Here is a 62,847-nt window from a genome sequence, read left to right as displayed (position 1 = left end):
GCTGCATTTGTTTGCTTCGGCAGTCACTCTATCAGGTGCCTACAGTTACATATCCATACAGCTCTATTCATGTGTGGTTAGCCTTTTTGCCATCACGTTCATTGATTATGTTCCTATTTAGAGAAATGCAAACGTCCAATGATTATCTAGCTACATATATTATAGGCTCAAAGCAAATACTATTCGTGTACAATTTTTCCAGAATTCATCCATTATTTTCCCTTCCAAGCTAATTTTTGCTTAACAATTGTGGGAATTAATGGCAAGATAGCAATTTATTACTACGATGAACAAGATATAGTTTGACTGTTTATTTGCTTTTATGCTTGTTCAGTCAGGTGGCTCAAGCATTGAGAAAACAATTCATAAACCAGTGCGAAATATGCGACAATTATCGTATATGCATATTATGCTTAGAAACAGAATTCATGAAATTCAATGTGGTGGCTTTCTGATATGCTGACATAAAAGACTATTATAATATACAAGAGACGATGCCTAAATATTTTCAAAACTGAATAGCTTTTGCTGAATGCTGACACAAATGACATTATAATTTTAGCAAGAGCGAATTATAGATAACATCCATAGCATGTACTGGCAGGTTATTGAGAATGGCCTATTCATGACAGCAAATGAATTAGCATTGCAGAGTTGTCAATCCGCTTGTTGCTTGGGGGAGTGCAAATACTCGGGAGTAGAGGCCATGACGTGCTTCATATGTTAGAGAAACGGGATATAACTATATATGACCTTTAGCACTTTCATGCACTATAATGTCTATATATACGTCAAATTATTGTTTATAATTTATTCTATTTGAGACGCATATCCAAGCAGCACCTGAAGCACTTATATATCGGAGGAACTATACTATATTACTGCAAAAATTTGGTTACATGTGCATTTTGTGTGTGTCAAATACTCGTGATATAAAGATCTCATGATTTAATTAACGGAGGTGTTATAATAAGCAAGCTCATGACACATCAAGGGCGATAAGAGTTTATCAACAGTTGAATCATACCGTGCAAAACTTATGCAAATCATATCCACTATCCACAGCAGCCAATCTTTCATTTAAGCATGTATGTTGCTTGAAGTGCTCACTCCTCGCCTCGCTCACTGCACATTGGAGAAAAGTTGATCTTAAAATGCCCTGACATTATCCTATAAATTTAAGTGAACATCCATAGATAATTAGCAAAATCCATGCAACTATGAATTTAATTTTAATTGATGGCTATTTAATTTAAACTTTTTGTTTTTGCCAATGGCATCATATAGGAAAAAAAAAGTACATCCAGCCTTGTAGAAGTCAATACGGCGGCACAAAAAATCCAAATCCAAACCCCTTCGCTTGGCAGCCACTCAAAACATATGTATGAAGCATGTTTTATGGCTCTAGGACTTGGAGTTAATGCTTGCATGTCATGGGCTTTTATGGCAGCTGAATTGAAATAGTTCACTCAAAATTTTTAGCCGAATGCTTAGTAAAAAGATAAATGTAGTAATTTTTTTTTTAATTTACACTATGCTCCTAAGGGGAACTTAAAGCTTTGCTTGAAGACTGATGGAGAGAAAACATTGGGTGTATATGTACTTTGATTAGCTTAAAGATTTTCTGAAAAAACAAACTTATAGGCCAAACACCTTGAGGACATTTCTTTGCCTAAATTAGTTAACTAAATATAATCAGTCTGTGTTCTTCTAATAATCCTGCATGTGCTCTGAGCATCTATACGGTTGTACTTCTTGCTTGAGTTAAAAAATCTATCATAATCAATTGGATTCTATACGGTTCGTGCCTTTTCAAACTATTTTAACATGCCTGCTAATTGAATACTTAGAGAAGCTATAAAACCTCCGAAATTGTTATGTGTTAAATAAAGGATCAAATTTTATTAACCTCACGCTTCATTGGCTGCAGATAATTCCTTCTTTTGATTTCCTAGCTTGAAGGCGTAGTGCAGGTGAGAAATTGAATTGTAAAGCTCATAACATTTCTTTGAAGTATTCAACCACTAGATTTCATGTGTTGTTTTATTGTTCTGTCAACTGGGAAACTGTCGCAGCATTAAAATTTAAGAACCATTAAGCCGCAATCCAGGACATATCCTATATGTTTGAATTATATCAATTAACAAAATCAACGCGATTTAAGTTATCTTAACTTATCAGCTCTCTTTTGTAGGAAGAGATGTCTGTCCTGAAAACATCGATGTATTTCCTTCGTACGCTTCCTCTAATGTGAGTGCACTTCAACTTTTACGCCTGCAAGAGCGCTTCTTGATTCTGGCTCACAGCTAATAGTCCACTCAGTTAGGTTACTAGGCCTAGCATGTTATGCGCTAAGCAAATTAGCTTCAAACAACATATGTTGAGGTCATGCGGCCGTCATGCTTACCCGTCAGAAAGTTCATGTAAAATATGCCATATTCTTTGTCATTGAATGCAACTTGTTCACAGGAGTTAGACAGAGTCGCAAAAACTCTACCAGAGAATATACCTTCATTTGTGAAGAGGTTCACTGATCATGCCGTTCTTTCACTTCAAGTTTTTTTTTTTCAACTTAGTTTAGTTTCCTGTAAATCTTATAATGTGTCATTCTCTGAAATGGAAAACACTGAATATGGCAAACTGGAATATTTAAACGGCCTTTGAGTGTTGACTTGGAAATGGAAATGAATGTAATTATTTTGTAATGGGAGCAAATTCTTTGTTTATCATAATATGCAACTTGTTTGGAGTATAATTTGATGTTTGGTTTCTTTGTTGATGTGAATGGGAGTAAATTTTTTGTGGATGTTCACGTTCAGTGTAGGCTTGTAGTTGATAGAAAATATATTACTTTTGTTGATGCAAATTAGTGTCGACAAAATTATACTTTTTACCGATGCATAATTATGTGTTGTCAAAAATTATACTTTTGCCGACGTTATCTTGCGTCGGCAAAAGTATAGCTTTTAGCGACGCTATCTTGCGTCGCCAAAAGTATAACTTTTAGCGACGCTTCACTCTGCGTCGCTAAAAGCTGCACTTTTGCCGACGCTAACTTGCGTCGCCAAAAGTATAGTTTTTAGCGACGAACAATTTTGCGTCGCTAAAAGCTATACTTTTGCCGACGCATAGCTTTTGCCGACGCTGCATGCGTCGCCAAAAGTACACTTTTACCGACGCAAAATATTATGCGTCGCTAAAAGATATACTTTTCCTGACGCATGACGCGTCGCCAAAAGTGTACTTTTGGCGACACAGTGTATTTGCGTCGCCAAATACTGATTCCATTTTTGACGGCACTTTTGGCGAGCGCGTTAGGGCGACGCTGCATTTTGCGTCAGGAAAAGATTTTATCACGCAGGACGTTTTTTAAACTATTTTCCCGACGTTTTTGTTTCGTCGGCAATGTGTAATTTTGTTTGTAGTGGGTATTGGATTTCATGTTTCTATGAATATGAAATCACATAATTTCATATTTTACATATTGTGTTTTAGTATAGTATTGCATAGAATATAACAATTTTGGCGAAAATATGTTTTCTTAGGTTTTTTAGACATTAACATATATTTATAAGTACTACAAAAATTAATATGTGGCAAAGTTTCAAACATGGTTTTAGCCTAAATGTCAAAATTCACTATGTTTACATTTTATCGTGTTTTGGACTATTTTACAAAATGGATGAATATTTTTATATTGGGAAGTCATTTTTGGAAACACAGTCATTTGTAGCACTGTATTTATATATCATGTCTACTAATCATTGCCCTGCCCAAAAAGTTTTATATTTTTTTGAAATTTTAATTTGATATTTTTAAATAGTGTTTTAAAATCAGAAAAAAACTGTTTTCAGAGACTTCAATTTTCATAGTATCTGTCGCTCAGGGTCAGAACGCACCGGTCGACCGCACCTGTTTTCTTTACGTCAGTGGGATAAGCAGAGAGTTTTGGTCGTCGACCCCGCCGCGGTCGTACCGAAGCTCGAGACTTCCAGACACGGTCGACCGCATCGGGTCGACCGAAAGAAGTCGATCTGCTCGTTTTCTCATTTTGGGATCTGGAATCGGCAGGTGACGACCTGCGAATATTTTTCGATCGCATCGCCGCTCTGTCAGTTCTGTTCACAACGGCTATTTCATTTATACTTGTTGGCTGGGGTTTTTTTGTATCTGTTTAGGGTTTTTGCTGTTGTTTGCCTTTTGCGACTAATATAAGCCATAAACGCCAAACCCCCTTACTATCTCAGTAGGAAAAAGAATGTTTTAAAAGCACAGTTTTTAAATAAGTTTGTTTAAGTTTGTTTTTTAGTGTTTGTTTGGTTTGAAGATTGTTTTTAGCAAGTGAGGAAGAATACAATCATTCTTGTTTGGGCTCACAATCTGCACATCTCTCCATCTTGTCATCCTATTGAGAAAGTGTTCTAAACTGTCTACCATGCTTTTAATTATAATTATGTTAATTATCATTTCTATTAAAAGCTAGTTTATATTGATATTAGATTTGACTTTAATCTCAATTGTAGCACACACCCCACTGAGCTAATATTGTATTTGCATCACATAGTTATATGTAGGGATTAGTGAGAGATTGTAAAAATTGAGTTGTGCTTAATTGAAGTTCTCATCTATTGTAGAGAACAAATTTATATTTGTTTACATAGTGTGTTGTTGTGAAGTATTATTTGGTGAAACTAGAGAAACGAAGTGTGAGGAGTGAACGTTGAATCGGTGAACGTTGAAAACTGAGCAATTGTGAGTGATTGTAATACAGTTGATCGTGAGCGTTGAAAACGCGACACTGTGAAGTGTAAACGTTATTCGGGTGAATGTACGAAAACGCGGTTGTATAGTAGGATTTCTCACACCGGAGTGGGGAGCGGAGACCGTAGGACGGAAGGTCCGAACTCCGTGATCATATGCTTGTTTTGAGTTTGGCTTACACATGTATATTTGTTCATGCTTTAAGGGCACTTTCTCTCATTGTTTATTTCCATCACTATTCATTTGTTTATGTTACCTTGTGTTTGCAATCCTATACATATATCAATTGTATATCTTTTTTGGTAGGATATATCACATTGTGTTAGTTTTTATATCCTTGCACATACATTGCTATATCTTGATTTATTAGGATATATGCTTATTGTTTTCATATTGCCTACCTAGCTCATATAACTTGTTATATTTCATACTTACTAGGATAAGCTCATTTAATTAATTTTTTATTAAAGCAATAAATCAGATTAGATTAGGCATAAGACACACTAATCACACCCACCCCCCTCTAGGGTCTAACAGTTCCTTCATGTCCTTACTCATTAACCACAATCATAATGTTCTAGGAAATGAAAGCTCTGTGAGTAACTTTATTAAACAAGTGGTGAGCAATCATTGCGGTCCATGAATATGTTGTCATTGGAGTAAGTCTCAGCCATAATGTAGGAGAGTTTAGAGATGGAGAGGGGGTGGTCGAGAGAGGAAAAAATGGCAACGAGGTCGGAGGAGGAAATCTTGTCATCATCATTAGAGTCGAACTTGTTGAGGACGTGCTGAGGATAGTGGTGGTGGATGGGGAGGAGTGAATCGACAGAAGAGGCGCTGGCAGAGCTGGAGGCGGATCAAGTTAAGATCCAAGTGAGAATTTGGAGCGGGTGCAATGGTGACAGGGGAAAGATGAGATCTTACCCATTGGAGGAGGGAGTTAGGGCAGGAGGCTATATTAGGAGGAAGATTAGGGTTAGAGTTAGAGTTAGGAGAGAGGAGGAGAGGAGGGTGGAGCAACCATGAAGGTTAAGGTTAAGGTTAGAAGAGATGAGATAGAGGAAGGAGAGGAGGGAGGAGCAACAAAATTAGTAACGAAACCAGCGGCGGAGGTGGGGGAGGAGGATTTAAGGAGAGGATTGAGTTAGAAGGAGGAAGAGAGAGAAGAAATCTCACAATGGTTGTGATCCCCATGAAGGGAAGGGGGGTATTTTTGAGTTTTATGATTTATTTTCATCTCTCTGTACTTAGTTGGCAAAGGAATAAGGGTTAAAACACAATATTGTCTTGTATTTTGGGTTTATACACAAAAATAAAACTATTAGGGGCTTGGGCACATCATCTTCTCTCATTTGAGGTCTTGACACTATTTTCCCTTAAATCTAAAATGGATTGAAATATCTAACTAAACAAGAAAATTTGACCAGCGCGTACCGTGGGCCGTAATTTATGTATGAAATCGAAAAATAATGGTTAACGTAATTGCTTAGAAATTCTTTCTTAATTTTCATAAAAATATTTAGGATTTGTAATATATGTAAATTAAGTGTGAATTGACAAAAAATTGATTAAGCGTTGGTAAAAAAATTATCGTGTCAAAAAAAAGAATTTTTTGGATTTTGTATGCATAGATATATTAATGTGCAATTTTTTTTAGAAAAATAATGATTCAAGTAATAGGAATAATTTCTAATGCCTTTTTGGTAGGTGCATTGGTAGATTAAGCCAAAAATAGAATATTTTAGCATTAGTAATGGAGAAAAGAAAAATAGAAAAAGCTCATTTTATTTAGAAAAAATATTAGCTAAAAGGTATCGGTACGATACTAATACTTGGAGTCATTACGTACACTAATTAGTATGAGAAAAAAATAAAAGATAAAATAAAGGCTCATTTGACTTTTATATGAAATGTTTTCCAACAATTAGTTCCTTCACGACTTCAATAATTCCATATATCCCTCAAATCTCAATAATTGCTTATTCTCTTTCAAATCTAAAGTTACAATTTGTCCCTTATGATGAAAAATACCTCTATTATGATTTCTCTCTGGTAGTTTCTAAATAATCTGAGATATGATCCCATCAAACCGATGATGGGAAGTTAGCAATCTGATGACTTTAGAATGCTATAGAAATTTGAACCTTCACTGTAGAATGATGAAGATGTTATACATCTGACGACCTTCACAACAACTGATGAAAGCTCTAATCAACAGCATTCACAATCACCATCGGCGAGTTTACAATTGACGACTCTCAATATTTTTTTAAGGACCAAGATGAAATTTACAATATGACGGTCTTTGGCAAACGCCTCCAGCAAAAGAGACCAACAAAATGATGGTCTCTTCACCTCAAAACGCAGAGGTCATCCGCCGTGTTACAACCGTCAAAATGCAGAGGTCATTCCTGTGTTTACAACCATCAAAACGCAGAGGTCATGCCCACGTTTCAGAGTCAAAAAGACAGGGTAATCCCTGTGTGTATACCTCAAAACACAGCAGGTCATCCATGTGTACAACCTCAAGGCAGAGGTCAATGCCCACGTTTCAGAGTCAAAATGCAGATGTCAATCCCCCAGCGCTCTAGTTAAAAACGGCACGAGTTGTGGACTCAAAAACTGTAGAGTTCATCTCTGTGTCCTAACTCTGCATTCAGATTTATAATACAGTGCAAAACTATGCGTTCAGACCGCAAAAATAGGTCTACTTTGGCATTCAGCCAACGTGGAGTTCGGCCCTGAAGCGCTATTTGTCAGCGTTGAACTCGTTCAAGCAAAGCACGACCGTGAACGGTTTCAAAACCCTTTTTCCCACGATATTGCGGGAGCTGTTTAAGGGGCGGGTTACACCACATCAGCCCCACTTAGGAGCGAATTAAGGGGGCGGTTATACCCCTTAATCCCCTATAAATAGAGGGGAAACCTCAATTGAGTTCGGGCTCTCAGATGTCATCTTCTTTTTGGAGCCTTGGACTTGGTCAGCGAGCGGGAGGTTTCGTTGGCTTTTTTGTGGGGAATTGTTAGGCTTTGAGATCGGAAAGTATAACTTTCTTTCATATTGTCTTACAAACTAATTTCGTTTTAAATCAACTCTTTCATAGAGTTTCAAACTCGTCCAGAGTTCTAACACTTGCTTTGCAAGTTCTCTATAGCGTCAAATCGTGAGGAGAAGACCACGTTCCAGTAAAACAAGACGTTCGGATCATCAACGGAGAGCAAACTCGACGCGAGCATTCGAGGGAGATACTCCATCGCCACCGTGAAGAACCCAGACTTAAACAAAGGGGAGGATTTAGATCAATTCTCCTCTCTTTTGTAATCGGGAAATTCAAATTGTAATCGAGATTGAGAGAGTTGTAAATATTCTTTTTCTGAGTCTGTCAGAGAGAATAAATCAAACACAGTTCTTTTATTTTCATTTATCAAATTTTCCACTAAACACTCTCTTAAAATTCACCATGCAAAAAAAGATTATTTACACTTTGGTAACCGAAAGTTTACACCTTTTAACTTTAATACCAAAGGTTTTTGGCAATTAGATACCCTAAAGTTCACACCTTTTTAATTTTGATACCTCAAAGTTTTTTTGACACTTCTGTTAAAACAAAGTTTATATCTTGTTAACTTTGATACCAAAAGTCTTTTTTTGATACTTGATGCAATAAACTTTTTCTAAAAACTTTACGATATTAGAGTTAAAAAAATTAAAACATTGGCTACCAAAGTAAAAAAAGAGGAATTTTTAAGGTATGAAAGTTAAAAAATGTATAAACGTTAGGGTAGCAAAGTGTCAAAAAAGGTTCGGGGTATCAAAGGCAAAATTTTTGGGTATCATAGTGTCAAATAAATTTGTGGATATCAAAATTTTAAAATAATGTAAACATTAGAGTGCCTAATTGCAAACGACTCTTTGAAAACATTAGATGATGATATTTTGGATATCGAGGGTAAAATTATAATAAGACCAGGAATTTGGTGGAGTAATGAGCAATTATTTAGATTGAGATACTAATATAAACTATTGAAGGTTTAAGGGACCAATATCTAAACAACGTGTAAAAATATCCTCTAAAATTGCAAAATTGTAATAACCTTTTAAAAAAATATTAGATGATGGTATTTTCATCAATGAAGTACCAAATTAAAATGACCTTAGAATTGAGGGACTAATGAGCAATTGTTGAGATTTGATGGGCTAATATGCAATTATTGAGATTTAAAGGTCTAATTAGAAATTTACTGAGATTTGAGGGGCTAAATATCACTTATTGGAGTTTGAAGGACGAAGCTAAAAATAATAACCTTGATTTGAAAAAAACCGGAGGAGGATTGGGGGTAGAGATTGGGACCTACAGTCCTTGTGTTGTTTCTATGAGCTTTAACCAACTAAGACATGCTTCAATTAAAAAAAATCACAAAAAGATAATTAATAAACAAATTACCATTCATTTTCACAGTAACTACGATACTAACTCTAATAACTTTAGTATTATGCGAGTAAAATTGACCCGTGCGTTATCATGACATTTGCTGTGAAAAAAAATCAAAAATACAGTTTTAAGTATTTGGCTTAAAAATACATTATACACTTAATACTTTGAATAAGATGACAAGTTAAAGCAAAATATATCATCTTAAAATAATACAAAACTAAATATACAATAGTTTAAAATTAATTCTTTCAAGTATGTTAAATCCAAGGTGATCTAGAAAGTGTGTGGGTGTAAAAGTAAATGAAAGTAAACTTTTGGTATAAAAATTCTTTAAAAAGTGAGTGAGTTTAAAATAAATGAGACAAAAAACGCATCTCACAGTTCACTTTGGAAAAGCTAAAATATAATGGTTAAAACATCTGGCGTTTAAAAATAAATGAGGCAAAAACGCATCTACAGTTCACTTTGGGAAAAGCTAAAAAATAATGGTTAAAACATCTGATTACATAGGTTACATAACCATTTAGGAAAAATAACTACAAATATGAGTAAGCTCAAAAATGGAGGGGAACTTTGGGCTTAGAGGCCAAAAAAATATGGATTAAATATTTTAGTTAAAACTATACACCATAGTTGACCACTTAAAACAAAAATAAACACTCATAATGTATACCAAACCGTTGAAATACAACATAGATTTAAATAATGTTGAGTATTTTGTGTTTAAGAATAGGTTTGGGATTGAATGAGTTGAAAATAAATAATATACTTTGGATAGAACGAAAATATACAAAGTTTTAACAAAATATAGAAAATCATATATGATGTGTTAGTATGTAAAGTGAGTTTAAGTTGTTTGAATAATTATTTTGAATCTCAAGAGTGAGCTCAGAGGTGAATCTCACTCGGAGGTGAATGACTTTAATAATAAATGAAGGCAAGATTTTGGGTGTATGCACAATAACTCCTTTAAGGAAGATAGCAACTTTAAACCAATGGGCTAAAATTTTGAGTTTATACACAGAAAACATTTTTGATGCCGCCTCATTAGCATGGAAAAAATAAAATAAAAATGCAACATTGTTAAGTATTTGATTTATATAATATATTGGTACCAAAACAATATGATTTCTATGAAAACCACTCATATAAAGTGGTGTGGTTTACACCATTAATAGAATAATCATATTCACAACAACTAACCATTTAAACCACCCATGAGTGACATAGTTTCCCCTATTAAATAGGGTATTCTGATAGAATTCATACTCCACCTAACCATTTAGAACAAATTTTTACATGTTAAATGAAAATATAATAACTTACATGTATAGAAAACCGAAAGAATACTTTTGATTTAGGAAAAAATCTTTGCAAAGTGGTGAATTTAAAATAAATGAGCATAAAACCTTGAACTTATAGGAAAAACTCTACCATTTGTGAGCTTGCAACAATGTGAACAAAACTAAAATAATGCTTAAGCATTTCGTCTGAAACCTTGTACACCTTGATTATTAAAAAGCAATAATAAGTCATAGTGGAATATAAAAACTTAACCATATGTACAAATCATTACAAATAGTTTTAAAAGAGGTTGGTGATCTATTCTATATTAGAGTAATATCTTTTGTGTTAGTTTAAAAATAATATATCTATACTTGATTTATGAATAAAATATCTGTAATTGTATATGGAAAATAAATATATAAACTAATACCAATCAATCTGACTTATGATATAAAAAATTTATGAATATAATTTAAAAGTAATTCATATTTAGAAGATTAGAAGACTGATTGGGAGAAGTAGAATTTAAAAATATATAAGGTATTTGGGTTTATAGAAAAAAAAATATTTATACGGTTCTTTATAATATTATTATATTATATATATTAGAGTTATAGGGTATTTTAGTTGATGATTAATTTTTCAAGTGATTGAGCTTAAAAGTAAATTGTGTTAGCTTATTGGCTTTATAGATAAATAATTTACTTATTTATTATTACTTTTACCTACATTAAACTGATATTGTTGGAGCTGAGAAATTTCAAACCACGGAACACTATGTAATGTTAAAATGAAAATATAATAACTTACATGTATAGAAAACCGAAAGAATACTTTTGATTTAGGAAAAAAATCTTTGCAAAGTGGGTGAATTTAAAAATAAATGAGCATAAAACCTTGAACTTATAGGAAAAACTCTACCATTTGTGAGCTTGCAACAATGTGAACAAAACCTAAAATAATGCTTAAGCATTTCGTCTGAAACCTTGTACACCTTGATTATTAAAAAGCAATATAATAAGTCATAGTGGAATATAAACAACTTAAACCATATGTACAAATCATTACAAATTAAGTTTTAAAAGAGGTTGGTGTCTATTCTAAGAGTGATTTTCTTGGTGTGTAGTTTAAAAATAAATGATCTAATACTTTAGATTTATAATAAAAAAAATCCTTGTAATTGGTAGGTTTGAAAATAAATAAGGATAAGATTTATAGCTAAATAACCAATCTACAATTGCAACTTATGATATAAAAAATTTATGAAATATAAATTTAAAAGTAATTCAATGGAGAAGTTTAGGTCAAAGACTGATTGTGAAGTGAGTGAATTTAAAAATAAGTATAGGTATTTTGGGTTTATAGAAAAAAAAACTATTTATACGGTTCTTTATTATATTATTATATTATATTATTAGAGTTGATAGGGTATTTTAGGTTGATGATTAATTTTTCAAGTGATTGAGCTTAAAAGTAAATTGTGTTAGCTTATTGGCTTTATAGATAAAAATATTACTTATTTATTATTACTTTTACCTACACTAAACTGATATTGTGGAGCTGAGAAAATTTTCAAACCCACGGAACACTATGTGCTTGAGATGGATTTTTAAAATGCTGGACTTATAGGCAAATTACGTTGAACGTTGGGTTTGTAAACGGAAATTAGTTATTGTCTCCTTCAACAATAAGCCACCGGGGTGTACAGTAGACTAAATAGCTCTAAGTTACAATACTAACCCCGATAGCTTTAGTATATATATAATAAATCTTAAAAATGCTTTTCTTTGATTCCTATTTTGAAAATACCAAACCAGAAAAAAGGGGAAAAAGAAAAGAAAAGAAAAGTAAAAAGGTATAGAAATGAAACCCGCACAATCTTCTGAATCAAAAAGCTCACCAGTGAGGTCCGGCCCATGTTTAAATTACTGGAGAGAGAACTTACGTACATCTTTCACAGTCGCACTAACCTCCCGTCTGGTCTTAATTCTTTAGCCGCCTGATCCCTTTTAACCATTTTAATCCGACTCCCAAATAATAATATTCGCCTCGTGTCAAGAACAGGAAGAAAAAAGAAAGAAAAAAAAGAAGGGGAAAAAAAAACAGCTGCCCTCAGATCTGCTTCGGTGAGGTTCCTCAGATCCGATCTCCTTTCATCATCTAAATCCGATTCCCATTCTTTTCCAATTTCGTTGGCGTTCTGATCTCTGGATCTTGAAGAAGCTTGTGATTCTATTTTTGGTTCAGATCTCGAGGAGGAGGAGGAGGAGGAGGAGGAGGTCTCAACAATGGCGGGCGCCGCCGGCGGTTTCGTGACCCGCTCTTTCGAGGCGATGCTCAAAGAGTGCGCCACCGCGAAGAAGTATTCGGCTCTTCAGCAATCAATTCAAAGTTGTTTAGGTCGGTATCATACATCTTAAACCTTATTTAACTTTAATTTGGGGAATTTATGGAAAATTTCTAGATTTATGAGGTTACATTTAGAAATTAGGGTTTATTTCAGTACCATCAGTTGAACATGCATCCCAAGGATTCTTTAATAGCTCAGCTAATGTGAGATCGCTTCGTGTCTGTGCCCATAATTCAGTGAATAATTGTCTCTTATCGTCTCCATCGCCATTAATAAGTGCCTAGTGTAGAACCTAGGATCGTTGTGCATTGCGGGACTGAGATTGTACACCCTCAAACAGACTTCCAGAGCGATACAAAACACATGATACCATTTGTATGTAATGAAATCTACTAAATAGTGGAACAAAATTGTCGAATGGGTTTTTACGTTGTATGATCAACTGGGGTGAGCAATTTGTGACCTGGCCTGTTAAACCTACTTAATAAAATTCATTTTGAATTGAGTATCATTAATGTCACTAAAAGAAAAATCTCAACTAACTAGGTCATCAAGTCAAAAAGCTGAAATGCCAACCTTACCATATGCTATGATATTCCTTCATCTTTCAATTGTCACATGGTAACCCCATGCCATCCCAAAAATCTCAATTCTCAAGATCAAATCTTGGATCTTATATTCTTTCAAATTTTAAAGGACAAGGTTACCCTCACATACCTATAATTCTCAATATATCCATGCAATATATACTTCCTGATATGAAGTCAAATCGAATTTAAATCTTGTATGACAAATGTATGCCCTTTAATCCCTATTCAGGGTATGTTGAACTTCAGTTAGCCAATGTAAACACCCTATATGGGTAATCAAAACCCTTTAGGAAATCAAGTTGAATCATAGTTGCGTAATTCTTTGGACCCCCTCGAACTGTCGTACAATACCTACGAACCGGTCCCGGTACATTTGCGAACCAATTCCCTCTGATACGTGAATCGATTCCTCAGAATTGGCGCACTGGTTACATCTATGTGGGGCGCAAAGTCCCTTTCTGTGCACATGAGCAAGACACAATGCGACGTGCGCAATCTAGTGAAGGGAGACAGAAAAGAGTATACGTATCGATGACTTTATTGCAACTGAATATCTATGCTAATAAAACACGAACTGAAACCACCTTCCCAAAACGAATGAAACCACCATCCCAACACGAAGTATGTAAAAAAGACAAATAGAACAAAATAAAAAACAGAAAAGAAAAAGACAAAAGAAGCTCCCTGGTAATGCAGAGGAAAGTCTCAAAAAAAGAGAATCAACTCCATAAAAATGAAGCATTCAATTATTTTGTTTGAAAGAATATTGAAATGCATAATTAGCTTAGTTCTAGCTTTCTACTATATACTTCAAAAAATTAAATTCGCACTCAACAAATATTTATAACATACCACATACCAAACTTGTGTAATGTGTACCAAAGCAAGCTACCCCCTTCAAATCCAAATTTTCTAAATGGCAAATTGCGTACCTGAATTCGTACCCTGTCCTGCTATATACCGCTTATTGCGTAACAATGAGTTAAACTGTTTGAATTCCAAGCTTATGTACCTCTGTTACTTTGTTCATTTATTGGGTTTTTTTTTGTAACTGAGATTAAATAATCAGACCAGAGGTTAAATCATAGAGCTCATGATTGTCCTTGACGTGTAATGCATATACAAACTTAACTAAGCTGATTCAAGCCTGAGCAGATTCTGCTTAGTATAAGCAACCTTTCTTGCTATTTGATTAGTTAAGAAAACAAGCTACCATGCATTATCAAACTCAATTCATGCTGAAGCTGAAACAGCCCAAAAGAATAATTGAACCAAGTTTAAATGAGTGTGCCTAATTTTGTTTATAACACTCTGCTGATGATCTGTTCTCAGCTTGTTCCCGAAAGAATGTATTATGTCTTCCTGAATATTTTTACTCTTCTCAAAGTTTTCACACAGTAGAAAGCATTTTATATGAGAGTGTAAGTTTATCCCTTAGGGTTCTTAGTGGACATTAATTGTCTAAACTTTTGAGTAGCCTATGGTTCTTTATTTGTTAAAAATGATTCCAAGTAGTAACCAACTCTGTTTTTCTTTGTTATGTTTTTAAAGATTGCTTTTCTACTTCTATTTTGCAGACAACATGAAGAACCAAAAGCCCACTTCTGGTGAAAAGAATCATGTGGTATCATCATCAGCAAATGAGAGGTTGTTTCAAAATTTCTACTACAAAGGCATAAGGCAAATATGGTTTTAGTTTCAGTATCTTGTTATAAGTTGGCCTTATATCCATATGGATTCATATAAGTTCTAAATCACGGTCTAATCTAAATGCTAAATCATGGTCAAACAAGTTCCCATTCTTAGCGGTATTGTCAGATGTGATACTCATAATGTTCGTGAGAAATATTTTTCTTACACTGTCTCGTGTGTTGGCTTGCATGTGCACTCTTTTAGTCTTTTACATATATCTTTGGCACTTAGTTTAATGGGAAAACTAGATAAAGTTGAATAGTCTCTTTTACTTCCATAAACCAGCAGAGCTGATGGGGAAGAACCAGCAAGAGAAGGAACTGGCCCAAGTGACGCACAGGCCATTTCAACTGATGCAGAGGATGCCACTACCACAAACAATCAGATGGAGAGTAGCAGACCTATTACAGTTGTTTTAGCATCAGCTGGACAAGCTCTAGAAGGCGACCAAGCTGAAGTGGTGCTACAGCCAATCAGACTCGCATTTGAAACAAAGAACATAAAACTTGTAGAGCCCGCATTGGATTGTCTTCATGTATGGTGATTTTCTTTATCTGAGTTGATCAACATTATGTTATTGACTATTTTATTTTCAGGACTTATATTTCTGGTAATTGTAGAGATAATGATTTTCTTGGTAGTTGGTATTACTACATTGGTTGGTATATGTAAATACATGTATTGCTATGGTTATTCTGAACCTAATTCTCTATGTTTGACAATTAATAGGAATCAGCTCTAAAGGGAAAATAGCTGCAAATGTATTAAATAATGTTTATTTGGTACAGCTTAGTTAAAATTATTAGATATTGTAAATTATGCACTATGCAGAACAGACTATTCCAAAATAGAAGGTTTTAATTGGAAAAGTAACTTTTCATTGACGAACAATTGTTTTTATACTCTTGGTTTCCATATGTAACCTTGATTTAGCCTATTGTACTCCTATTTTTGGTGTAAGAGCATGCTTTAGCTTCAAGGTACAGCTAATACTATTTGATATTACTAACTTATCGATCTTCTTATAAAGTTGTAATATGTAGAACATGTGTTCATTACGTGTTCATCAGTAAGCGTAACACATCACATGCGGCATAAACACATTACACGATTTACTTAGAAATGATTTTTTTTTGTTTCAATCTTAATGTGTTCTGATTTATCATAAAGCGATGTTGCAAACTTTTCCTAAACTTTTAAAGGAAATATTGATCAAAGTAACAGCACTTGACTTTAAAGGAAGCATGCAATATACACAATAAGTGAGCAAATGATTATATGATAGCAAAATTAAATATTTTATGCTGCTAGTATTTGTAGCTGAAGCAGCAAAAGAGGGGCTTAAAAAAAACTACAATTAAGAAACCGAAAACATATAATAGTTTTTGTAATCAAGTGCCGACACATGGCTTGTCCAAATAATTGTAGTGTAAACTGTTATTCGACGCTTCGTTCACCCTCACAATGTCATATGGCGGCATAAACTTTGTTCATATTCAAATAGTTGTTGCAATAAATTTTATGGAACAGGTTATTCCTTATATGCCGGCGATTAGTGATTAAATCTTGATGATTACTAAATCATAAAATTTATACAATGGGCTCTGTATACACACCTTGATTTATCATATATTCTGCTTTTATCATAAGAATATTGATATCTCCGACATATAGCTATGGAGGAGGGTAAGATAAAGGACTTAAAAAGTGGTTCAATGAGACGGCTAGTTTTGTCAAGAAATGTTGTGTACCAATATTTGATGTGCAATTATCTTTTCAGGTGTGATATAAAATAATACTAAAAATGTGCTGGGTCTTTCACTTTTATAAATTCGTTTAGTCACTGTAATACATTTTTCAAATGTTTACTTTTCTTGAATAATGAGGGTGGTGATAATTTCTTCTCTTGCTTTCTCTTTCANTGCTCTGTAGTTTACTATGACAACTTCAAAATATTTGCAAACATATAATTTCTATGTTGTAATTCACTCTACAGTTGTTTTTCTAGAAGAAAACAAGTTAATAGAGATTGCCTATGGGAGATGTAGCTCAGTAAGATGAGTAGTACAAGTTGTAGTGGAACATACACTTAAAGAAGAAAGTATAGATGAATAGGGAATGTGCCTTTAATTGAAGTGAAGAAATCAATAAGAAGTCATATACTCATAGCTTTAAATAAACTTCAGAATAGACTCAATTGTTCTATAACTTAATAAGAGAAGAATAAAGTGATGCTACAACAGCTATAACATTAAAGGACATATATCCAACATTGTTGGATCTTGTATATCGAAGAAACTTTTGTAATAACTATTTCCAGTTGGATTGCAAATGAACTTGAACCTTACTCTGTGTATGTTATCTCCCTTCCAAATCCATTTTCATGAATCAATCAGTACAGTCCATAGTTTGCCATCCCCTCCCTCTGTTAACAAAGGAAAAAATTACTATAATTCCTATATTTTCACAAATAACTCATTGTAACTATTGCACATAATCACCGATGATGACATTCTGATTCATATGCATTGATATCAGAAACTCATTGCTTACGACCATTTAGAAGGTGATCCTGGTCTGGAAGGGGGCAAAAGTGATCCATTGTTCACGGATATTCTCAACATGATTTGTGGTTGTGTTGATAATTCTTCATCCGACAGGTCTGTCTTCATTTTATTAGTTGCTATTTGGCGATTGTTCTTTGAGTCTGACAAATTACTGTCAACATTTTGGATCGCAGTACTATTCTACAGGTATTGAAAGTGCTGCTTACCGCTGTGTCATCTACAAGGTTTAGAGGTATGTTGTCGAAGATTTTTTTTTTCCTGTTCAAGATGAATGACTAATTTTATGGATACCTATTAATATAGAACTCATTAGTTTAGATTGAAATCCTATATTTAGATTTTCTTCTTAGCCTTTTCAACAATTTGTAATATACTCATACTATTGGTAACCTCCTTTTATCTGTTGTTGCTGAAGATGAGAGAGACAAGATTGTTTAACTTGTATATTCTCCAGCTATCTAGTTGCTTTCTAGATGTACAACTACGGGCTGCATTGAACTTATTTGAACTAGTTGAGCAATAATAGCTGTACTTGAATTTAAGATTATTTAATTTGGTTCTTAGTATCATATGGTGGATTTCTGATACTTCAGAAATGCATGCACTTATCTCGAGAAGTGGGATGTACAAAGCTCTCAACCATAGCTTTTGCTGCCATGTGAAACCATATTTTGCTAAGATTGTGAGACTACCACGACTGACTTGTGCATAACTTCTTCAAAGTTTAAAAGTTTGATCCTATACACTTTATATAAGAATTCTTTAAGAGTTGTATAAGAAAAAAAAAAATCTTTGTCGCTTGATGTGGTACTGGCTACATTAGCACACATCTACACTTACGTTTACATTTGGTACAGTGGTACTTAAGGGATTTATTTTTAAAAACATGCTTGAATAATGTTTTTGAACTTATATAACTTATAAACATTTTGGAACGGAGACCGCAGCTTGGGCTTGATATTGGACCTCTCTTAACGCTACCCTGATTTACAGTTTATTCAAGCCTCAGTGGCTGATCTAATAATTATTTGAGCATGGTATACAGTAATTTTTCAAAAAACTTATGTTTTAGTGGGCTCAGTATTACTTTTATTTGTTAGTCAGTGATTAATTACAAATTCATTAACGTTAAATCTGTTTTGCATCAAAGCATTTTAAGTCTGAGTCTTTGGTCAGCTTTTGGTACCTAGTTGTATCTCACAAAAATACTTATTTAATATTTAAAAAAATCTCTATCAATATATCGGATGTGGATCAATTTAAAGCATGTTTGGCAAATGGTAAAAGTAGATTATAATCCACTTTTTTGGTGTTTAGCAAGTGGATTACCTTGGATTATTATCAAGCAAAAATAGGCAGGGGGTACCTGGCTTATTTTTTGGTGGATTATAATCCATGAAGTTTGACCGATTAAAACACAATTTTACCTGTCATGATTACACAAATTCCCAATCCCATTTCTTAAAAACTCCATTAGGCTACAACCATCAATTTTTTTTTGTCGTTGTGACAAAAATGATGTATTATATAATCCACCCATTTCCCAAACATGTAAAGCTTGAAAATGGATTATAATCGACTAACTTTACCCAACACTTGAATTTCAATCCACTTGAATATAACCCAAGTGGATTATAATCCATATTTCCCAAACATGCTTTTAGAAGAATCCACTGTCGAGTTGATATAATAAAATGAGATGTTATTTTACACCTTTGGAAGTGAAATCATTGTAATTGCATTTCCATCTTATACTTAAAAATACTACTTGTTTTAAATACAGTGCATGGAGAGCCATTGTTGGGGGTCATAAGGGTTTGCTACAACATCGCTCTTAACAGGTACATGTCACTTTATTTTCTTATAAATCTTTGAGAAAGGACTCGTAAGTTGTTACTAACATTATGTTGTATAATCTGAATGGATAGCAAGAGTCCTATAAACCAGGCAACCTCTAAGGCTATGCTGACCCAAATGATCAGCATGGTGTTCAGGCGCATGGAATCTGATCAGGTGAGCTTATCTTATTATTTCTACTTGAAAGTATTGCAATAATAGTAGTGTAAATCTTTTATGAGTCTCATTTTTGAGAAATTTAGAAATCTCTTTCTGCAAATTCAGGTCCCTGTTATATCTTCTAGTGGTCATGTCGACACAGAGGTCACTTCGGCTAGCTCCATGAATTCCGATGATGGAGAAATAACAATGGCTGATCAAGATGATAAAGGAACCACTCTGGGAGATGCTCTGTCCATGACCCGAGGGAAGGACGCTTCTCCAGCTTCTGTGGAGGAACTCCAAAATTTGGCTGGTGGCGCTGATATCAAGGTGATTCTCTCATCATCATCATCATCATCGTTATTAGAGGATCATGGGTCACTTGCAGTAATTTAGTTTTCCTTATATGCTATGTGTAATATTTTGACATTTATTTCAGGGACTGGAGGCTGTTCTAGACAAGGCTGTACATCTCGAAGATGGAAATAAAATATCACGGTATGGGAAGTTGCTCAAGCTCATTATATCTGATCAGACCATATACTGATTGAGTACCAGCAGATTTAAGTGTCTTCCTTTTTTCTTCTTCTGTCAGGGGGCTTGACCTCGAGAGCATGAGTGTTGCACAGCGTGATGCTTTGTTACTGTTTCGCACACTTTGCAAGGTTCAAGTCAAACTGTACTGATTTGTTTCATAGCCTATGCTATGCTTATTTTCTACCTTCAAACTTGGTCAATGTGACTACAGATGGGTATGAAGGAAGAGAATGATGAGGTTACCACAAAGACAAGGCTTTTGTCTCTGGAGCTCCTCCTGGTTCGTTCTACATCTTTCCCGAATATGTTTGTTTCTTTTGTATGCAAATGCAAACCGCCTTATACCAAAAAATCCACTTTTCTAAACTTCCCATTTATGTTTGAAGATATTCTGAACCTTTTATCAATATTTTAGGGTAGATAGGTAACTCCTAGCCTCTTCCAGTTATGTGGAAAGATTCCTTAAACTATAGGTTTTGCCACAAAACTTGTGACTTTCCCCATCACAAGCGGGGGTTATACCAATTATGCAAGTCTCTTTTGCTATTTGCTTTTGTATTTCAAGTACTTACATGTTCGGTTGTTGTTGCCCTGAGACTAAGTTGCATAGATACGGGTATGATACGAGTACGGGACATGGCAAATTGGTACAGGTAGGGTACGGGATCATGGCTATATAGATGTATATTATGTATAAATTATATGTATTAAAATTAATAATTATTATCAATGTTGTTTTTTCATTTACATAAGATCAACATATAAGAAATGGATGTGAAGTGTAGAATATATGTCCAAGAAGTGTATGAGGATTGTTTTAAATTAAAACATGTATTACATAATTGAGTATACGCCTGAACAAACGTATGCATATATTCAAGAAGTGTCCGAGAAGTTTCAGTGGGTACGGGTGCATGTACATGTTGGGTATGGCTATGGCTTTCGATTTGAAGTACCCAGATAACATAGCCTGAGAATACATATTGGCTTGTTTGCAGGGTCTATTAGAAGGAGTGAGCCAATCCTTTACCAAGAATTTTCACTTTATTGACTCAGTTAAAGCATATCTTTCTTATGCATTATTGCGGGCGTCTGTTTCGTCTTCTCCAATTGTATTTCAGGTCAGTGGTTTGTGCATATGATTCACTTTTTTGTTACGTAGTTGCTGTAATTTTCCTGCATGGTAGTTGATATTCCATGCTGAAATTTTACTTGTCTAATTTTTGACTTCTGTGGTACTTTTGTTTCTTGGTTCTGGATTTAAATCCTTCTTTTTTGTCTTGCAGCATGCTACTGGAATCTTCATAGTGCTTTTACAGAGGTTTAGGGAAAGTCTTAAGGTATGCGAACATGTCTTATGTGGTCATCATATCAAAAGCCCTTTGTTGGGCTATTGGATGATATGTTTGTCTGTGTGTTGTCTGCAGGGGGAAATTGGTGTCTTTTTTCCTCTGATAATCTTAAGGTCATTGGATAGTTCTGAGAGTCCCCTTAGCCACAGGACAACAGTTTTGCGGTAATGTTTTTTCCCTTTTTTCTGGATGCCCTTTGAGTTACTTGTACGCAAATCACCATAACATAAGATCCTTGGCTATGTTGTTGATCTGGTGACTTTTCTCCTCTCAACATGAATTGAATTTTCTTTCAGGATGCTTGAGAAAGTGTCTAAAGATCCACAAATGCTTGTAGACATATTTGTTAACTATGATTGTGATCTCAATGCACCAAATCTCTTTGAGCGCATGGTAAATCTTGCCAAATAACTAAATTTATGCGTTTCGTTATTGTTTGTCTTTAATATAATCCTTACTTACTACACCAGTTCATCCGCCGAAATAGGTTAATTCTCTATCAAGAATAGCACAAGGAACTCAAAGCACAGATCCCACCCCAACTGCTTCGGTTCAAGCTACATCCGTTAAAGGTTCATCTCTTCAGGTATTTTCTTTTCAAATTTCATGATTTCTTTTCGGTTGGTATTCATGTTGTGTATAATTATTTCCTCATCTTATTTACGTACTATATCTTTTACAGTGCCTGGTTAGTGTGCTGAAGTCTTTAGTTGATTGGGAAAAGCTAAAAGGAGACTCTACAAAACAAGGGAGTGTTATTCACTCTCTTGAAGAGGAGGCTTTGGCTAGGGAAAAAAATGCTGCTGATGAGTCGAAAAGCCGAGATGTACCTAATCAGTTTGAGAAAGCAAAAGCTCATAAATCTACCATGGAAGCTGCAATATCAGAGGTATCCTAGCTAGTTCGTAGGTAGTTTTTTGTTTTAGTGAGTTGAGAAAGGAAGCTAAGGAAAGAAAATTTGATTCTGATTTTCTAATGTTCCCCCACCAGTTACTTCTTTGTAGTAGATATTATTTAAAAAAAAGGCAAGACTGACCTTTTTTTTTGGAACCTCCATGTCTTTGCCATGTCTTCGTTCCATTATTTTTCTGTTATGAAGCGAGAGGCAACAGCTGCAAATTTGCTGAACATGCTTGATATAAACTAGGGTTTGCCTCTCTGCTAGCCATCAAGCTTTGATAGTGAATAGAAAAGTTGATAGCATCTGTGAGCGATGATCTTCCATGCCACGCCACCTCAGATGTGGTGCATACACAATGTAGTTCTTTTGCAATCAGAGAAGAGATGCTGTAGTGGGGTCATAAATCAAGTTATAAGAGTGGAAGTTCTAGTTAGGCATAAATTTCTCGATTGAGTAGGAACAGTGATTTCTTTGTGAACAAGCAGAGGGAATTTATTTTCTTATCTATGAAATTAGAATTTATTGAGCATTGAAACTGCTCCCTTGCCCAGTTTCCTCTGTTAAAGGAATGCATTATTAACATGGTTTATTTAACTGTCCAGTTTAACCGTAAACCGGGGAAAGGAATTGACTATTTGCTGTCAAATAAGTTGGTTGAAAACAAAGCTTCTTCAGTGGCTCAATTTCTGAAGAGTACTCCTAGTTTGGATAAGGTACTTTCCATGGAATGTGTTATCATGCTTTTACTGAAATATAATTGTATAACCTTTCAAACCTTGTAGGCTATGATTGGTGAATATCTGGGTCAGCATGAGGAGTTTCCCCTTGCTGTCATGCATGCTTATGTTGATTCCATGAAGTTCACAGGCCTGAAGTTTGATGCCGCAATCCGTGAATTTCTCAAGGGATTTCGGCTTCCTGGCGAAGCACAAAAAATTGATCGCGTCATGGAAAAGTTTGCAGAGCGGTAATTGTGTTTCAGTGTTTTATGTTGGTTACTACTGTATGTCATTTTTTGCTTGTGCTCATCTGATAACATCTGAATTTTGGCAGATACTGTGCTGATAACCCCGGACTGTTCAATAATGCCGATACTGCATATGTTCTTGCATATGCAGTTATAATGTTGAATACTGATGCTCACAACCCGATGGTGTGGCCTAAAATGTCCAAAGCTGATTTTGTACGTATGAACTCTGGAAGTGATCCAGAAGACTCTCCCCCAAAGGAGCTCCTAGAGGAGATTTATGATTCTATTGTCAGTGAGGAAATAAAGATGAAAGATGATATATCAGGTGTGGCTAAGAATAGCGGGCAGAGGCCAGAAACAGAAGAGAGGGGCCGTCTTGTCAATGTTCTTAATTTGGCCCTTCCTAAGAGGAAGTCAGTAACAGATACTAAGTCAGAGAGTGAACAAATAATTAAGCAAATGCAGGCTTTTTTTAAGAATCAAGGGGCAAAAAGGGGCATTTTCTACACTGCTGAGCAGGTTGATCTTGTTAGGCCAATGCTTGAAGCTGTGGGATGGCCTTTGCTTGCAACATTTTCTGTTACTATGGAGGAAGGTGATAATAAACCGAGGGTCCTTCTTTGTATGGAAGGTTTCAAAGCCGGTATACATCTTACACGTGCCCTGGGAATGGACACAATGCGCTATGCCTTTTTGACCTCCTTAGTGCGGTATGTCTTTTTTCTCTTTGATTGAGTTTCTTGGGTTTGTGTTAAAGTTATGGTCCATCAGAGCGCTGATTACTTCATAGAAGGTTATGATACATTTTCTGTTAGCTGAACTTTTTCTTGCGTGTATTGTTGCAGCTACACATTTTTGCATGCTCCCAAGGATATGCGTAGTAAAAATGTTGAGGCATTACGAACTCTTCTTGCGTTAGGTGATATTGAAACAGATTCCTTGCAGGACACATGGAATGCTGTTCTTGAGTGTGTTTCTAGGCTTGAATATATCACATCAACCCCAGCCGTTGCATCAACTGTCATGCAGGGTTCAAATCAAATATCTAGGGATTCAGTTCTTCAGTCACTTCGCGAGTTATCTGGGAAACCTGCTGAGCAAGTATTTGTAAACAGTGTCAAACTGCCTAGTGATTCAATTGTAGAGTTCTTCACTGCTCTTTGTGGTGTTTCTGCTGAGGAACTGAAACAAACACCAGCTCGTGTTTTTAGCTTACAAAAACTTGTCGAGATAAGCTATTACAATATGGCTCGCATCCGCCTGGTATGTTATATACTTACAATACCTCTTGCCTGCACTTTTTTAATAGTCATTTTCTATGTGTAATTATGTGTCTATTTTTCATATAAAGATGAAATTAAATTCAGTTTGTCCTCGATCAAGTTTTGTGCCTGGTGTATTTGTTGTTTATGTCATTTTGTGATTGGTAAATGTCAAGGTAAAACTAGAGACATACGTGTAGATGGGAAATAATTGGCTAGTTATATTGCTGGTTGGTAAAGTAGTTAGAAACTTCGGAGGGAGAAATTACATGCAAGTGTGCTGAAGTGAGATAAAAATAAAATGTGGAAAAGTTAGACTTGAGTTTGTCCCCAAAACTGAAGACCTGCACAATTGGCTGGGGTGGGTTGAGAAAAGTTGTTGGACTTGAGTTGAAGTCCCCAAAACCAAATAAATCTGTGCTATCCAACCTGACCTGGCCAAAATTTTTATTTGAAAGTGTACTGCACTGTAGATTTTATTTGTGAATAAGTTATTTTGTATTTTATCTGCGAACAGAATGCACGATGTTGTTTGTCAACATATAATGCACAATTTCAGCTTTAGTCCTTTCCTGTTCTCAGTACATGTTCAGGTTGTGGTCCCAATTATTGCTGTTCTGCTTACTCTTGATTATCTTGTTGTATCCAGGTGTGGGCCAAAATATGGTTTGTCTTGTCTCAGCATTTTATCGTTGCTGGGAGTCACCATGATGAGAAAATTGCTATGTATGCAATTGATTCATTGAGGCAACTTGGTATGAAGTACTTGGAGCGGGCTGAGCTTGCTAACTTCACTTTTCAGAATGACATATTGAAGCCATTTGTTATTCTCATGCGGAATAGTCGTAGTGAGACCATTCGCGGCCTGATTGTCGATTGTATTGTTCAGGTAACTCTAGGCTGCATGAGTTTATATATCATTTATGCAGTCTGCTCTGTGATGCTTTTATATTTGGAGAAGCTACAGTCTAATCACACTAAAGAAATTAACTTTTGATCATGGGACAGATGATAAAATCAAAGGTTGGTAGCATAAAATCTGGTTGGCGAAGTGTATTTATGATCTTCACTGCAGCTGCTAATGATGAGCTTGAATCTATTGTTGATAGTGCATTTGAAAATGTAGAACAGGGTATGCAGTATGCTTTCTTTCTCTAAAACTTACTACTTTTAACTGCTTATTTGCCGATTCCAGCTTCATGCCATACTTTTGACTCTTTACTTAAGGGGGAAGAGATTTTTTTAGCTTTCATTTCCTACATTTTTATGATTTAATCACAATAGTTCCATCAAATTGCAGTTATTTTGGAACACTTCGATCAGGTTATTGGTGACTGCTTTATGGACTGTGTCAATTGTCTCATTGGTTTTGGCAACAACAAAAGCTCTTCTCGGATAAGTTTGAAGGCTATTGCTCTACTCCGTATATGTGAAGATCGTCTTGCAGAGGTTTTCCAAAATAACAATTTTGATCCTTTAATTTCATTTCATGTGGGACTATTATCTTTCGGTTTATAACCTTGACTTATTTGATTGAGAAGCACTTCAGACTGAATTGAACCAAGTTCATGTTCTTCACTTATTTTCTGGATGTTGTTTACTGAGGGGGTGTTATTGATTCATGATTGTTTGTTAGAACTAAGGACAATTGTCCAAGAATCCTAGTATCCTACATTCCAGGATTAGGATCAAGACTAGAATTTTTTATGTTGGATTCTTGGACTAAAGTTGGATTCCTACTGGTTGTTCATTTGATTCAAAGTGAAATAGGGGTGTGGGAGTGAACTTGAATTTGGACCGCATACTTGTAGACAGCATCACCAGTTCCCTTCAAATCTACTTAGGAAGTACAACTAAATCATCTTGAAATTACTACCTTGTCAAATTATAATTAATATTAGGGAACTGATTAGTGCATGATGTAGGACTTGTTTCATCTCAATCATCCATTCATTCTAACATAAATTCTATCAAAACGATCTAAATGATACCACTACTAGGCTCCATTTTCCCCATCCTCCAACAGCACATATCTATTTCTAAACTTTCCAGCATGTATATATCAATCATTTTTGGCTTATTTTGTGTACAACTAGTATTCATGACATAAAAGGAGTGTATAAAGGGAGCAGTTTGATGGTTCTTATTGGAATGTGGTTCGATGAATGTTATTTTGGATTTAGAAATTATAGCTACTGTTACCAACCTAACCAGAAAATGTTGCATCTTGTCTACTTTGAGAATTCTTTTTTTTAGTTCTTCCTCAAGTGCTCAATAATAAGATGAAAGGGCAACATAGGATCTTATCTAGCAGCACTATGGTTTTTCACAAAGTTTAGTTCTTTTCTATGTGAAACATGTCAAAAATGCCTAATTGGACCATATGAATTATGAAGGTTCTCTTGTGATGGGTCCATGCAAGAAGCATTTCAGGCATTTGCATGAATGATTCCTAATTGTGTCTCTGATTTATATTGTTGTTACATATTGAGGATCCTAACAGCCATTCAATCTATCCATATCTCAAATCTGTTTTGTTTGATATGATTTTCTTTTTCTTTGATACCAGGGATTGATACCTGGTGGAGCACTTAAGCCAGTGAATGCTGATCTGGACACTAACTTTGATGTAACTGAACATTATTGGTTTCCCATGTTGGCTGGTCTCTCTGATCTGTCATTGGATTCTAGATCAGAAGTTCGAAATTGTGCACTGGAAGTGCTCTTTGACTTGCTGAACGAAAGAGGCCATAAGTTTTCTTCAGCTTTCTGGGAGAACATTTTCCATCGTGTCCTTTTCCCTCTTTTTGATCATGTGCGGCATGCTGGAAGGGATGGTATTGCATCTTCTGGAGATGACTGGCTACGCGAAACAAGCATTCACTCACTTCAGTTACTATGCAACCTTTTTAATACTTTCTATAAGGTGCCAACATATTTTTAATTGAAAATATCCGGCATGATATACAGCATGAAAATTTGCATGATATTTAGTTTGTGGAGTGAAATCTAGCATTGTCTGTTCTGTACCAATTTAACCTTTCCCACTTGTCGGCTTCTTTACGTTCCTAGCATGTGCTGCCCACAGTAGCCATAATAGCAGGAGACCTGTTCATTATCTCCATCATGCATGCAACAAGCTTAGGCTTGATGCTTACATCTTCATTCCTTTTTTTTGCAGGAGGTATCTTTTATGCTTCCACCACTGCTTGGTCTACTTTTGGACTGTGCCAAGAAGACAGATCAAACTGTTGTTTCAATCTCTCTTGGTGCTTTAGTACATCTCATAGAGGTTGGTGGGCACCAATTCAATGAAAACGATTGGGATACTTTACTGAAGGGCATCAGGTAATACCTATTTAATAATATTAGCTTTTCGAAGGAGTACAGTGTAGAGTTTGAAATTTTTGAGCATCTAATCATATTACTACTAAATCAAGCAGAGATGCCTCATACACAACACAGCCTTTAGAACTTCTAAATTCATTAGGATTTGGGATCTTGAAGAACCAAAAAATGCCAACAAAGTGTACAGATACCAATGGAAGTGACAGTCTTTCCTTTAAGGACATTGATCATGTCGCAAATAGCGGTGGAAATTTCCTCGATCAGGCACCTTTAGGTTCTGATAGTGAGATATCTGGGAGGAACCTCAATAAGGAAAACCTGCAGAAGGATCATCAGGACACCAAAGTGCAGGCTACTTTGGAGGAACCGGAAGGTATAATATTGTTTGAATTACCGTTTAATCTTCCACGAAGAAAAGCGTTATTTACTCAATGCATCACTGAGACCTTATATAAGCGAATGGCTTATTATGAATCTAACGATATGCAATAAAAAACTCTTGCTAACTATCTTTCGCATGGGCATTTTTGTAGCTTGGCCATCTCCATGCAGGGAGCGGACATAAGCCTGGTGATGGTGTTACCTTGCGGCAAAAAAGTCAAACAATTTGGCAAAAGGTTTACTGGACTTTTATTAGATTACTTCGAATTCGTTCTGGTCGGTGTTCGCTAAGGTAGCGGAATTTCAATTTCTGAATCGAAAATCATGCACCATTCAAATATATATGAGTCATCTACTGTTTTAACTAAGAAGGGGTTTCGTACTGTTATATTTCAGTAGGAGTAATGAATTATACGGTTATCTTCCTTGTTAGACTGGACGGTCTCAGTGGATAGGCTTTATTTTAACTGGCACCCAGACTTAACCCCAAAAATTTGGAGTATAACAATAAAAGGCTTGTTAAGTAGGGACGCTTGAATTGAACTTTTGAATCGCGTATTAAAAAACAAGCTGGGTACTCGGTTTATCGCTTTGTTGGGCCTTCAATTTTCCCAATGTAACTATCTTCACATGAAACAATCGCTTTTTTAAAGTCAACATGAAACCTAAGGTTATCTGACACTTGATCTTGGCTCCCATATCCCGGTCTGTCCAATGTCCAAACTCCCCACACTTCTTCATATCTATACATACATTTATTCAAATGGTGTACTCAACTTATAATAACAACATGTTTTAGTTCAAAAAACTCTGATACACTTCTTGAATGTACATCTCAGCACTTCACCTCAAATCTTATGCATTCATTAGAGCCTCCCGGAATCATTAGCTTTGGCACATATCTCAATTCATAAGTATGATTTAAAAGGATCGTCTGGGTATCTAGATCAAATATGAGTGGTTTTTCATTAGTAATATATTGGTAAAAGAAAACATGATAATACTAGTTTTAAATTCTCAGCATAACATCTGAATGAAAAACAATACGATCTCATATAGATTATTAAATTTAATACTGTATTATATAGCTGAGCTCAAATGTGTACTCAATTATATAACACATGTTTTAGTTCAAAAAACTCGTGATACACTTCTTGAATGTATATCGTACACTTCACCTCAAATTTATGCAATTCATTAGACTCGGGACATAGCTTTGGCACATATCTAATTCATAAGTATGATTTTAAAGGATCGTTTGGGTATCTAGATCAAATATGAGTGGTTTTTCAATTAGTAATATACTTGGTAAAAGAAAACATGACAATGACATAGATTTTAATTCTCATAACATCTGAATGAAAAACAATACCGATCTCATATAGATTATTAATTTAATATGTATGTATATAGCTGAGCCCCCGTATCCTAACTTTTAGTATTTTGCCATGTCATGTATCCACACCTATGTTCGTGTCCACACTCGCATCCGTATCCGCGCAACATAGCATGAAACAATCCTTTAAAATACTTTAAACTTACAAATATTATATGAAGTAAATTTTAATATAAGCCTATACTACAAGTAAACAATAAATTGGAGTGTGAATGGATGTAAATGATGATTTAATAAATAGTCCCTTAAACTTAGATAAAAGCCTTCATATTTATCGTCTTGGGGTTCTACCGGGCACATGTCTTATTAAATTTAGATATAGACATCTATTAAAAACTTAAAAATAAACAATAAAGTCCTGCATAATTTTTGCCCAAGCTTGAATAAAAACATCCATATTTATCTTCTCTTGGTTTGGCAGACACCTCTTGTTAATGAAGTTCTTCTCTGTGTTAGGGTACACCTAATTACGCCCTCCATATTTATCTTCTCTTGATTTGGCAGGCACCTCTTGTTAATGAAGTTCTTCTCTGTGTTAGGGTACACCTAATTATGCCCTCCATATTTATTTTCTCTTGGTTTGGCAAGCACCTCTTGTTAATGAAGTTCTTGTTAATGAAGTTCTTCTCTGTGTTAGGGTACACCTAATTACGTCATCCATCTCTCTCTCTCTCTCTCTCTCTCTCTCTTCTCTCTCTGACAAACCTTGGGCATGCCCTAGCTTCTTGTCATCCTATGTGTTAGGGTATGCCATCCAGATCTCTCTCTCTCTCTCTCTCTCTCTCTCTCTCTCTCTCTTGTTGAATTACCGGTTTAATTCTTCCACGAGAAAGCTTATTTACTCAAGATGCATCACTGAGACCTTATATAGCGAATGGCTTATTATGATCTACATATCAATAAAAAACTCTTGCTACTTTCTTTCCATGCATTTTTGTAGGCTTGCCATCTCCATCAGGGAGCGGACATAAGCCTGGTGATGGTGTTACCTTCCAAAAAAGTCAAACATTTGGGCAAAGGTTTATGGACAACCTTTTACTTAGAAACCTTACTTCGAAATCTAAGAGCCATTCAGATGAAGTCGAAGTGCCAGCTTCACCTCTTAAGGTACGGAATTTCAATTTCTGACTGAAAAATCATGACATTCAATATATTATGAGTCATCTATGTTTTAACTAAGGGGTTTGTACTGTTATATTTCAGTAGGAGTATGATTATAGGTTATCTTCTTGTTAGACTGGAGGTTCAGTGGATAGGCTTATTTTACTGGACCCAGACTTAACCCAAAATTTGGAGTATAACAATAAAGCTTGTTAAGTACGCTTGGATTGAACTTTTGAAGTCCGTATTAAATAAACAAGCTGGGTATCGGGTTTATGCTTTGTTGGGCCTTAATTTTCCACATGTAGACTATCTTCACATGAAACAATCCGCTTTTTTAAAGTCACATGAAACCTAGGTTATCTGGACACTTGATCTTGGCTCCCATATCCGTGTCTGTGCCAATGTCCAACACTCCACACTTCTTCAATATATACATACATTTATTCAAATGTGTACTCAATTATATAACACATGTTTTAGTTCAAAAAACTCGTGATACACTTCTTGAATGTATATCGTACACTTCACCTCAAATTTATGCAATTCATTAGACTCGGGACATAGCTTTGGCACATATCTAATTCATAAGTATGATTTTAAAGGATCGTTTGGGTATCTAGATCAAATATGAGTGGTTTTTCAATTAGTAATATACTTGGTAAAAGAAAACATGACAATGACATAGATTTTAATTCTCATAACATCTGAATGAAAAACAATACCGATCTCATATAGATTATTAATTTAATATGTATGTATATAGCTGAGCCCCCGTATCCTAACTTTTAGTATTTTGCCATGTCATGTATCCACACCTATGTTCGTGTCCACACTCGCATCCGTATCCGCGCAACATAGCATGAAACAATCCTTTAAAATACTTTAAACTTACAAATATTATATGAAGTAAATTTTAATATAAGCCTATACTACAAGTAAACAATAAATTGGAGTGTGAATGGATGTAAATGATGATTTAATAAATAGTCCCTTAAACTTAGATAAAAGCCTTCATATTTATCGTCTTGGGGTTCTACCGGGCACATGTCTTATTAAATTTAGATATAGACATCTATTAAAAACTTAAAAATAAACAATAAAGTCCTGCATAATTTTTGCCCAAGCTTGAATAAAAACATCCATATTTATCTTCTCTTGGTTTGGCAGACACCTCTTGTTAATGAAGTTCTTCTCTGTGTTAGGGTACACCTAATTACGCCCTCCATATTTATCTTCTCTTGATTTGGCAGGCACCTCTTGTTAATGAAGTTCTTCTCTGTGTTAGGGTACACCTAATTATGCCCTCCATATTTATTTTCTCTTGGTTTGGCAAGCACCTCTTGTTAATGAAGTTCTTGTTAATGAAGTTCTTCTCTGTGTTAGGGTACACCTAATTACGTCATCCATCTCTCTCTCTCTCTCTCTCTCTCTCTCTTCTCTCTCTGACAAACCTTGGGCATGCCCTAGCTTCTTGTCATCCTATGTGTTAGGGTATGCCATCCAGATCTCTCTCTCTCTCTCTCTCTCTCTCTCTCTCTCTCTCTCTCTCTCTCTCTCTCTCTCTCTCTCACAAACCTTGGGCATGCCCTAGCTTCTTGTCATCCTATGTGTCAAGCATTAGTGCTTGTCATATTCTCTGTGACAAACCTTGGGCATGCCCTAGCTTCTTGTCATCCTATGTGTCAAGCATTAGTGCTTGTCATATTTAAGGCTGCTTGGTTTTGGATGTTGGTTCGTCATGCTAATCATTGATCTGACACCAGTTGTAAATACGTTGGGCTCTTATACTGATCAATAAGAAACAGGTGGATGAAGATTTGTTGAGGGAAATTATTTGGATATAGGAAGAATAAGATAAAAGATAAAGTGTTGACAGACACTACTGTTAGCCTCACACTGCGCAACTCACATGTCAGGCAACTCACATGCCAAAATAATACTTATTGCAACTCACGTTGCATGTTATCTCATGTAAACTGAGCTTTCATCATTTGTCCCTCCTACTCTGAAATGAAAACCACATTATTATTTAAAGAGAAATTCTAATCAAATTAAACAAACTCTTAACTAAAAGACAACAAATATCATAACTAAATATTCTAACTAACAGGTTAAACCAAACAATAATTCCTAACTGAATATCATCACTAAAACATCTAAACTAAAGAAAAATCAAATCCTTAAAAATAAAATCCTAACTAAATCTGATCTGTAGCCCTGGCAAATGCTTAAAGGAAAGGGATTAAGGAGACGGGTTAACATAGTTAGCCCATATGTTAGCTTGAATGGTTAAATTATTAAGCTGTTAAGTAAGATTTATGTCAACCCTTGTGACAATTTTTAGTGTTAAAAAATAATAAGGATTATGACTATTTTATTTATAAATTGAGGGATTATCTCTTAACCTCTGCCTAAATAGAAGTATTAAATAGAAGTATTAGTAAACCCCTCACTTTAAAAATTGAGGGTTTCCATTTTAACCCTTTCAGAGGGGTCATCCTTACCCTTCGCGTTTCGGTGTTTGGAAAATTATGGAGGGTTAACTCACTTTGTTCCTTGTATAGATTTTAGCGTTTGACAGGTTAACGAGAATTAACTCACCTTAAACTCTCAATTAACTTGTTGCCAAACAACACCAAACGGACTAGGATAGAGCCATGGAATAATTTTTTAGTTTGCTTTTATTTTTATAAAAAATACATAAATCTCTCAGTTATTGTGTGAGCATCACTGCTCTGGTTGCAAGGAGCAATGACAGGGTCCATGGACCATGACTTGAACTATCCCCTTGCTATATACTTGAATTAGATAAGAACTAAGAACTTCACAGTTAATCATCCTGAGCTGCTTTGTATTATTTATTTTCAAATATTTTTGGAGTGAAGGACTACTGGCATTGAGGTTCAATTTCAAATTTGTCGTTCTTGCATTAGAAGTATCAAGGAGTTGGCCAACATAGGCAAATATGGAACTCGTCAACATTAATTCTGTTTGTTGGTGCATTGCCATATTTGATCATACCGTTTTGGTTATCTTCCATTAGGAGGTTGTCTTTATGTGAGGTAGGCAAGTTATGAAGGAATTTCAGTAAATCTTATTCGTGGGAAACCTACCATTTTTTTATTTAAGCTTCACGAAGAAGGTATTGGCTAAAAGTTCTATGTGAAATCTGCCATTTGGTATGTTAGTTTCATCATTAGATGTGGATGAGATTTGTTTCTTACTACATCATATCTTCCAAATGTGTAAGTGCACATCTCAAATTTTGAGGCAGTCTTGTTCTGGTTTTTGGAGATGTTTCCTTCAGAAATTTGTGATGTGCTTTCACTTTATCTTGGGATATCAACGACATAAATCTAGTTTACTTCTTTCTTACTGTTGGATGTTTAATGCAGATTCCTGATGCTGACGAGTCTACCGCTAACGAAGATGAGGAGAACCCACTGTTAGAAACTGTGAGGGGGAAATGTATCACTCAACTTCTACTGTTAGGTGCCCTGAATAGCATACAGGTGAAGATAAGCTTCTGATGAGAGAGAATTTCTCTATGCTGCTTATAATTGCATTTCGTGACAAGTTAGTACTCATTTTAACAATAAACTTTGTTGTAACATATAAAATTTGCAGATGAAATACTGGAGCAAATTGAAAGCTCCACAGAAGGTCACAATAATGGACATTTTATTGTCACTATTAGAGTTTGCTGCTTCATATAATTCAACTTCCAATCTCAGAATGCGAATGCACCAGACACCTTCAGAAAGGTATGCAACATATTCATTACTTTTCTTACCCTGGGAGCTTCTATAATCCTGTCACTCAAAACTTCTTGCACAGGCCACCATTGAATCTTCTGCGTCAGGAAATAGAAGGAACGTCCATTTATTTGGATATCTTAGACAAAACTACCTCTACGAATGACTCAAACAGTGATGAGCACATAAATGTCAACGGTAGTCGGGAGACTGTAGTATCAGATGACTTTGCAGAAACATCAAATTCAGAAGAGAAGCTTAAAATCTTAGCAGAAGAGAAATTAGTTGCTTTCTGTGGACAGATTCTGAAAGAGGCTTCTGACCTCCAGCCCCTTACTGGGGAGGCTGCTAGTGCAGATATGCATCGGGTGCTTGACTTGCGAGCTCCAATTGTTGTAAAGGTAAATACAATCCTTTCAGGGCTTTGTAGTCTTAAGCCTCCCTGTAATGTCATATGTAGTGTACATGCAATTCATTATGAGAGATTTTTAGCAGAGTGATATGTTTGATATAGTTTTCACTATTTCTCTGTTGCATGACCCATTCCAATTTATTTATATGTACCAGAGTTGCACCACCAGCAGCATTGATCTGTTAAGCTTGAGAGCCATTTACAAAGATCTCATAGAATAATCAGAATATTGTAACACCATGATATATGTATCCGAGTTGCACTACCACCAGCATTGATCCGTTAAGCTTTGGAGCCATTTTCAAAGATATCATAGAATTATGAGAATATGGTAATAACCGTCATTGTATGTTAATGTTTATTACACAGTGCACTTTTGATTTTTTATGCTTGAAAAAAAGGAACATGGAAGAGAATATTCAACTGGATCTGTGATCATGCAGAAGAGTAAGGATAGAAGTTGTGTGATAGCCTGATGCAGCATGATCACTAAAATGTACACATGATGCATACAAAAGGTAGATTAGGATATTCTAAAATGAAGGAACACGAGGATGATTGGAAAGTTAATGCAAACACACAAACTCATCTATATAAGATAGCTGGATACAGCTTAAGCAAAAATAGAGAGAGATCATGGTCATTCTGATAGTCGTAGTTAGTTAGCCTACTTCCAGTCAAACTAATGTTCTTCGTAGCGTGAAGCATTATGATCTATAAAGCTTGGGCCTGTTGCTTAATAAGTTAATAACTGATATCGATGCATATTGTCACTGATTTATATGGTTTATAGAGATATGGATATTGTCGTGATGGCAACGGTGTCTAGTTTTAGAAATTCAAGTAGTAGAAGTATAAAGGATTTATCGTAGGAACGTCAACTGATAACCTATGATACGTAGGACATTTCCTCAGGGCCCTAACAAAGAATTGGCATTTGCTACACATCTGGACACAACACATGTTTCATACATGTAAACATGAACAATTTTGTAAAATGCTATTTACCTAAAAGACTATGCTGTGCTCTTTAGGGGGGGAAATATAATTACTTTACACATTTCATACACAAGTAACAACAAAATGCGTATAGATGTTAGCGAAGCAAATGCTTACTTAGATGAAATTCATAGTTCTCTCTGTGTTACTTGCTGTGTATAACACTTTGTGTCCATGTTGGAGCAGCACATATCTACTAGTAGTAGCTACTAATGTGCCTTGGCCCTTAGATGATTAATGAACTCTTACAAGGGCTTTATTAATTGGTCTTTGGTAATCTTCATAGTCATTCTTAATATGAGTTAGTCATCCATGATTTAGGACTAGTGTTACAGCACCAGGTAGGCAGGTATTACTCAAATGTTTGGTCTAGAACCAATGGGGTTATGTTTTAAAGCCCACATGATACGTTACCCCATCCATTTCTTTGAAAAAGAATACAACTATAAAATCCATGATTCAGAGAGTCCATTTCCTATTTGTTTTCCCCGTCACAGTTCATATATCTTCCTTTAGCTTGAGTACTTGAGCCTGAAGAGACCACTGTCTTGCTGAAGTACGATTATGTGTTTTCATCATTTTCTTGTCCTCAGCAAGATTGAAATCTTATGTTCGTAGCCATCCCCTTGCCCATCCTGTAGTTGTCATACCTTCTGTTACTAATGCTAAGCAGAAAAAGTTGCTCAAGGTTTAAGTAATCTTCCTCAACAGAAGGAACTATGATAAACCATAGGGAGCCTAGAGTTCTCATCTGGTTGATGGGATGTATGGTTTGAAGTAATCCATCTTGTTAGAAGTAACTATGATTAATTATGAAGATTCTGGAGTTTTCATTTAGTTAATGTGGCATGTTAATGGGTTTGATGATATTGAAGTTATCTCTATGACAAGCTATAACTGCATGAAGAGACTGGAGAGCTTCTATTGGAGGTGTACCTTGTTATAAATCAACAGAAACTGCAAAACCTTTGGCCTTCACACTTGACTCTCAAGACTTAGTAAAAATTACAGAAGTCAGATGACACTCTGGATAATGAAATAGACAATCAGAAAAAGGTAATGGAGATCAGACTTAACTGTCATACATGATGCATTGAGAAAGAAGGTTGAATTAGTGAAGAAGGATCCTTAATAAGCCAGCTTTGATGTGTAAGACCTTTATACTTTGTGGGGTTGCATCAAAACTGATGTCTTCAAGGGATTTAAGACATAAGTGTGGTCCTTGAGATATTCCTCTTTGAGTGCCCTGGAGAATTCATTTTCAGAAAACTTTGTATAGATCCATATGCTGATTGGAAGGGTAATGTGTTGAGATGTGATTGCAGCGTTAAGAATGTAGACATAATTGATTGATATGGAATTAATGGATCAATTTGCTTCCTAACTGCTGTAGAAAGATCTGGTGATAGATAAGAACACCTGCAGTAGAATTAAGACCATATAGGACGATTTTTAAACATGGCTTCTGTAGTAAGCGAAAGGAACTAATCACATGTTTTGCTGGTTAATGAGCATGGTATCTTTGTGCTAGAAGATCCGAATTGTGGTTGATATGAGCCAAATCAGAATGTGGTTAGAAAATATACCTTGCAAAATGGTGTATCCTATTTCTGATCGAAATGAAGGACATTTATAGCACAGAAGATAGAGAATGGTCATTACTGGTGAACATTAACACCCCCCTCCCGCGTGGCAAACAACCAAAAGAAATAAGAGAAAGATGTTGATGTATAGCTGTACATGTGATGATTTCGTTGTTGTGAGGTAGCCCTTTCATCACTTATCATCTTCTCCTCATATTGTTGCTTTGCATAATCAACATGGTAAAAAGGTTCATAGTAGTTTCACAGTACCCGATTCCTATGTGGAAACTATCATTGAGGGACCTCACTTCTGCAGCGGCAAAGCATCATGGCGGCAGTTTGTTTTGTAGTCTTATGGTACCAGGCCCAAAGCTTGCCTTTCTTGCTTCCAGTTCTGAATTGAAATCTATGCTTTAGCAATAATTCTTCAGAAGATCTCCCTGCCATCGTTCAGCATGCTCACTCCATGTACTTTTAGAATATTGTGGCAGCAGTTTGCTTTGTAATGGCAATTTACAATGTAGTCTTATGGTCTGTGTTTCTCTAATTTTTATAACTAATTCTTTGCACACATGCAAATGCATTATTGGCTCAGTTGTTTGACCACTGCTTTATCAATAATGTCCATTTGTTACGCACAAGTAGCCCCCTCTCTTGCAATTGTTTCTTAAGTGATTCAAATATCTTCAATTAACTCTATGAGTTGTTTACTAAACTAGAGAATAAATACTTTTACTCCAACATCATGTCACTTCTAAGTTTTAGAAAATCAGTAAATTAGCTTTCATTTGGCAGACATTAGTGAATTCAAAGCTTAGGCTACAGTTTGCTCAATGATCCAGGTTCTGGTCTATGCTTTTGTGTTACAAAACCTTCTGTGAAAAAATTCCAAGCAGCGTATGGTTTTGGTTTTATATTCTGTTTTTTAATCATCAATACTTTGCATTATGATCATTGCCTGAGAACAAAGGGCCCGGTGTACTACCTTTAGATTAATGTTTCAGTTTCATCTGTGTAATGAATAAATCCTTCTTAGGCCTTAGGCATATTCTCTACCCTCTTACTGTATAATATATCATATGTTTTCATGTTGTTTTTCACTTAGTAATGACTTATATCAGAAAGAGGACAATTGACTTTGTCCCCTCTTTGATAGTGCGCGAACTTTCTTATTTTCATACTACTTGAAAACATTCTTTACATGACTTCTAAAAGAAATAGTCTGAAGGTGGCAAATTAAGCTGGTGTCTCCTTGTATGATCCTTGCTATTGCTAAAATCTAGGCAGTCTCTTCTTTTTTTTCTCGGACAAAATACCTAACTCATCCTTAAAGTATTGGTGAACTCTCAATTTCTCCCCTATAGTATCAATTTACTGATTTTTTCTCCTCAAACTATGTTTCTAGTTTCAACGTGGAAATTTTGTTAGCCTATAGTCAAATATTTAAAAATCAATGACAGTGACAGTGCCTTTTTGCATTTCTTCATTTGTTTATGTTTATATCAGTCTATCTCCTTTGTTCCCAAACCAAAAAAATCTTAATTACTTTCCCCTGAAACTTTTTAGCCATTGATCCTTATAGGAATTGAAATTTTTTTTTTTTTTTTTTTTGCAGAAAATACCATAAATATCAAAAGCATTATCAGATCATTTATCTGTTAAATATTTGACTGTAGACTCACAAAATGATCATATTGGGCATATACACATAGTTCAAGAACGAAACTAGGCAAATTGATACTTTAGAGGGGAAGTTGAGAGTTCACCATGAGGAGGGGGATTTGATCATTTTGTCCTTTTTTCTTCTCAAACAATTGAAGCTACCATTATCTCTGGAACTGATGTTTAGATCCTTAAGTCCCAAACAATTTTGAGTACATGTTTATGCTTATACTCCCTAAATAACATTATTCCATTTGGTCTTTCAGGTACTCAAAGGTATGTGCCGGATGGAAAGGCAGATATTCAAAAAACATCTAAGGGACTTCTATCCTTTAATTACTAAGCTTGTCTGCTGTGATCAGGTAAACTAAAATTTACATTCATTTTCTAGAACCACCTGTTATTTCTTTGTGATTCCCTATAGTAGATTTATATGTTGCTTCTAGTTTCTATTCAATGTTTTAATTATAGTTTTAGTAGGACATGTAAATGATGAAGGCGTTAACTAATTTTGCTAACACTTCCAAGTTCTTTTTTTGGGTGATGTGTTGGGCATTAGACCACTTAGATATGCCCCCAAAAACTACTAAAATTGCTTAGACTAAGAATGCGAGACAGACTTCCAACAGATCCCACGAAGTTCTGTATTACACTATTGCCACTCCACACAATCATCTGTGTAGAGGATGCATATGTTGCAGCTAGCAAGGCTCTAGATTCCTTAAGATGATTTTTCATTTTGTACTCAAATTCACATAGGGGCATGGGCACCTATAGGATATAGGTATGGCATAATAATGGGATGATGAGATTTTGGAAAAATTCTCATTAGGACATTTGGAATGCCAGAATATTTGTGGCATGTTCAGATAGAAGTATTAATGGCTATTCTTTTTACAATGGAAAGAAATACTATACATAGTGGAATCCTCATTAGGACATTTGGATGCCAGGATATCTGTGGCATGTTCAGATAGAAGTGTTAATGGCTATTCTTTTTACAATGGAAAGAAATACTAAATATAGTGGAATCCTTCATCCAGAGGCTGTGTCTCCATGCCTATGCCATCTATTATTTAGGTGGGTTACTGTTACTTAGATGGGTGAATTAACAACTTTCAGGATGAGTTTTGCCTCCATTGTACCAAAAGAATCCAGAGTTTTCCCATTGCAGCTAGTCTTGCACAATGTGGGTTGGTGGGAGAAACAGAAATTTAACTACTTTTTTATATGCATGCTTAGCTTCTCATGTAAAATATTTTAAAACAAAAACAGCTCCTATGCCACACTTCTTTGTTTCTTTTGTCTTCCTTCTCACCTTCTCCTCCCTTCTTTAATTATTGCTTTTTCTCTCTTCTGTTCCTTCTTCATTTCTTTTTCTAGTCTTCTCCCTTTCTTTTATTCTTCCTCATTTCGATACTTCTTAAACTGCTTGGACATGTGTCACAGTCACACTCCTCGAACATACACTTTTTTTTAATTTAGTTATGAAACTTAGGAGACACTTCTTCGACAGATTCTATAGTTCTCTGGTATCTTTTATTCACATTTCATATCAAGATACTTATTTACTTTCATTTTTATAGCAAAGACCAAGGTGGAAAAAGATTTTTAAAGAGCTTCCAGTGTAGGTTTTAGACCCAAAACTTGTCTATTATTAAGCAGATAAGATACAGGTCGAGTTTGTTCCTGACCTGGTTGGTTCATTGTATGTTAATAAGCAAACCGGTACTTCAAGCTAAGTTTGTTCTGTCTTAAGGGTCTGTTCGGGTGCAAATATACTGGATCCTTACACTACCTGATTGGAGTTCTAAATCTTAATTGTAGATCCATATACAACTCATGACGCTGCTAGGCTTTGGAGTGGTCGGGAATATTTGGGAATAGACTTGGCTTGGGTGCAATTAACTCTGACCCACTTATGACCCCCATTAAAATGTTGGATTTTATTGGACTAGGATAAGTTCAGATATGTTCCATTACAAGAAATATAAGAAATATTATATGTTGAACTACTCAAATAATGAAAAGCCAAAGGACTATTTATTTTGCAAAGTATGTGTGTGTGTCTGTATACATATATACATACATATGTACGGTATGTATAGACACACACGCGCGCGCGCGCGCACACACACACACACAAATATATATATATATATATAGTGGACTTTTGAGTGCATGCACATGTTTAAATTGTGTATACAGGTACTCGATCATTATTTTATATATTATTGTGGCCTCATTGTGCCCCAATGTCCTAATTTTTTTCGGAGTTTCTGTTTCATGTGTCCTACTTATGACATTGTCCTGTAATTATGTCTTTGTCCATGCTTTTTAGATTACAGATCTGGGCTACAATTTTAAGATAGTTTACGTATAAATTTGCTTTTGGTAGCTAGCAAAGAGAAGAATTCGGTCAATGGATCATTATTCTATATGTTTGTTAGTTGTCTTGCATCTTGTTCCAAATATGGGGAAAATGAAAGTATATGTTGACTAGTTTGCTGGCCTCTCCTTTCTTCTAGGGACAAGGCTATTTGGGAAGTAACTTAAGAGTTTAAACATCAAATTTTCTGAGAAAATTTGTTGTTGATAAATTGCGACTGAAATTTCTGAAACTCTGTAACACTGTCAGATGCAATCCAAGCCCCAATTCTGTCTTCTGCAGTACTCTTTTGCTTTCCCTTCTGCAGTACTCTTTTGCTTTCCCTTTGTTCTCTGCTAGTAGCAGTGTACTGACATTGAAGTATTTGTTTTTGTTCTTTTCTGTAGAGAACTGACATTGAAGTATTTATTTTTGTTCTTTTCTATATTTCACCATCCATATTTCCTGTTATCACAGATGAAAATTTTGATCTTTTCTGCATTAACAGTGCACAAAAACCCAATGATTTTTATTCCTTGGCATGAATCACATAATTTGTTTACTGTCAAATTTTTGAATCGATTTTTCTTTGCCTGCTGTATGTCAGATGGATGTTCGTGGAGCACTTGGTGATCTTTTCAGTACTCAACTAACCTCGCTTTTGCCATAGCTTCATCTTGTGTAATTGATGCTTTTCTTTGACCATGAGGGTGTATGAAGCCCATCGTCCTATCAGGATAGAAGGTGAACAAGGATGGAGATGAACACATATATTATATGATGCGTTCTCCCGTCATCATGAAAATGGGTTAACTGGTGCAAAATTGATTCGGAAAGCTTATGCTGCTCCCGAGCTCTCAGAATTATCAAGTACACCCTAAGTGCAATGAATGGCTATGTTCTATGCTGTTAGATGAGAAACAAGCTCGTAACTGACAGTTGATTGTCTTCTTCCTTGGCTTTGGTATCATGTTGTTATATATTATGTCCATTCACTTCTCATGTATAGAGAAGAAACAATCTCACTTTAATTTTTCTTTTCCCTTTGTATTTTTTTGGAGCGAGGTTTGTAGAGTCCGCGTTTCTTCTAATATGATTTAGCACCCTTCCATAGATCAGGGAATGTGAGATGAAGGTAAAACTAATATTATATGTTATGGTCTTACTGCTTCTTTGAAGTTATATACACTTAACGTGAGGACTAGGAACTGCACTGTATCTTTGAATAAAAATTTTCATATTTTGTAGGATCCTCATGAAAGGAATTATATCGATAAGGGTGTCAAAAGGAAGAGAAGGTTAACGTATGAAAATTCCATGTCTATCTATGTTAGAAGGAATTGAATGGAATTAATGTGAGAATATAATAGTCATTCTTATTCTCACGTTTGGATGTAATTTATAAAATGAAGTGAGAATGGACGTATTTTAAAATTATATATTTTATTGATTTTCATTTAAGTGAGAATGCTCATTCTCCCATAAAGTGGGAATTGATGAGAAGTGAGAATGAGCATTCTAACTTTAAAAAAGAGGGTGTGTTTGGTAGGAATGAATGAGAAGTGAGAATGATCATTCCATTCCACCCCATTCCCGCGTACCTACCAAACGAGATCTAAGTTTCACTAACCTTGCGCTTAGGTGACCCCTGTTTTAAAATCAAACAAAAAAATTACCCAGAAGTGTTGTAGATAAATGCTTTAAGGCCCCGTTTGGCAAAGGGTTAAAGGAAGAGGAGTTAAAGAGAAATATTAATGTACTTAGCCCATTCGATAATCCGAAAGACTAAATTATTAACCCGTTAAATAAGTTTTATTTTAGCGCTTGTGATCAGTTTTAGTGTTTGGGAATAACAATGATTTTGATTATTTTTTTTATAATTAGAAGGATTAACTTTTAATCCTTCTAAATAGGAGTATTAGTAAACCCCTCATTTTGAGGGGTTAACTCATTTTAATCCCTCTAGAGGGGTTAGCTTAATCCTTCTATATTTTTTATGTTTGACAAATTATAGAGGGTTAACTTACTTTAACATTTGTATAGATTTTTTGTGTTTGGCAGGTTAAGAAGGGATTAAGTCTCCTTAACCCCTCACTTAATCCTTTGCCAAACAGTACCTAAAAGTTTTAAAATGTTTCACATTTGTACCCTCTTGTTTATTTAATATTGCATGTTGGTTCCTCTTGTTTGCTTAATATCGTATGTTGCATATTGCATATTGTGTATAAATATCCTTTGTTGGTAAATAGTCTCACTCAAATATCCTATAGTTTTACTTTAGTACATTCTGGTATGTGATATCTTGGATATGTGGAGAAATGTTAGTGCCATTTAGGTTTTTTTTAACTATAGAGCCATCATCTGTAACGTTTAAATACTTTTGGGGTTTTTTTTTTTTTTTTTTTTTGCTCGGTTTTAAGATGAAAGTCACTTAAATGCAAGGTTGGTGGAACTATAGCTATTTAAGTGCAATTTAGCCAATAAATTATCTAAGATATACATAATGTTGTTGACGGTGACCATCACTTTATAATTTAATTGAAGTGGGAGTGGGTGAGGTTTCTAACGAAACCAACGAACGAAATGTTTAAATAATCGATTATTCTAACTTCATAAAAAAAAACATTTATGATGGTATGTTTTTTATCATGTATGTGTGATAGCTATCTACAAAACTATCTTATATGCCTAATCAAATTTGGACGTATTTCAACATCAGTGAGAGCACTACAAATCAGAAGATTATGCAGCAATTGTACAGTCAGTGTAATACAATCTCTTTCTCAAAACATGTTTTAATGATTTTGACAAAATCGAACCGAAGTATTCAATTGGTTCGGTTTTCAACAATTTTGACAAAATCGAACCGAACTATTCAATATTCAAAATTGAACTGAACCAATTGAAATTAATTCCCATCGGTTTGGTTGGGCTTATTCAGTTTTGGATTGGACTCATTTAATCTATATCTATATCTTATCTTATCTTACATATATAAATGAGGATTTTGGTGCTAAAACTTTTAATTATCCTTTTTACCCTTTTTAATTTGATAAATCCAACTTTAATTATTTTATTTATTTAGTTTATTTCAAACTTTTATTCAATGAGTTAAATTAAATTAAATTAAATTAATTACACATCGTCATAATATTAAGATTTAATTAGTTTCTTAGTCTCTTAATGATTTCATAACTTATATAATCTTATACTTCTTATGCTATTATAAATTTTGTACGATGTTAAAACATTTTTTGTGAAAATATCCCTCACCACATACGTACATACATACATGATTATGCATAAATGCTCAATATAAATGTGATAATTATCCTTTCCAATAATTTCATATCCCTACATATACATAAATAACATCATATATGTTAGAATTCTTTTCAAAAATTCCCCTCAATTGCATGAGTATTCATTAAAGTCCCTCTATTCACATTCTCATTCAAATAATTTATAAAAATTTAATGGTGTAGTAGTAATTAAGGGAAACAATTTGGACAAATAAATTACCCTTTTTGATCTGTTGTTGAGTCCGATTGAGTGGGACGTAAACCGTTGCCACTTTATTGTCTAGAGTAATAACAAATTAATAATTACTTCAATTGCAATTTATTTTTATTTTAGTATTACTAATTGCTAAATAATAATTACTCGTTGTTGACTTCTCACCTCAAATGAACTGCTTCCTCATCCTTCCCGTCTACCTATTCCACTTACTATATGATTAACTATTGATTTCTTATTTAAACTCCATTAGGCAAAGGGTGCATGTGTTTTGAAATTTTGAATTCCAAGAGGAGGGAAAGGAATGAGTGGGGCGAAGATGGACGGTGCAAGTAATGTACAGTACCATGTGAGGTCATAATTACAAATACAAAATTAAAAGTAATCACTTCTTTAACAGCTTATGTATTAAAATTCACTGTGTACATTTTGTTTCAATAAAGTATTAAACTTTCTTCTCTTATGCCTACAACAAAAACAAAGAGAAAACAACAACCACAACCAACAGAAACAAAGCCAACATAGGCCCTGACGCTGCCACTGCTACATCGATGCATGACCATGGGGAAAATAGATCGTTAATATTCGAGACTCACATTAACCTCAACATAGGCCCTGACGCTGCCACTGCTACATCGATGCATGGCCATAGGGAAAATAGATCGTTAATACATCGATGCATGGCCATGGGGAAAATAGATCGTTAATATTCGAGACTGTTGAGGTTAATGCCCACACCTACAATAAGACTATCCTCCCTTTCTGGGAAACTGAGCTAAGCTTAACTTTCCCAAAAATAGCCACCTTTGACCGCAGCTGTCACCGCATAATGATAACCTCTCCGGCAAAGACACTTGAAAAAGAAGCAGAGAGTTTAATTTAAGGTTTTGATAAAAGGTTACTGCATATGATCATATCACAATCAATAGGAGGGGAGGTCATGGGTGGTGATGAGACGAATTTCTAGTCTGATTTGAAGCTTTCATTAGTAACTTGGCTTTTCAAGTGGGCAACATTGAATTTGCTTGGTTATTTGATAATGCAAGAAGTGTGGGTTGTTAACATTTTTGTTATGGTGAATGTTTTTGGAATTGAGGGTTTAAGTTTAAGACAGCTTAAGGATTGAGCAACCTATTAGCAATTTTAATCATTGGAGGAATTACATTTAAAATAACTTAAGGAATTATGTTTAAAATAACTTAAGAATGTTAAGGGATAGCAATTTCAATCATTGGAGGGATTACATTTAAAATAACTTAAGGAATTATGTTGAAAATAACTTAAGAATGTTAAGGGACATCATGTTGTGCGCAGCGGAAATTTCGACAGCACCTCCGGTGCGCAAGGTGCACAACAAGAGATTAGATCACAATGAAATTCTAGTTTCTCAAAGGAAACAAGAACCAAAAGTCAGATATCTCATCAAAGTGAGATATCAGCTCTTCCTCTCGTCAGCTCTAGGACTGCGCGTCGAGGGAACCTACAAGCTATTACAAATCACGACAAGAACACAAATTTTACGTGGTTCGGCAAATAGCCTACGTCCACGGGGCAAGGAGGGGGAGAGATCTACTATTAGAGGGAGAGATACAATTGAGGTTTACAATCTCATAAATAAAACCTTCTCACAAACTCTCAGATCCCTCACACAAATATTCTCACAAAAGGGGATGCTAAAAACAAAGAACATCTACAAAAGACTTGCTTTTCTTCCGTGAATAGCCACCAAAAGCACTGCTCCTTTTGTTCTCTGTGTCTGCTGCAGCCGCCAAAAGAAAACCCTAGCCTTGCACTCTTCCGCAGCCGCAAAAAAAAAAAAGGAATAAAACAAAAATCCTTCCTTGCACGCACAACCGCCAAGGCTCTGTAAACAATCGGTAAAATCCCTCCTTCGCACACAGCCCTAGGGATTTTTGCTATTATTTATACCTATTGAATCGGGTGGGCATGAGTTGTTATCTCACATATTCTCTTCACGAGATTTTTCTCGTGGTCCCCACAAAACGTGTGAAAACACACGCGTCCATAATTCTCCACCACGGTGAAGTTTCTTCCAAAACTGAGCCGACACTAAAGCAACCCAAATGTCCCACTTGTTGTGTCCAGTACGCCATGGCAACAGACTCATGACAACAGACTCCATCTACAACACGTTGAGACACAAACGGGAGTGCAAACACTCACCCAAAACAACAGTGTCTAATCACCAAATCGGCTGCATCAAAAACTGATTGCCTACGTATCCTCTTGCCCAAGGAATCAAGCCTTCACGTAGTTCACCCAAATGGCCACAAACGACCTCAATCCAATAGAAGAGTTCGTAATCCTTTTCCAACATCACGATCAAGTCTAAGGCTGATAGCACCTCTAATGGCCATAAACTAAAATAATCCAAACATCTCCACCTGAGATGAACCAATGGCCATATCCAGACTACATCTATCAGTTGTACTCGAATCAATCAACCTATCATCTGCATCCAAATCAACACGATTCCCAATCTGTGTCACATCAGCTGGAATCCCAAATGATGCAGTATGATCTGGAGTTTCCACCCAACGTGGAGTAGCACACTCTCCACCCGCTGCGATATCCCAAATATCTGATCACCACTCTCTACCTGCCGAGAGTCAAATGTGATATATCTGCTCAGAACAAAGTCAGAAGCCAATACATGATAATCAAACACGCCTCTGAATCCCAAATGTGCTATTGGATCAAATATCACATCCACGATGTGACCAAGTGCTGGGTAGCCAAACATCCGACGCAACCCAAAATCTGAAGCAGCTCTACCAGATCTCATATCTCTACATGCAGCAGTCGGCAACCTATACATAAGACGGCCCAAACATGCCGTAGCCTGCACACCAATGCCAATGCTCGACATCAAATGCCGATCCTCCTCCAGAAAGGAACAGCTGCCCAAATCTGCCATCTTGCCTTGTCGCCTCAAAGTTTCCACACCAATGAAGTGTCTCCTATTGCCGTGAGCTCGGCACGAATGCAGACATAGGTCCCTCTTGTACCTCCTTCTAACATCAGACTGAAGTACCTTCACCTTTCTGCCAATACACTTCCTCTATTTGTTGCGGGCTTCTAGGACTTCACACCAACGGGACTTGGTTGCAACCCACCAATGCCTAGAGTAGTCCCCAACTGTGGAAACCACATATCTATTACCTCCCAATGATGCTCCCTTGGAAGGCCCCCGTATGCCTGAATGAACACCCCTCAGAAGACCCCTCGAATGATGGATAGAAGTGCGAAACTCCACCTCGGTCTTCTTGCTCATACCAATGGGTTCACAGGACTTCAAACTACAGGTCAAAGCACTCCTTAACAACTTATGCACGGCATTACCAATCAAATAACCCAGCATCAAACAACGCCACAGTCTAGCCGAATCTGATGAAGTCGTCATCTCCCTATCAATTGCCGTACTTCCGAGCAAATAATACAAATTTCTCCTTCTAACGCCCTTCATCACAATCATGGACCCCGATGTGACCTTCAAACGTGCATCCACCAAGGTTACTTTATAGCCAGATACCACCAAAGCTCCTAGTGAAATGATGTTCTTCGACAACTGCGGAACGAACCTCACTTCATCTAACTCCTGAATCACTCCGTCATACATCCGAATACGAACGGTACCAATACCACCAATAGAGCATGCATGTCCATTACTCATGAGCACAACATCCTCTCTTTCTAACTTCTGAAAGCTGAAGAACCAATCCCTCCTAGGGCAAACATGGTATGAAGCACCCGAATCCAACATCCACTCTGTAGAGTTGGCAACACAAACTGACGGTAGTGCAGACAACGAATAGCCTGAAGAATCCGAATCTGAATTGTTGCCACTAGTTTTGACAACATTCACCTCTGAAGCTTGTACAGCTTTCCCCTTATTCTTCTCGGCTCGATCTAACTTTGGGCATTCGGCTTTCCAATGTCCATCCTCTTTACAAAAAGCACACTGATTCCTACGAATCCCACGATGTGCACCTCTAGACCGCGACCTCCTACTTCGGTTTGAACCACGACCTTGAACTACTAATGCATCTCCCGATGCCTTCTCGGAGGACTCATCAACACTCTTCCTCAACTCATAATTCACCAACGCTGAGGTCACCTCCTTGTAACTAACAGTAGTTCTTCCATTAATCATAGTTAGGACAAACGTACCAAAATCATCATCTGGCAACGAACACAAAAGTAGCATCGCCTTGTCTTCATCCTCAACCATGATATCCACATTGGCCATGTCTGAAAGTAGCTTTGTGAAGTTGTTAACATGCTCCCTAATGGAAACTCCCCTCTTCATCTTGAACTGGTAAAACCTCTTCTTCAAGTTAAGCTGATTCTCAATGCTCTTAGTAAGATACTTTTCATTGAGTGTTTCCCACATCTTCTTCACCGACGTCTCGTTCATCACGTCATAAATAAGATCCGGCGTCAAGCATGACCGAATAACTCCACACGCCCTACTATTCATCTTCTTCCAAACCTTAGCTTCTATATCAGTAGGTTTCTCTTGTAACTCAAGAGTCTCCTCCAAATTCTGAGCGTCCAAGACGTCCATTACCTGACACCTCCACAATCTGAAATTAATCTTGCCGTCGAACTTCGGAACATCAATCTTCATGTTATTGATGCTCAAACTATGTATCGTCTTTGTAAGAGACGATCCCGATGTGCTTGTTTCACCCATATTGTCGATCTAATCTTCAAATAGGAATCCTTCAGCGAATCCTTCAAACAAGCTCCCAAGTCCAACCCGGAGCTCTGATATCACTTGTTGTGCGCAACAGAAATTTTGGCAGCACCTCCGGTGTGCTAGGTGCACAACAAGAGATTAGATCACAATAAAATTCTCGTTTCTCAAAGGAAACAAGAACCAAAAGCCAGATATCTCATCAAAGTGAGATATCAGCTCTTCCTCTCTTCAGCTCTAGGACTGCGCGTCGAGGGAACCTACAAGCTATTACAAATCACGACAAGAATACAAATTTTACGTGGTTCGGCAAATAGCCTACGTCCACGAGGCAAGAAGGGGGAGATCTACTATACTATTAGAGGGAGAGATACAATTGGGGTTTACAATCTCACAAATAAAACCCTCTCACAAACTCTCAGATCCCTCACACAAATATTCTCACAAAAGGGAATGCTAAAAACAAAGAACATCTACAAAAGACTTGCTTTTCCTCCGGGAATAGCCACCAAAAGCACTGCTCCTTTTGTTCTCTGTGTCTGCTACAGCCGCCAAAAGAAAACCCCAGCCTTGCACTCTTCCGCAGCCGCAAAAAAAAGGAACAAAACAAAAATCCTTCCTTGCACGCACAGCCGCCAAGGCTCTGTAAACAATCGGCAAAATCCCTCCTTCGCACACAACCCTAGGGGTTTTTGCTATTATTTATACCTATTGAATCGGGTGGGCCTGAGTTGTTATCTCACATATTCTCTTCACGAGATTTTCTCGTGGTCCCCACAAAACGTGTGAAAACACACGCGTCCACACATCAATGATTTGGGAGGCTGTTTCAAAATATTAAAAATTTAAGGGACAACTATCGAAATGGTCTTTTCTTAAAATTTATTTCTAGTGAGGTTATCGATCAACTAAGCTTCATGTTTGTCAATCGATTAAATGTTTTCATTTTTTAGCTATTAACTAATTTTCATTATTTTCTTCTATATTATGGAATTTCTAATGTATAGAAGACAGTTTAGCTTCTATTCTCTCTTACAAGTTACAATTCAAGTTAGTTTAGCTTTTTATTCTTTCTACTATCTATTCTTTTTTGAATTTGAATGTTAATATTGCTACTTCCTAAATCATCGGATTATGAAGCATACGAATGTTTATACTATATTGTGCCCTTGATTAGATAGGTTGAGAAATATAACAACTAACGATAAAAATAGTTATGCTAATCTTTATCTTAGTATGCATGATTTTACTCTAGAATGACCAAAATTTCTTCCTAATTTTTTACTTTAGATCTTTATTTTTTGCATTATATAATTTCGTCATTTTCTATCCATGAAACATATTGAGAACATGAACAAAATAATTACGTGCAACGCACGTGCACTATACTAGTTAACAAAAAAGCTATTTTGATCCAAAAGAAAGACATATGTTACGAAATTGGTACAAAAAAATATGTATTAAGATATCGTTAACAACATGATGCAAATTAATTGAAATAATGAGCATTTTAAGGAGAAAAGAATGAAATTAGTCGACTAATGAAAAGAAAGAAAGAGTACGGTTTCAAGAATTAAAATAGCCGTTGGTTTGGTTAGTTTAGATTTAAATTTTCTCAAACCGAACCGATCGACGCATATTCTAAAAACAAAACCCAACTATTAAAATTCAAATTCAAATTCAGTCGGTTCGATCAGCTTAATCGGTTTGGACCGATTAATGCTCACCCCCAGGGGAAAGACATGGATTTAAAATCCCTGTTGAGGTAATTTATATTTATGCTCAAAAAAATAACGGTTAAAGCACGCAGCATACATGGAGGAAGTATGAGATGTATTCATCTTCCAAATAGCATTCACGCATTCCCTTGTAAAATAAAATGATCGACTAGATTGGACACGTGAACCCTTTGAAAAGTAAACGTTCACCAAAAGAAAATACAACATTAGGCTTAAAAAAAAACTAACTATTAAAAAAAAGACATGAATACGACTTTTTAACCACCTATACTAGCGTTGTACGAATCATCCTTCAAGATTTACAACTTGGTTAGCTCATCAATCCGCGTTCTCAACATTGACAAAGACATGAATTCGTTTTTTCTTTCATCTTTTGTCCTAGCGAGCATCCGTGGGTAACTGGTTAGAAAACTAAATTTTTTTACTTTTCCTACTAACCCTCATTAATTATTTTATTACTTATTTACTAATCAAATAGTTTAGATCGAGGAGCTTTAAAAAGGGATTAAAAAAAAAAAGGATTAAGAAAGGCGAGGAAAATACTGCGGTTATCTACTCTGTCCTCAGCTCTCTTCTTTGAACGAGGAAAGAAGGGGAGGAAAAAAAAAAGAAAAGAAAAAAGTAAGAAGTCTTCCTTCTCCTCGAAGAAAAAATCGCCTCCCTCTTTATTTATTTTTTATCTCTCTTTCCGATCTATCGACCTCCGTGATCAACAAGACTAAAAAACCCCCCTCGTTCGGCTAGCTCTTGCTGCCCTGCTCCGAGTTCTCAGATCTGTGATCGTCAGAGAAAGGTAGAGACGAAGAGAGATCGATCTTGGAGGGGTCGACTGAGCGCCATAGCCTATAACGGAGACCAAGGGATATTTCCACTTGCGTATTGTATATGTGATCAAGAAAATGTTGATAATTGGAGATGGTTCCTACAAGGCCTGTGGTCCATACTGTATGAAAGGTTGGACCCGTACAATCCCCCCCACCAATTGGTAATTATTTTTGATGCTGACAAGGGGATTCGAGAAGCCGTGAGAGAATATTTCCCCGAAGCAATTCACTCACGCTGCGTTCTGCATCTAGTTGAAAATTTTAGATATAAGCTAAAGGATTTGGGAATGAAGTGCGTTCTGCATCTAGTTGAAAATTTTAGATCAAAGCTCAAGGATTTGGGAATGAAGGCAAAGGACACACAGGTTTTGGGGAATTTGCTCCAAACTGCTTGCTATAAATACACTATAGCGGAATGGAACGACTACATGAAGGAAATTTATGAGATGGCTCCAGCCGCATATGAGATTGCAATTAATTACTCGCCAGAGCATTGGGCAAATGCCTTCTTCCCTGGCATTAGGTATGCATTCAATCATTATGACGTTTTGCGGTTGATGTTAACTGTTATGCATATATGTGAAGTATCCTTTTTATAGGTTAACCTTCGCTGATATATGTTAACTTTAACCAATATATGTTAACTATGATGTTTTTATGTTAGCCTTTAGCAGTATAGGTTAAGTTTTATGGTCACTTGTTAAGAAGATAACATATTATATGCCCATCATACTTTCTAAATGTTGACCTTTGCAGATATGGCCATGTAACCTCTAATGTCGCAGAATCCTTTAACAGCTGGATACGTGAAGCCCATTTGTTACGTATCCTGCAAATGGTGGAGCATATCCGAAAACAACTTATGACTCGCATGAACAACAGATGGATAATGGCGTGTAAGTGGACAAGCTATCTTTGTCCTAAAGCTGAGAAGATTGTTAGGGAAAATATGAAAAAAGGGCACACTTTAGAGATTAGGCAATCTAGAGATGATATTTTCGAAGTGCAATCACATAGAACCACTCGCGTTGATTTGGAGAATAGAACATGCACTTGCCGAGCTTGGGACGTAACCCGTATTCCTTGTGTCCATGCTTGTGCAGTCATTATTTATATGAAAAGAGATGTATATCAATATTGTGATTGGTTCATGTCCGTAGAAGCGTTTAAGAAGAGCTACGACGAAATATTATATCCCATACCAGACTATGAGAAGCGGAGTGTGCCCAAAGATGAGATCCAGATTTTGCCACCAATTACCACTAAGAGGAGGGGAAGAAATAGAACAAGACACATAAACAACAGAACCATATACAAACGGCCCGTCAAATGTTCTCGGTGCAAAGTTGAAGGTCACAATAGAGCAACCTGCAATGAGCCCATCCGTCACAAGTGTGTTTCAGCTTCTAACAACAATACTTTTGTATGAGACATATAGATGGTTTTAAAGTTGTTAAGTATATAGCGTTGTACTTTTGTAATCTGTGATAATGCCTGTTAGATTCATTTTGTTCATGCTGTTAATAGAAACTGCAAGCATGAGAGACATTTTCAGATCTTCACCTGTCATGTCAAGATTTTGAGTTTAAATAGGTGACTTCTCCAACATATGAGTCACTGTTCTAACGGCTAGCAACCAGTCATTTCAAACAGCCATATTCCAACGGCTAGTAAGTTGATCCTTAAGCAATATAAAATGTGCACATAGGAAAGTTATAAGCTTAATAGAAGTTCTAACTTTCCCTTCATTCCCTCTTGAGATTGCGAGATGAAAACGTCAGAGGGTTCTCAGTCATGGGAAGAGGTATGTTGTTTTTGTAACATTCCAACACCCATGAAGCAGTGCAAAAATGGGAGGAACAAGGGTAGATTCTTCTGGGGATGTGCAAATTTCCCAAAGAGCCAATGCAAGTTTTTCGCTTGGGCTCACAGTGAAGATGCAATGGTAAGTAACAATATTCCAGATTGCCCAGAAGTCCCCGTTGAAGATGATATGGCGGTTAAGGCAAAGGTTCTAATATCCATCATCTTTGTCATCTCTAACTGAATTTGGTTAAGTATCACGTGTATATGTTAATGTTTACTATAAATGGTTAAGTTTCAGAGCTATATGTTAACTCTAACTGATATATGTCAAGTTTTAGAGCTACATGTTAACTATTTCTGATAGTGGTTAAGTTTCAGAGCTACAGGTTAACTTTTATTGGAAGTAGTTAACTTTCAGCGCTATATGTTATCTTTCATACTTATATGACATACAATGCAAGTTTTATTCTCAGCACATCAGTGACATATTCTATCATCCCTTATAGCCTTGTTATGTATTGCATTTCAAACATTTTAGCAACAAAGATTCCGCTGTCTACCAGTTAAACAACCAGTTTCTTACATCTCCTCGTCCAACCTACCCACCAGTTAAATAAAAAGTTTTGATACCACATAACATCTCTAACTAGCAACCAGTTTCTGGACCTTTCCCTAGTTATACATCTGTTCTAATATGCCTGTTAGTTTTGCCCCCACAACAATATGCACAATACATAACTGTTTCTGACATCATTCACCCATCCTTTTGTAGCCCATCCACGTAATTTTTCTGTTCCCATCCTTCAATTAGGAGTTCAGCTGCAAGCTTGGCACGGATGACGTCGGCCTCGTCAGCGGGATTAGTTACCTGACTGGTATCAGTCCCTTGTATTATAGCCGTTATATATAAAGGAACGAAAAGCCCACAATCAAACCTACATCATATACATTGGAAAGATAGTTAGATATTTGATGCTGAATAAAATGAAAATGTTTAAGTGTATGAAACACTAACATTCCTCGTTGTTGCTCGCAAGGGACGGCTTCATATCGGTACTTCTTCCAAACATTATTGGGATCAAAACCAGCCTTCATGTGATCCATGAAATCAATTACTTTATTTACTGGCTCCAAGTATGCACTGTGGCCTGCAGAGCTGTAATGCCTGATAACATCCTCGTCCAACCTTACTTCAACAACATGCCAGTGGTCATGCCGCACGAGCGGGATAAGGAGTACTGATTTATTTGCGGCGACATGCTTTTGTATGAACGAGGTGTATAAATGTGCGTAATCTGGGTTCACTGCATAAATGCTATGCTGTATTGCCAAGCAAATAATGATAAGCCATTTGTAAACAGGAGTTAAAAAACATTGGGAGTTTGAAGCTAATGCTTACGCAGAAAAATGCTGACACGACCCCATATTTCATGCCAACAGAACCAATTTCTGGCCTCTCTAGCCATGTGCTGAGCCTATCTACAAGAGCTTCCATGACCTGTTAACAGAAGATGCAAATTAGATTGCATAACATCTCAACATGCAGTAAATCCAAGTATTGCGTAAAAGATTAACATATTGAGAGTAGCATATTGAACTTGCATGGTCATCGATACGCCCTCCACGTAGAAGATACAGAAGCTCCGTTGAATCAACGCTGCTGTTCAATGTCTTAACAATACTACGTGACCTGAAACATAACAATAAGATCCAAATTTTAACATAAACCAGGCTATATGTTAACTGGATTTGCAAATATAAACATGATTTGGCAAACGTTGGCACAAACAGGTATAAGTTAACATAAACCTATAATCATTAACATGTAACTATGAAAGTTAACATAAACCTATAATCATTAACATGTAACTATGAAAGTTAACATAAACCTATAATCATTAACATGTAACTATGAAAGTTAACATAAACCTATAATCATTAACATGTAACTATGAAAGTTAACATAAACCTATAATCATTAACATGTAACAATAAAAGTTAACATAATGTAGCCACGGTTAATCAGAATGTCTAAACTTACTGATGGGCTGTTTCATTGCAGAACTGAGAGAGCCATCTGTTCTCATCTGGTGTGAGCTTTGCTGCTATATGCTGAGGCACTCTATAGTTGTGAATGAAGGTTCCTTCACTATCAATCACACGTATGCTAAAATCATCAACGTTGGGAATACCCTCGTTTAGCAACTTCAATAGAGCCTCCTCCTTCTTCTTGATTTTCCTCTTCCCAAGAATATCCCAAGTGCATTCATCAGGCTTACAATAGAACCTGATTTTCTCCCTCTCTTCATCCTTGTGTGGTGATATGTTAATTATTTCTGGACGACCGTCCTTCTTCTTTCCTTCAGTGAAAGGGGTTCGGACTAGATGTGAGCGAGTCTTCTTTCTGGTACTTGGTCCCCTAATACCCTTTGACACAAGTTTCTTCCCCCTTATCTCCTCACTAGCCACAGCTTTCCGCCCTCCTTTGTCCAAGCCTGCCATCTCTGCCATTCCTCCTCTTCCTCTTTCTTCTCATCTTCTCTCTCTTCCTCTTTCTTCTCCATCTCTTGCTCTTCCTCTTTCTTCTCATCTTCTCTCTCTTCCTCTTTCTTCTCCTCCTTGCTATGCACGGCTTTCTCCACATATTCTCTCTCTTCCTCTTTCTTCTCCATCTCTTGCTCTTCCTCTTTCTTCTCATCTTCTCTCTCTTATCACTCATATCATTAGAATCAACACTCTTTCTTCTTTTCCTCAGTGCATACCCTTTATGCCTATCACTTTGTGACATAAGTTCCCTCACATTTTTCTTCAGGTCTTCGGGGTCAATCAAGTCTTCGACCCCTTCATAGCGCTCCAATTTATTGTTCAACCTATGTATCTCCTGGGAGCAAGCATCACATTGAAGGCGCTTGCTACGCTTGACAGCGTGGAGCGCTTTCTAATTTATATTGGCCGTATTCCTCCAAAAATGAATTTGCTCTACAGGCGTCAACTTATCTATTTCATCTTCTCTTGAAAAAGCATCAACGATATGCTGGGACAAAATCTGTAAAGTACACCATATACCCTTTACCCTTGTAAATCCACAAGATTAAGCAGAATAGTTATGAAAACCCTTAAAAGAAAGTTAACATGAAACAATGCAAATTGAAAATGAATTAATGATAACGATAAAATATTTAACTCAATGTAAATATGATGTGATGTGTAAAGAGTCATTGCTGCTTACGTAACCCACAGATGAGCTCTTTGGTCTGCCCATCACCTTCTCTTGCTTCCCAGCCTTCTTCTTTTCTTCCTCGTTCATCTTTCTCGGCCTAGTTTGCTCTTTGGTCAGCCCATTACTCCTTTTCTTCTCTTGCTTCCCGGACGCTAGGCTTCTATTTTTCCCAAATCGAGTGAATTCAATCTTCTTCCTGCTGGGCTCCCTTTGAGAGTATTTTTCACCCCATCCAATGCTGAGTGAAATTGGTTTCTCCTCAAGTTTTATGCTTGCTTTCTTGGCCTTAGAGACGATTGTCTCCATCCTCAGCGATCCAGCCGTCCCTCCGACCCTTACCCAGTTGGTCATCGGAGGCTTCCACCTCAAGTTTAGGGCTGGTTTTTTAATGCCAGTCATCTCAAAGTACCAAAGCTGTCAGAATAGAAGGATCAATTGTCAAAATAATTAACTTGTATAACTCTTTCTTGAACTACAACATACTAAATAGCTAGCCTTCACTTCACTAACCCATGTTAACATTACTGGGTACATGTTACCTTTCACTTATTAATGTTAACTTTAATTTTTATATGTTAAAGTTTATGTTAACATGTTAACTTTCACCTATTAATGTTAACTTTTACTTTTATATGTCAAACTTCATGTTAACATGTTGATTTTAACATGTTAACCTATTAACGTCCAATGTTGTACATGTTTTCTAATGCCTGTTACCATGACTCCTATTAACTAGATCAAATGTAACATACAGGGATGAGCGGCATGCATCCAGGTACGTATGTAACCCCTGGCTTCCTCATCCCTTGAACAACAATTTGAATGTCTCTCTTCGTCTCATCAAAAATAAATTTACCCCACGCAATGGTCTTCACTCTCTCGATACTATCTACATATTGAAACAATTGTCTTGGGATGCCTTGAGAGCTGTTGGGGCACCAAATCGTTGCACATTGGTACAATATCTGAAGCAACACAAAATCCTCAATGTCCTTATTATCAGAGGACTCAACAAGTGTTTCCAGCAACTCCTCGACATATCTCATCATGCTACCAGCTTCTGGTGTAGCCTTGGCCTTTAGCATTTCTTTCTTATCTTCAAAGTATTGCCTCCAAAGTCGGTTGTGAGAGTTTCTATTCCCGTAGATCAGCTCCCCATCAATGGGAAAGCCTGTGTGAGTATGCACCCACTCTTCATCAAATTTCACTGAAAATATAGAACTGCTCTTGGGGTTGGGAAAAGAGAACTCATCAGTTTCGCCAGTATAATGGCTGAGCACATACTCTAGTGCCCGTCGATCGCGTGCTGGGGGACCAAAGAACACATAGTGCTCAAAGTTACAGCCCTTGTAGGCATCCCAATGCCACTTCTTCAGTTTTGGTTGCAGTTTTTGCATGAAGGAACAATATGTTCCAAGACAGGCACTGGGCCTAATATCACCTAAAGCAGCAACTATCCTGGATGAACAACAGTTTACTCTTAACAAGTGGTTCAACTTTAAATTACGTAACAATCAACAGTAAAGGCATTAACATAGTCAAAATCACGTTTTATTAACATGATTAGCTAAAAGTTGACTCTTAAGAGTAAACGTTAACAACAAACACAGATTATTGACATGCATTGCTACTAGCTATCAACAATTGAGAATTGTTTACATGCATTTCTTCCAACCCACAATTAAAATCAATTGATTGGGAACTTACTTCTTCTTTGAGATGGACACATCCTCCCGCGAGCGTCTCCTCTTGCGCTCTCGATTTTCCTGAGTTTTCATGCTCAATAGGGTTTCCATCGCCTCGTTACTCTCCTCATCATTAGAGGATGGCGGAACAGAATCACTGGCGTGAGATATCAAGGCGGAGGTGGAGGGGGATAAGTTTCGTAGTTCCTCCTGCGCAAGTCGTGCCGACAGACGCCGGGGTCGAACGTCCGCTTCCGTTTGAATCTGGTCTACTTCACCCTTGCGTCGTTTAGGGTTATTAGTCATTTCTCTTATAATTTTCTTCGCCATTTTCCTTGTGGATTTCTTCGGCATTTTCTCTTATAATTCTCGTCTAGGGTTTTCAAATTGGGTTCGCAAGGTGAAGGAGGTTCGAGTTTTGGGGATATTTGTGGGTCTGCAGAGAAAAGAGCGAGAGCGAGAGAACGAGAGAAAGAGGGAGGACGGATTTGGGGACGAACAGTTACAAGGGTAAATTCGTCTTTACAGAGGAACTGTGCTCTCAAAGTTGTCTGGGAAATGACAAAGGGGCTGAAACTTTAATGAGTTGGGTATTTGGGGCTTGATCACACCAAAAAAATACAATGGGCTGGGCCACAACCGGTTCTTTTTTTGGGGGCCTTAAAACAATTTTCCCAATAGTCAAAGTTAGGTATAAAACAATTTTATATCCTGAAAAAAGTCACTCTACTAAGAAAAATATACATATTAGCATGAAATATATCAATTAGTCATTTCATAGTTTGCTAACTTTGACAATCCAGGACATAAACATATAGAATATAAATTTATATATTGAAAAAATTATAATAATTAAGATCCATGATAAATGGTATATAATCTTTCGTTAAGAGTTTATTTGCCTCATGAGACATCATATTATAGGGGAAATTATTAGATTATTAGATTGTGTAGGTTATAAACATTAGAATATTATCTTGTGAATTTGTGCAAATTATAAGATGACAACATAGGATTGCGGTGAGACTGAAATTATTTGCATAGAAGTTATATTTTTTCATAAAAGGATTTTGACCTTTATGTACTATTGTCAATTGGACTTAATGTGAATTGACCATATAATTTTGACTTCGGTCGTGATAATTTTAATACTTTTGATTAACTATATAGGTATATAGACAATAACTGGTTTTACTTTTTCCCATGAAATAAAAATATTTCACAATCGATTTATGTAAGAAAATAGACCTACAAAACAATAATGTCATTTAACAACGTGCAATGCACGGGCATCCAATCTAGTCATTGACTAAGAGCTTCGGAGGCGTTTTGACCAGGACACTACTCCAACCTCTAGCTAGCAAGATTTTAGGACTCAGGTGTTTTGCCGATGTTGATCTGGATAGCCTCTAGTTGCAAGTTTAAACTATTTTAATTCAATCTTCATCAAGGTCTGAATCATCTATATATATGTTCAAGTTTCTAGATCTTTAATGTCATGGAGAGCCATATGACGATGGGCTACAATTCTCAAGTTTCTTGTACCAACAACTACAGTCATAAAAGTGTTCCTAGGAAGCAAAATAATTAGTTTAAAATTAAGTACACACATCAAACATCATGAATTCACAATGACCAATCTATCGTACTTCTCAACTTAAATCGTTAGATAATTACTCTATATTTGATGCCCATCTAAACTAAACTTCAACGTATATTAGCTGTGACGATTTTCTTTCAGTTTTATTTGGGGTTAACTGAACTTAAATGCCCCCTAGTTTCCCTACTTTGCACCTATATACCCTCAATTATTTTTGACGGTATTCATGTACCCTAAAGTTTTTAAAATTTACACTTTAATACTCTCAATTATGCAAATATGAGAATTTAGCTCCGAAATTCTCATGCAACATTCGCATACTAAATTTAATTTTTTATTATCTTTTAACATTTTGTTAAATTTACTGTTAAACCTATCATAATCCTATTTCAAAATAAAATTAAGATAATTTAAAAATAGAATTATGGATAGTTTTAACCGTAAAATTTAACAAAATATAAGGTTTGGAAGCTCTAATGTCAGTGTTGCATGAGACTTTTAGGGAGGAATTCTTGTATTTGCGTACCTGAATTGTTTAAATGCAAAATTAAAAATTTCAGGGTATAAAAATGCTGTAAATAGTAAGTAAAGACGTATAAGTGCCTTTTTATTTTCTTGACCTTGTTCCACTATCCGTTTACTTAATCGTACCCACTGTTCAAACACAGCACACATCATCCAATGGTCTATTGCCACGTACCACGCAAGGTAAAGTTATCCTACCTGCAAGATCACTGTACCACTTCGGGCCCCACTTCAACATTCCCACGCGTAGCTCAGCCGGTCCCACTCTCCATATGATTACCGAACCTCACTAGTCAACTAACTCAACTCCCAATGAGATCACACCACGTGTACCACAACCGGCACGCGCCAGTTTCGAGAGGACAGGTGCCAGTTGCGAGGGACAGGACGGTCGCGTCAGCTCCCTACTGGAGCCTTCAACAGAGATGAGATTGGCACGTGCGATCTAACGCGAAGGTGCGAGAGGAAGAGCTCCAAGTTCAATCAAGTGGGATTAATTCAATGCTTAACACAAAGCTTTGGGCTTTATTTAAACCCCTCTCAGCTCCTTTTGTCTTCTCAAAAGAGAGAGCGAGCGAGAGAGAGCGCCTCCCCTCAAAACAGACCCACCCATCTGTGAGGCTGAGAGACCCTTCACTGAAATGAACAGCTCAAAGGTTTGTGTTCTAATCCCTTCTCTTTAATAATATATAAATAAAAAAAAATCCTCAATTTTTGCTTCTTTTTTTCTCCTCCTTTTTTTTTTTCGTTTATTTGACCAGAAATAGAGAGATCGAGATCCTATTTTTATCTGGGTTCTTTGATCCTCTCTCGAGGGGTTATTTTTCTACACCCTCAGCTTGTTTTCCCCCCTCCCTTCTTCTTCTTCTTTTTTTCTAGATGGAAAGAGGCTACTTCTTTTTTGTGTAATCTCTTTCTTATATCTAAACTTTTAAGCGCTTAATTTGCCTGGTTCTTTGATTTTATTTAAGAACAAGGTGGTTTTTTTCTTCTCTCTTTATTTTTATTTTTATTTTATAAGTCATGGCCACAGCTATTGATATGTACAAAAGAAATAGAAATAGGACTAGTAGTAGCTCGGTAGATCCTCTCAATGGGGAGCTCATGAACGCACTCCAACCTTTTATCAAAAGTGCTTCAAACTCCTCTTCCTCCTCTTCTTCCTCGGTTCCTCAAATCCCCTCTTTTCCTACTTACCCATCTCAAAATCCCAACTTTGGGTACATCTCTTTTGATCAGAGTCCCAACTTTTATCATCAAAATCAAACCTTTCACCTCTCCACCGGCCAGTTTGCTCTCCCCAATCTAAGCCCAGATCAAATCCACCAAATTCAAGCCCAGTTCCAGTCCCAGCAGCAGCAGCAACATCATCATCTCTATGCACCAAATCATGACCACCTCCACACCCAAAGGAGGCTCCTCGGGCCAAAATCTCAGCCCATGAAGCCCCTCCTCCCTCCGAAGCCCACGAAGCTGTATCGTGGGGTCCGGCAGCGGCATT

The 62,847-nt window shown here is 36.2% G+C and overlaps 2 protein-coding genes across 5 annotated transcripts in view; both read left to right on the top strand.

The window, feature by feature from the left end:
* On the top strand, positions 12,403 to 42,961 carry LOC109834254 (brefeldin A-inhibited guanine nucleotide-exchange protein 5). 4 transcript variants are annotated; one of them, XM_020402233.1, is made up of 33 exons: positions 12,403 to 12,610; positions 12,732 to 12,884; positions 15,002 to 15,071; positions 15,402 to 15,651; positions 17,655 to 17,776; positions 17,857 to 17,915; positions 19,467 to 19,524; positions 19,612 to 19,696; positions 19,805 to 20,011; positions 20,121 to 20,179; positions 20,277 to 20,346; positions 20,430 to 20,498; positions 21,217 to 21,339; positions 21,505 to 21,734; positions 21,867 to 21,963; positions 22,058 to 22,156; positions 22,253 to 22,459; positions 23,074 to 23,184; positions 23,254 to 23,438; positions 23,525 to 24,151; positions 24,287 to 24,704; positions 25,353 to 25,592; positions 25,712 to 25,835; positions 26,004 to 26,152; positions 27,273 to 27,629; positions 27,885 to 28,051; positions 28,147 to 28,424; positions 30,769 to 30,935; positions 34,328 to 34,444; positions 34,560 to 34,696; positions 34,770 to 35,088; positions 39,610 to 39,705; positions 42,319 to 42,961. In XM_020402233.1, exons 2-33 carry the CDS (start codon positions 12,773 to 12,775, stop codon positions 42,379 to 42,381), a joined length of 5,472 nt encoding a protein of 1,823 aa, XP_020257822.1. In that variant the 5' UTR covers positions 12,403 to 12,610; positions 12,732 to 12,772; the 3' UTR covers positions 42,382 to 42,961. The 4 variants fall into 4 exon arrangements, with proteins under 4 accessions (XP_020257822.1, XP_020257823.1, XP_020257821.1 ...); XM_020402235.1 differs by having other exon boundaries at positions 12,404 to 12,884; positions 21,505 to 21,558; positions 21,646 to 21,734; XM_020402234.1 differs by having other exon boundaries at positions 12,403 to 12,884; positions 15,405 to 15,651.
* The window catches only part of LOC109835205 (ethylene-responsive transcription factor RAP2-4-like), an 11,167-nt gene continuing 10,222 nt past the window's right edge, over positions 61,903 to 62,847 (top strand). Inside the window, exon 1 of the mRNA XM_020403190.1 lies at positions 61,903 to 62,842. Coding sequence (XP_020258779.1) covers positions 62,370 to 62,842 — 473 coding nt within the window. The 5' untranslated portion in view covers positions 61,903 to 62,369. The remainder of the gene's footprint in view (positions 62,843 to 62,847) is intronic.

The sequence above is a fragment of the Asparagus officinalis genome, chromosome 3, assembly GCF_001876935.1.
Source record: "Asparagus officinalis chromosome 3, Aspof.V1, whole genome shotgun sequence".
Classification (NCBI taxonomy): Eukaryota; Viridiplantae; Streptophyta; class Magnoliopsida; order Asparagales; family Asparagaceae; genus Asparagus; species Asparagus officinalis.
This window is presented reverse-complemented; position numbering and strand designations above follow the sequence as displayed.

Coding starts and splice junctions, on each gene's coding strand:
- LOC109834254 (XM_020402233.1), top strand. CDS start 12,773: ATGGCGGGCGCCGCCGGCGGTTTCGTGACCCGCTCTTTCGAGGCGATG. Junction 12,885..15,001: donor ATCAATTCAAAGTTGTTTAG/GTCGGTATCATA, acceptor TCTATTTTGCAG/ACAACATGAAGAACCAAAAG. Junction 15,652..17,654: donor CCGCATTGGATTGTCTTCAT/GTATGGTGATTT, acceptor CATTGATATCAG/AAACTCATTGCTTACGACCA.